Source organism: Pinus tabuliformis, chromosome 9 (genome assembly GCF_031772625.1).
Source record: "Pinus tabuliformis cultivar Carrire ecotype Pingquan chromosome 9, CPIR1, whole genome shotgun sequence".
NCBI classification, from domain to species: Eukaryota; Viridiplantae; Streptophyta; class Pinopsida; order Pinales; family Pinaceae; genus Pinus; species Pinus tabuliformis.
The window spans coordinates 73,302,496-73,374,584 of record NC_142307.1 but is presented as its reverse complement, the minus strand read 5'-3'; positions in this window follow the sequence as shown (position 1 = coordinate 73,374,584).

Sequence of the window (72,089 nt, the reverse complement as noted above, 5' to 3'; positions counted from 1 at the left end):
CCTCTTCAGTTTCTGGCAATATTGTTTGAATTGAGATCTTTTGAAACTTTTGAATAAGTGGCCATACTTCTTCATCCTTCTCCCATTCATCCCTTGCTTCATTTATCCAATCTAGTTGGATAATAGAAATAGCACAAAACAATGCTTGCACATCCTCATCCCTGAAGAGTCTTCCCATTTGGTAAGGTCGCCATTTTTAAGTGCATGTAGTATTGCCAACATTTCCTTCTCATAAACAGCTTGCTTGAGATGTAGTAGTAAAAATACCCAATCACCTACATCAAAACATTTTTCACTACGATGTTGATCTACCTGTTGTTTTGTTTGATTTTGCACCGAAGTGGCATTATCCTTTAAAAGTTGGAGAACTTGTTGTTGATGCTCAATGTGATCTTTCACTGCTTGAACCTTTTTCTTCTTGATATGTCCTTCTATCTCTAGAGTTTGAGGAGTGGTAATTTCTTCCAATCCTTTACAAGATATGGTCGGATTCATTTCTTGATGCTCGATGTGATCTTTCACTTCTTGAACATTTTTCTTCTTGATATGTCCTTCTATCTTGATGGTTTGAGGAGTGGTAATTTCGACCAATGAATTACAAGATATGGTTGGATTCATTTCTTCTTTCTCGATGTGATCTTTCACTTCTTGCACCTTTTTCTTCTTGATATATCCTTCTATCTTGAGCATTTGAGGAGTGGTAATTCTTGCCAATGCTTTACAAGATATGGTCTGATCATTTCTTCCTTCTTTGGGGTGGGGTCTTGGGGTATATCCTCTTCTTTCAATGTTTCTTGATCATTTTATTCCTCCTCTTCATATTCTATGTAAAATAATTTCTTCTCAGCACACTTATGACCTTTAGTGCATTTTCTATCACAATTGTAACAAAGCCCTTTTTCTCTTTTTTCATCCAATTGTTGTGGTGTAACCCTTGTAGGTTGTGGAAGGCTAGGAGAAACAACACTTCCATCTTTATAGTTGTGAGGGGTATGCTTCCTGGTTTCCATAATTTTTCTTTCCACTATGTCACAAAGCCCTTTTACTCTTTCCAACTGTTGTGGTGTTGCTCTAAAGAAGGTGTTGCTCTTTGTATCCTCATAATGTGCTATCATTTCCTCCGTGAAAATTGACCACGTAACAAGTTGTTTACGAGAACAAAGCCCTTCATACCATAAAAATTGATCCGGTTATATATATGAAGATGCAATACATACCTTTTGTAATAGTGGTACACCATGTAGATCAAAATATTGCTCCATCTAAAGTATCCAATTTACCGGATCCTTGCCATAAAACTTCCTCATCTTGCGTTTTCTTGATTTTAGGAGCTCGATATTGAAATGACTGTAACTATGTACTTTCAGATCTTTAAGTTCTAAAATTGTGACCTGTAGTAGCCCTCTATGTCCTCTTTCTAATGCCACCAGTCTGATCCAAAATGGATTCTCCAAGAAAGAGTTATATGAAATCTCCCACAGTGACTTGATTATAGACTAGTTCAGTAAAGCAAACTTGTACGACGTGCCACGAGTCACTGTTTCAACCTTTGGAACTGAAAAATGCATACAAGAAACTATAGTCCGTCCTCTTTATATACCTTCTGACGAAATTTCAATCCAATCCCTAGAGAGAAAGTTATGATGATTTCCCCCAGGTCACCTGTTTGGAATGTAATTCAGGAGTGCAAAAAGACCAACTTCCTCAAATCATATCTCCGCAAATGTAGCGCGAAAATCTCGGAAATTCAGACCCGAGCTTCAGCGCGATTTCTTCTCAAATGGGTTTTTTTTGCAACTTCTGAAATGTCACAGAAAAAACGTTATAGAGAAAATTCCAAGATGACCTATTTGGAGCAGCGAAACCCTAGAATCCAAAGCTCTGATACCAAATGTTATGAAACTAGCTCAAGAAAAGATAGAAAAGATAGATCAGCGCCTTAGAATTCAGCCTCTTCAAGGGGGAAACCTCCTTTACATTACATAAATGAACAATTATTGGATGATACAAATGAAAAGACCTCCTTTCTATATATAGGAGTCTAAGGGGTCATAACATAATCAAAGCCGACATAACAATAATAATGTGAGGGCACAATAATAACAATAATGGGCTTCTATGGGGCACAACAGTAACAATATGGGCACTACATGGGTACATCAATTATAATAAGTGGGTTGTACTAATAACAATAAGGGGTTACACTGGTGGTATAGGGGCCTAACAGTTACACTAGTAGTATAGGGACCTAACAATTCTTCTGAGTTGTACGCCACCCAGGGGATCCTAGGCCTCTCCTCACTCCATTCCACCCCTCGGATACACCTCCAATCCATCCATCCATACAAGAGAGAAAGCAACTTTTCCATCCATTCATGTAAGAGAGTTGACCGATATATAGTAGTAGACATACAAAAATATACAAAAAAAATGGGAGATAGAAGTTACCCAGGGAAAGGAATTTCTCCAACATCTATAACATTGTGGCCCAAAGTTATTTCAATGTGCATATTACCAAAATTACCTTGTAGTCCCCTCTTTGAAAGATCATCAACATCTTTGCTATGTTCTCTGCCTATGTGCATAATTGTAGAATTGTTGAGTTTATTCCATAGAAGACAGATTCTCTCAAGCCATCCAAGGAGCAATGGATTGTTTATGTTTACACTACCCTTACTTGATCGATGATAACCTTGGAATCCCCATAAATATGAATATCAGGGATATTAAGGAAATTGGTGAACCATAAAAAACCCCATAAGGCCATTGCTTCTGCCCTAGCATTAATACCACTTCCCCCATTCCAGTGAATCCTGTATGCCAAATCATTTGAAATGGCAATCCAAAATCCACAACCACAAGTATTCCTATCGCAACACCATAAAAAAAACCATTTGATATTCCATCATTGTCTCAGTTCATTTGTGTTGAGAGTTTTTGGTGCATGTATCATGAAAAGTGAGCATGGAAAGATTTGTTATAGTTCTTTCAAATACCATATAGAAATCTTTCGTAGAATTCTGAAAAATGCACTTGTTTCACCATTTCCATATAGCCCAGAAAAGAAAAAGTGGAATGGATCTCCATGCAGTCTTCTGAGTACTCCACCACTTCATACAATCCATAATGCAATCATGTTGTATATAAGGAAAACCGATATGAGATGACAATTTTTTCCATACCTGAACCGTATGATGACACTTGAGAAACATGTGATTGTTGTTTTCCGCGTCCATTCTACATATAGAACAAATACTAGGACCATGCCACTGTCGCTTCTGCAAATTCTCCCATGTGATATTTTTGTTATGGAAGACCAGCCATGTGAATAGGATAATTTTGTTTGGAATTTTGGTCCTCCAAAAGGCATATAAGACAAGATGCTCCCCCTGCTGAGCATCCCCATCACAAAGAAAATGATAAGTATCAACAACAATGATGTTTCTAGACTTCATCTTCCCTAACCAAATAAGGTTGTCATGTATCCATGCATGACAAATACCAAGATGTTTCATGCCAACGATAATCCGGTTCCACTCCAAGTCCATCTGCCCAAATAGACCCATCTCCTGTGTGCTTTTCCATATAGGGTAGGGACCCCACCAATATGTTATAGCTTTACTCCAAAAATATGTGCCACGACCATTTAAGTAGTTGATGCCAGCACCCATAATCTGGTCAACTCTGATAAGGATCTTGTGGCCCAATCCCATAGACCATGCAAGTTGTTGCAGAAATATTTTATCAACCTTATGAAAGCTAATCCAGATTTTTTATCCATGGAGGGAACCAATAGTGCCTTTACAGTACCAAAATGGAAAATCATGATCCTTAAGATATTTATGTCTGATCACCCTACTCCAAGTGCCAGTCCCAAATATACCTCTCCATAGAGATTTGATCAGTAACGACCATCCAAAATGATGAACATCCATTACTCCCCAACCCATGGCCTTTGGAAAATTAATGTTGGATAACTTAACCAGATTAAAATTCTTTTGCCCATGACTCCCCTCTCTCCCCCATCCCCACTCATATTAAATTAGCCATAATTTGATTAAGACTGTTAATGATGGTGACAAGAATATGAAAAAGGTGTGCCGAGTATACCCCCAATTGAGTGAGAACAACTTGGGTAAGGATAACCCAACCCCCCAGTGACAGACATCTAAATTCCCATCCAGATATCCTTTTAAAAAATGGTCCACAAGCCATTTCCAATCGGCAATCCTGTAGCTACATGGTTTGATATGGTACCCAAGGTACTTCATACCATTTTTCATCATCTCCGCCTCTATACCAAAAATATTTTTAATATATGAAATTATTTCCATGTCACAACATCCATGAAAAATAATAGACTTTTGAACATTCATATGCAAGCCAGTGGCATTAGCAAATTTCCTGAAAATATGAAAAAGACACAACCATGCAAATCGATTTAACATACCCATGATGAGTACATCATCGACAAAGAAACCATGTGATATTTTGATGTTGTTCCCCATATGCAGAGCCTAGAATTGATCATGCACCACCACATTTTTGATATGCAAGCTCACCCGTCCATCACCAAAATGAATAAAAGTGGAGAAAGGGAGCAACCTTGATGAAGTCCCCGGCTAGCCCAGAAGAATTGAGTTGGATATCCATTGATAATCACAACATAATTGAGATTTATTACACATGCCATTATCCAATCAACACATCTGGGTTGTAAGCCAATTTTATAAAGAACCAGTCTGAGATATCCCCAATCTAGACAGTCGTATGCCTTCTGTAAATCCACTTGCATAATGGCAGCATTGAGTTGTTTTGTATGTATCGAATGCATACATTCTTGTGCATTAGCGACTACATCATGAATTTGTCTGTCTTATAGGAACCCATATTGTTCTGGAGATATATGGCACAATAATATACTCTGCATATGACCAACAATAGTTTTTTATATGACTTTGTAGATGAGGTTACACAGTGATATGGGCCTGAAATCTACGAAGCAGGATGATGGGAAGCACTTTGGGATAAGAGAAATGTATGTGGAATTTATGAGATGGTGTATATTCCCCATGACCCTCGATTCCTCCACCATGTCCAACAGGTCATTTTTGAAAAGATCGAAGAAATGTGTAAATAGTTCCACCATCCACCCGTCCGACCCCAGACTTTTATCGCCTTTGAAAGATTTAAGAACCTCATGTAGTTCATCTTCAGTGACCTTCTTGTACAGTGCAATATTTGAATCCTCATCGTACATAGAAGGATATGGATCAACCCCCCATATAAGATCTTCTACTACAATACCCTCGTTACGGCCATAAGCCATCTGGAAGTGGGAGACAATGACTTTAATTATATCCTCCTGCGACTGAATATATTGTCCATCAGCATCTTTTATCTCCCATATAGAATTTATGTTGCACCTGTGATTTGCATATCGATGGAAGAATTTTGTGTTTCGGTCCCCTTCCTTGATCCATATAGCCCAGCTCTTCAAGCGCCAAGTGGCTTCCTCCATAGATAGGAATTGTTTCCTCTTTAGCTCTAGGGACTGAATGCGAGACCGGGTAGATTCTGGTAGGCTATTGGTAGCCATCAAAGGGCGTAAAGCATCCAGTTCACATTGAATATCATTTAGTTCCTTTTGCAAAGTCTTAGTCTTATGCTTCTGCCAAGATTTAACCTCCCCATGAAGGATATCCAACTTGTCAAGGATGTGAACCATAGGAGATGGTCCCTTAGCACGTTCACGACTCCATGTATTCTTCACCAATAAGTTAAAGTTCGGGTCATCTAACTAGGTCCTATTGAATTTGAAAGGCATGCCCAGGCAAATGTCTGCCCTCCTCCATTGTAATATAATGGGTCTATGATCAGACAGAAAGTTACTAATAACCTTCACTTGGACATCACCAAGACGAGCCACCAGCTGCTCGTGCATTAAAAAATGATCCAGTCGCTTTGCAACATACGCCACTCCAACTCGACCATTGTCCCATGTGGGAGCCATTTTAGCAGGACATATATCCACAAAGTTATGCTCCAGAATCACGTCGTGAATCATCCCCGCCAGTGGATCAATCTTCTTGGACCATCCCCATACTTCATCCAATCCAATAGTACAGTTTAAATCCCCAGCAATGATGAGGGAGGTCAGCGCCATAATCCTAGATGATATTATCCTATCCCAAAATACAACCCTATCCCTATATGGAGCATATATATTCAGGATATGGACACGCCCACCCAGTCCACAGATATTCCCTTCAAGCAGAATGCCCGCAAAAAATTTGAAGGCTTTGATCTTACCCCTTTGAGGGTCCCATAAGGCTAAGAGAACACCATAAAGACCCGCAGTGGCTGTGGCAGCAATATGCCAATCTGGAAACATTTTCTAGAAGTATTGTACAACATAAGGAATAGAATGCATGGTTTATTGAAGGAGAATGATATAAGGATGTAGAGAGGAGAAAAGTTGTTTGAGAGCCAGATATTTCGGGGCAGCCCCCAGACCCCAGATGTTGAGAGAGATAATAAAATTCATGTTAACCCCTGCTCGGGCAGTCGTGCTCCAAGGGCTCATGTGGGAGGAATGTCAACAATAGGTACATCAACCAGAAAGCGATCCATAGGAGAGGTAAGTGGGATAGGCCTGGGCCTTCCCCGAAAATGCCAACTTCCACGGTTCTGTTTCTACCAAACAGTAATGTTCCCAGTAGAGGTTGGACTAATGTGAGGATATGAGGAGCCAGATGGCTTATGGATAGTGAGTGTGCGCAAGTCCAATGTTTTCTTTTGTAGGAGGAAATCCAGGTCACTGCCAACAAAGTTTGTGGGAGAGGCAAGTGGTGAATTAGGTGGAGCGATACTATTTCTAGGCCCCTTAGCCCAATTAGGAAAATGAGAGGGTGACGGAGATGGTACGTACGTAATATGGGATGTGGAGGGAGTGTCATGAAACAAAAAAGTTGCTAAAAAAGGAGTTGGGATTTCTTGACAGGGGTGAATAGATCCCGGAGAGGATTTTCAATTATGTTTAACAGGACATGTAGGGGTTGGGATACCATACTTTGCAGAGGACATAGGAGATGATGGTACCATGATGGGTGAGGAGCCATATGCATGGGGACGGAAATAATGTGAGCCATGTAAAATACCTGAATGATGTCGTGTTGCAAAACCATGTTGATTGCCCGTCCTAGGATGACCTTTGCCATATTGTGATTTCGACGATGCGCCAAAACAGTTCCATCCTTGCATACTTCCACCTTGCTGACATGGGCATTGGGCAAAGAGGTGCCCAATATGATGACAATATGAGAATCTGAAGGGAACACCCCAGAAATCCAGCCTCTGAGATAAGTGAGTCTCCCCCCAGTGAAGTTCAATGTGGTCCGGAAAACCCCCCAGTACTCCTTCTCAATTAGGATCCAAGCAACGCATTTGTCACGTGCCCCCAAACAACGTGGATCAACATAAACGAACTTCCCGATGGCATTACCAATATCCATAAGAACTTGCTTTGTCCAAAGCTCAATTGGTAATCCAAGCAATTTCACCCAGATAAGCTTGTTTTGTGGCGTGTTGTTGAGTGGATTGTACCCAATGTACCAGGAGTGGAGCGCCAAGAAACTTCTGCCATTAATCCATGGAACAACTTTGATTTTAGCCAAATCCTCCTGACTGAGAAAGTGAAAGCTATACCAACCCCTCAACAGTCGCACGACAGTTGGCATATACCCCAGCATAGTTTTCCATTTTCTCTCCACCCAAATTCTCATCTCAGAGTCACTTAATTTTGTGAAATACCATCGGCTGACAAGAGCACACTTCTGTAAACTGGAGATATGATCAATCAAAATTTCATTGTCGAAACCAGAGCAGGCAGTGAGGTGGTGGTCTTGATGGAGGCTTGTCGATGCTTGGATCGGTGATCATAACCTGCATACTCGCCACCCTACAGATTAAGGGACGCATGGCCACCATCTGGCACCTGAGCGTCACCTAAGATAGTGTGCCAAGCATCTAGGGACCATGGGCCACCTCATCGATCAACCCCAGATGAATGCAAAAGGTGTGACTCAGCATCCATGGTGTCCCGAATGAGAGCCTCATTGGCTGACGTGTCAGAGTCAAGAACCTCCATACCCCCCAAAAGGGAAAGAAATTCACAATGAGTAAACCTACAAGGGTTGCCCTGATAGATTTAATGAAAAGGAAAAAAGGTAGTTGAGAAAATAAAGAAGAATGTCCCAATATACCACCCCAAATCTCGAGATTAGGATAGGCAGCATTCACGAGAAAGAGGAGCATGCAGGGAATAAAGCCCACATCCTGCCAGAGGAAAGATTGCCATGAGAAATACATCCAAAACAGGAAAAAATATGGTATACTCACAACAGAAATAAACAACCAGATGTGGAGTGGAGTACGAGGTCCCCAAATCACATGGGAAAGTGTTTGGGTGACATATGGGAGTAAATGGCGAGTAATTTAGGGAGTTAATGCCACCCACCAACCCTAGAGATTTTGAAAACCGCCAAAAAAAGGAAGATTTTAGCACGAGGAAAAAACCAAATCTGAAGGCCAACCGATACCAGTGAGCCAGTGGCAAGCAGAAAGGAAATCAACTTGTGAGACAAGTAGAAATGATATACTACAACCCCTCACAACAGCAGCAACAATAACATCCCATGCAAGTCAGCCAGTAATTGCAAATACAAAACCCAAATTGTTTGCAGGGCCTGGAAATATAAAAAGAATTGGTCCACTGGTTCCAAAGCAAGGTGAAAACATTTGAATTCATACAAGAACCCTCCCCAAAAGAGATAAGAGAACAGACATCCCTAAATGATTCTGACCTGAACCGCATATGGACGATATATCTGTGGATGAATGTGAGTAAAGAAAATGCAGTAGAGGATATAAATCACGAGGGAAAATATCAACAAAATATGACAGAGTTCCGATAGAAAGAACCTATAAATGAGCATGCTATACATTCCCTATATGGCCCTGTTAGGGACAATACAAAGCAAACTGAGACAGGAGGTGAAATATGAGATATGTTTCACCATATCAAGTCCCACATGCATAAAAAACCTCCAAAAATGACCGTCAATGAAAGAGCATGCCAATTACCAGATAAAACAGTCGAAACAACTCGCAGTAAGCTTCACCCCAAAAACTAGACGAGACATACCTGGAAATCTATGACATGCGATGGACTGTTGCGCTGGTATTGCTATCTGAAACTCCTGAGGGTTTTCATCTTGCTAAAACTCCGATGTAGCTCAAACACTTTGTTATCATTCTGGCTGCATGCCGTCTCATCATCCAGATCATGCTCAATGACTCGCAAGGTCTACGATTTTTCCCAAGAAGAGCACCTGTGCTCCGCTCACAACAACCATTGACTTCAAAGCATTCTCAAGGTTTATACTCTTGTAGGAGTGAGTGTCTAATGCCTAAGGATATATTCATGAAACTATGTGGGAATGTTCATCATTGTGCATAATTTATGGTACCCAATGTGTCACATGCATGTAATTCTTTGTTGTCTATTGAAACAAAACAATTCACAGCAGTTAGAGGAATTGCATTACCCAAACCTACAAGGAATTGTTGACAAAATCAAGTTGTACCATTTCCTTTGAGAAAATTCCATCTAGTTGTTGGTCGAGATTATATGATTACATCCAATATCAAGGGAAACTTCAGTTCTGAGGAGGTTGAATTGTAGGAGTGAGTGTCTAATGCCTAAGGATCTATTCGTGAAACTATGTGGGAATGTTCATCATTGTGCATAATTTATGGTACCCAATGTATCACATGCATGTAATTATGTGTTGCCTATTGTAACAAAACAATTCACAACAGTTAGAGGAATTGCATTATCCAAACCTGCAAGGAATTGTTTACAAAATCAAGTTGTGCCATTTCCTTTGAGAAAAATCCATCTAGTTGTTGGTCGAGATTATATGATCACATCCAATATCAAGGAAAACTTCAGTTCTGAGGAGGTCAAATTACTGTTTCTTGGCCATTGGGAGGCCCAATGTGGCCAACTTTGCTACTTGGTGTAGGGTCAAGTACCATTCTATTGCAGGGCCAATTTTGACTTCTAGTTTTCAATAAGGTCAAGCTTGTACAGATTTTAATTGTGTATTGAAGGGGTTGAATTTGTTATTGAAGTCTCCTAATCGAGCTAATAATAATACAATCGAGGAAATTGTTGAGCCTTTATATTTAGAAGGACTCGGCAGAGTTGTAACCTATCCTTTATTGACAAGATGGAATTAAAATTCCTAAGTGTAATATTGAAAAATTGTGCCGGGAAGAATTATAAGAAATACTAAGGGAAAAATATATGCAAGCCTATTTGCATCACCTTCAATTGTTTGGGAATACTGAATTCTATAGCCAAGTAGAGTTTATTGTTGAGTGTATTATGTCAAGTGTTGTATGGAGCTCCCACTTTACAAACTCACTTGGAAAATTGAGCATTTCTCCAATTGTTTGGGGAAGAATAAATTTTATAGCTAAGTAGAGTTTATTGTTAAGTGTATTATGTCAAGTTTTGTATGGAGCTCCCACTTAACAAACTCACTTGGAAAATTGAACATTTCTCCAAGTTGAGTGTGAAGAAGTCTTATTCAGACATTTTCAAATTAGGGGGTTATAAATGGCATGTGTTGATATTCCCCAAAGGAAACAATGTCAACCACTTGTCCATCTACATAAATGTTGAAGATTCCACCACATTACCTCGTGGATGGAGAGGATATGCCTTCACTTGTCCATCTACTTAAATGTGGAAGATTCCACCACATTACCTCCTGGATGGAGCGGATATGCCTTTTTCAGTGTGGCTATTATCAATCAAATTCATCACTGTTAATCAAGATTGTAATTGATGTCAATATGGCATTGGTCGGGATGGAAAATATTCTTGTAGATGCCAGATGATGATGATGAAGATGTCAAAATTACTCTTGATGGAAAAGTGTCAATCATGTACCTAATTATCTAGAAGCACTTGATGACCTTTCTTGATGTACATAATTAGAAAACTGCCATTGTATCCCTATGACATACACTATCTTACCTTCAACAGTCGTAATGAAAGAATACGTGATATTTCCTACCTCCAATGATGTGAAGCCAAAATCCTTGATGTCCTTACCTTTGATGATGAAATACTACATGCTGCATATGATGCTATCAATGATATTTATAAGCCTATGAGCTTTGATGAATATTTCACCTCCTTAGAGGTAGAATCTCACCATGAGACCTTCACCATATTAAAGGGAATAATTTTCCCTTTCCAATGAGCTATTACTTAGCTCGAAACTCCAAGCGGTTTGGGAAGAATGAATTTTTGAAGTTAGTAATTCTGCATATTGAGCCAACCTGTGTTAAGAGAATTCATGTCGGCCTGCCCAAGAAGACGTGACTGTTCATTGTGATAACGAAAAGGTATATATATAAGAGGTTATACCTTTTTTTTTGTCAACAAATTTTGGTGAATATAAACAGAGGAGCATATGGACAGTAAGAAGACCGAGGAGGATTTTTGAGACGAATATTTGCTTGGGTTAAACTATGAATGGAAGATCATACGATGGTGGTCTGAGCTACGGTTTTCAAGTCCGGTACCTCTCCTAACATTGCAGATAGTGCAGTGAAGTGAAAACCTTATACCTTGACTCTAGTGCCTCTACATTCAGTTCATATCTAAGAAGAAGTGCATGAGTGTGAATTAAAAGAGATAAACAGATAGAGAGTGCGTTGGAATTTTGGATGGATTCTAATTTGTTTTGTCTAGTTTGGTTCTCAGGTTTGTTGAATATTACTAATGACCTAATGAATGAAGAATCCAAGGAGTACAATGCAAGAGAAATAAAGACAATCTTGAATGGGTTACCAAATTCTATCAAGGTTAATTTGGAGAAATGTTCGTCAGCAAAAGGTATATGGGACAAACTTCATGATCTTCACTCAAAAGGAGAATTGATCACTAATAAAGAAGATGATGTATTTCAAGAAGGAAATCCAGATACCATCAAGATAGTTGAAGATAAGAATGATGACAATAAGACTAAGGGAGACCTAGTAGATGAAGAGGATGAAGGCAATTTTGAAGAAAATCTCCTTACTAAACTTATGGCTGCCATGGGAGAGAGTATCAATTTGAAAAAGGAAAACAAGGAACTTAAGAAGAAAGAACTAGCTGGTGACCAAGACCAAAAAAGGAATGAAGTTGTCCTTGTCAAGCTTCATGTGCAAGAAAGATATGAAGAGCTCGCCAAGCTTAAGGAGGAATTTCATCAAAACAAAAGAAAGCATCATGAAGAAGTCATATCCATGACAAATCAATTGGATAAAGCAAATAAATGGGAAGATACCTTGCCTAGTCACCTTGAACAGAGGCACAAGAGCTTGAACACACTTGAGGAAGAGATTGGTCAGTACAAGGTAGAGATCTCCTCTCTCAAATCTCAACTAGAAGAAGCAAGAAAGTTAGCACAAGGCGTTGATAAGACAATGCAAGCATTGGTAATCATAGAAGGGCAAGTTGATAATGTAGAAAATGAGAGAAACACCATGATATGCCAACTAAAAGAAAAGGATGAAGAGATCTTCAAACTAAAATCTGACATCAACCTTCTCAAGGCTGAAACATGTAAATCTACAAGGATCAAGGAAGAAATGGAGAGTAGTCTAGCTAAGGAAAATGAAGAAATTTTCAAAATGAAATCAGATATCATCTCCCTTAAAATAGAAGAAAATGAAGCTACTCGTATCAAGGAAGAAATTGAGAAACAACTAGCTAAAATGAATAATGACTGTGAAAAATTGGAAGAAGAAATTGTCTCTCTCAAGAAAAAGGTTGAAGGGATGGACAAAATCTTAAAGAGATCTCAAGCCTTGGATGACATGCTTAGCCATCAAAGATATCCATTTGATAAATCAGGTCTTGGCTATGAAGGTGAATCATTAAGCAAGGATGACCATACTTCAAACAACAAGGACATGAGGAAGCCTGATGGAAATAATGATACTCCTAGTTCTAGCAAAGGCAAGCTTAAGATTCAAGGCAACGATGAAGGAAGTCTCGTTCCAAGAAGAAACGCAGATGGTGTCAAGGATGCAAGAAGCAATGATTATCATCAAAGGATCGCAAGGAAGAAAAACTTCAGAAGTACATCAAGGAAATCTTCATCTCCCATGTACCAAAGTATATTTCTTGGTTATTTTTATGCTTGTACAAACTTTGGACACATGGAAAAAGATTGTAGGCCTTATAATGGTCCTCGTCAATCTCCGAGAAGCAATTTCACAAGAAGAAGTCATGAATTATTATTCATGAACAATATAGAGTGCTTCAAGTGTCATAACATTCGACATATGGCACATGATTGTAACTTGACTTGGGCTCCTACACAAGCTATAACTATGCCAGAGAAGAAAGTTACACAAGTATGGAGAAGGAAGAAAATACAATCTGAAAATATCTTCAACTCTCCAGTGAACAACACATGTTGCTGACTTGATATTCAAAAATCTAAGCATTTGATGAGGAAGCTATGCCAAAAGGAAGATCATGCATATAGTTAGGGTGAGATTATGATGATTAAGGATTCTTTCAGAAGCCATCTGTGAATGGGCCTTATGAAATCCTTGATGAGCTATATTGACTATCATTCTTTGATATACCATTTCTCAGGAACACTCGATTGAAGAACATGATCTCTTATCTATTCAATGGAATATTGTTGAAGATGTCTTCTACCTGATCACTAAGCAAGTAATCTTTCCTGAACTAGAGGATGTTGTGCAAAAAGGGGGAGTTGGCTTATCACATAAAGGAATGTAAGCATGTCTATCATGAACCACATTGCCAGAAGGAAGAACACCATGACATAGGGAGTAACATACCCATGAAGAAATACTATTGATGAAGAAAAGAAGTAGGTTGACAGGGGGAGTACTTAGGCACCCTGTTTCCCATTGATGTCAAAGGGGGAGATCATTAATCAAGGTTGTCACTAATGTCAATATGGCATTGGCCGGGATGGAAAATATTCTTGTAGATGCCAGATGATGATGATGAAGATGTCAAAATTAATCTTGATGGAAGAAGTTCCAATCATGTACCTAATTATCTAGAAGCACTTGATGACATTCTTGATGTACATAATTAAAAGACTGTCATTGTATCCCTATGGCATACACTATCTTACCTCCAACACTCGTAATGAAAGAATACATGATATGTCCTACCTCCAATGATGTGAAACCACAATTCTAGATGTTCTTATCTCTGATGATGAAATACTACATGTTGCATATGATGCTATCAATGAAATTTATGAGCTTATGAGCTTTGATGAAGAAGCCTATCAAAATGAAGCCATCCATGAAGAAGAAGCCCCACACTTTTTTTCTGCACTCATAAAGTACCACTCACGTTAACAGTTATTTTTCACCTCTTTAGAGGCAAAATATCATCATGAGGCCTTCACCATATTAAAGAGAATAATTTTCCCTTTCCAACGAGCTATTACTCAGCTAGAAACTCCAAGCGGTTTGGGAAAAATGAATTTTTGAAGTTAAGTTAGTAATTCTGCCTATTGAGCCAACCTGTGTTAAGACAATTCATGTAGGCCTGCCCAAGAGGACGTGATTGTTCATTGTGAGGACGAATAGGTATATATATAAGAGGTTAGACCTTTGTTTTTGTCAAGAAATTTCAGTGAATATAAACAGAGGAGCATAGGGACAACAAGGAGACCGAGGAGGATTTTTGAGAGGAATATTTGCTTGGGTTAAACTATGAATGGAAGACTATACGATGGTGGTCTAAGCTATGGTTTTCAAGTCCGATACCTATCCTAACATTGTAGACAGTGTGATAAAGTGTAGAACATATACCTTGACTCTGGTGCCTCTACATTCTGTTCATATCTAAGAAGAAGTGCATGAGTGTGAATTAAAAGAGATAAACAAATAGAGATTGCATTGGAATTTTGGATGAATTCTGAATTGTTTTGTCTAGTTTGTTCTTGCCTCTGTGGAAAGAAATAGCACATCTATTGCAGAACTATGATATTTCAAAACTGAGCACCTGTAGCACCATATTTTCAGACCTGTTATGATCATTTTTTTGCAGATCTAGTGAAGTCTTTGGACCTGTGTTCCTCTTCTCAGACTAGTGGAAGTTGTCTGGAACCTCTTGAAAAAAAATTCAGACCTGAAGTGATATATAGTTGGAGATCCTTATTGGAAGCACTATTTCAGAATTAGTTTACAGTGAAGATTTTTTGGAGGAACAATATTAAGTGAAGACTTTGCAAAAAAATTTAGATTTTTTTTACAGTGAGAACTCTCTTGAAGACCTTGGTAGGAGGCTGACTTACTATTTGTCAGACTCGAAGTTACAGACCCATACGAGCTTCGGACCTGTAATAATTAACCTATGACCACAAACACTTGTATAGGATCGTATTAACAGTGAAAATCACCTGGGGAAACCTTTCTTTGGATATGTGGAGCTCAGATCAGTAATTGGATCCTTCGTACCTCATACTATATCTTAGAATTTCTAACTGTGGAACTTGGACTTAAACTACTAGTATTTGGAGATCAGACTTAAGGTTTGAAGCCCTATTAGCTACCTTCTATAAGGCCTAGACTTGGTGCAAACTTCAGACCTTGTTGAAGTCTTAGTGCAAGAAAATTGGTGCAGAATTGATGAAGAAATGTGATGCAGAATAGATTGTGAAGTATGGTGTATAAATCCTTGTGTAGAAGTATTGGAACAGTTTGAATAGTGGTTTGGTGCACTGTGGTGCAAGGACATTTTTAAAGAAGAATTGACATAATCTAATGCTGAATTCTTGATGCAGCGGTGGTCCAGTAGTCTTGAGATAATCTGGTGTTGAAATATTGGTGCAATGCAGAACTCATGGTGCAAAACTTTGTAGGTAACTTGTAGTCTTTGGACTAACCTTGGACCAGATTTGAAGAAGGTGCAAAACTATTATTATATCTGTTGCAGAACTTGGTGTAGTTCATTGAGGACACATTGAAGTGTTGTATTGAAGATCATAATGCAGTGTTGATGTCATAACTTGAATAGATTGATTGGGTATTATGAAGAGCAGTGGTGACACTTTCTATATGACAAGGTTTCCATTGATGATGTGACGTGGAGACTAAGTGAAGGGATAACTGAAGATTGACAGGACTTAGTGAAGAAGACTTTGGGATCCGTGAATTACAACCAAACATATTTTGACAAAACAAAGCTATAGGATTGGTGTCCTTGGCGTTGGTGCTCCTAAACTCAAGGTTGGTGCCTTGGATAAGATAGGGTTGAAGCCCTAGAAGTCAGAGCCTCACTAAAGTCCAAGTAGGTGCTTGGCACATCCAAGGTTGGAGCCCGGGTGTCTTCATCAAGGGTTAGAGCCCTTCCTATATTGTACTTGATTCATTGTAAAGATTATATTAATAAAAGCATTTATTTCTATTGTTCATTTTGTGTTCTAAATATAAGTGATCTAACTGGTAAAAGTAACAATTGAAAATAAATATTGATTCAACCCCCTCTCAGAATTTCCAACAATCACAATTTCACCATCAAGAAAGACACACAACACTAGTTTAATGCCAGGGAAAGCAACTAGGCATTCAAATATTTGATCCTTCCCATAGGATGGATTGGAGGGATATTATGAGTTGGTATCCTATTGATGGAAGGATACTTGAGAGGATATGTTTCATCAAGAGCACAACATTGCAGGAGCCCTTAGGCATGAGTGTGATGATTAGACATGGTGGCAGTAGGATCCAAATGGATCCATTGATGGCAGATTTAGTGAGAAGTTGCTTGGGATCGAGGTATTGAGGAGTCTATTCATGTTGTTTTAGAACGGAGGCATGAGGTGACCCAGTGATTCGTACAAGATCCTTGTATTAATGTGTAGATGCATCTACAGTGGATATGCATGATCACTTGAGTGCAAGAAATATTGGGGTGGGAGAGCTTAAAATGTCCCCATTTTCAATTTCCTGTATAGTACATCTAGGATAGATTTCCAGGACATGTGATGGCTAGGAGACTGGAGCGAGATCACGTCATTAGGGGTCTTGGAGGGGTTTTGAGGAGTTTTATGGGATCCAATGATGTTCGCTTGGGATATTTCATCTTCAAGGTTAGTTTCACATAGCTTGTTTTTGGTTTTGTTGCATTCTGATAATTCCCATGAAATGGGGTTATTAATGAGCCTAATTTAATTAATACAATTAAGGTGGCATTCTGGGAGGAACATTTAATGAAAAACATTAGTGTAATAGCTCATTGGAACTGGAACAAGAATATCTAGAGGATGGGATGATGATAAATGAATTCTAGTGGCTAGAAAAAGTATGGTGGATGATTTACCATTTTCCCATATTAAAAGCAACTTTAATTAGTCATATAATTATAGAAAAGAAGGGGATGATGATTATTTGAGGAGAAAAAGGGCCAAAAGTGACTTAAGTAAAATTAAATTAAATTAAATTAAAAGTCACTTAGATGAAGTCAAGGGGGAGCTTCTAGAATAATAGTAAAATAATAAAATAAAATAATTTTGGAAAATTGGAGATCTATCTATCGGGTCTTTAAAAGGAGGAGGAGGAGGAGATTTGGCACATCTTGAATTTGAGTATTTATATTTTGTGTGGTTTGTAGAAACTAGTTCTTTGTTTTAGTAGCCCCAAGATGGAACCCCTTAGGTGATTTGGTGAGAGAGGACAGAAACCCATCTCATCCCTTGGTGAATTAATCCATAATTCACAGGAGCGCTTATCAGTTGCAGTTTAGTTTGGGAGGCTAGATCCAGTATTGCAGCAACTAGACCCTGACACCAGATCCATCTTGGAGGATCCCAATTCAACTATCCTCTTGCTATTTTTAAAATCAATTTTATGTTAATATAAATAAAGTTGAGATTTCATGCATGCGTTTATTGCCTATTATGATATTTTGGTTTATATTTTCAATTTGTCATTGATTTTTAAGGTTAAATTTGTGAAATTTGTTTATTGAACTAATGGCAAAAAATTCTAAAGTAATATTTATCTAAATTTGTACTCAGGATACTACATAGCCTCTCCAATTTAGCCTCTCCACAATTCTGGTTCATGAGATGAACCCCACAAAAACTTCTTTTCTTCGCTTGTTTAAAAGGAACTATAGAAATTCCTTGTAGATTCATGATGCTTATGTAATATGCTAAAACAAAATACTTTAATCTACTCTACTCATCAACAGAAACAATTAACCAGTCTAGAAATAACAAGCCATATAAGAGAAAGAATTCAATCAACGCACAACAAAATGATTTCCTAGGGAAAGCCACAGCTAAAAACCCTTTTTATCTTGTATATTGCATTAGTTAGAAAATTGTAGATTTTTCTACAGATTCAACATCTCATGTGATGTACTAAGACACAAGACAAGAATCTACTCTACTCTTTACAATGGTAACCAATAATGATCGATGAAAAACAATAATCAGAAAGAGGAAGAATATCAATCGCACATAACACAGTATTTCTCTGGGGAAAGCAACTGCTCAAAACCCCTACTATCTATATTGAATTAACTAGAAGATATGAGAAGAAAATACAATGCTTGTTCACACTAGAACAATCCCTACACAAGTATGATCTAACTCTCTGCCTCACAATTCAGCTCAAGCCAACACTTTCCAATTTTTTTACATGCTAAGCCCCTACTTCCTTGTGCAATTCCTAAGAGAATCATCCCATATTTAATTGGGAAATCCTTCCTCCATAATTTTTCAATCCAAACTTAGGTCCTTAATTGATTTCATACACCATATGTACAACTCGAAAAATTATACAACTGATAGTACACTGTCCCTGCACTCTAATATCAATTGGGTCTTCATCTGAACTCACATGAATGAGTTATCCATGAATGAATCTTCAATTAGCTGGTGTGGCACTAAAGATGCACTGGTGCACCAACTCACTACTAGATCTCTACTAGTTCCTCCAATAGTTAGAACTAGTTTAACTGACTATAACTCTGTTGAACTGAGTTATCTAATTACAACTCCAATAAACTCAACTTGGACCCCTAAAATTTAGGGATCACACTTACATGACTCTAGATAGACTTCCAACTCAAAATTCCTAAGTCAATTTAACTTAATTAATTATTTACAAGTTGCTATGAGAATAGAATTCGATTTTAATTCACAATTTAATTGAAGGACAAATTAAATTGGAATTTCTTATTGCTATTTTTAACACTCCCTCTCAACAAGAAATGGATTATCAGCTACCCCAATTCTGTCTCTATGAAAATCGAATTTACATGTTGACAATGCCTTTTATAAAATCTCGGCATCCTACTCCTCTATGGGAATGTACTCCAACAAAATAATCTGCCTCTGCACACAATCTCGAAGATGATGATACCAGATATCAATATGCTTGGACCAATCATGAAAAACTGGATTTTAATAGAGTTTGATACAACTATGGTTGTCATAGTAAATCACAATTGGATCCATTTTCTTACCAAACAAACCAATCAGAATCTTCCTCTTCCAAATGGCCTTGCAAGCTGCTTGACTAGCAACCATGTACTCTGCCTCTACTGAATCAAGTGCAAATGATATTTTTTTCATCTTGTACCAAGAAATAGTTGTTGACCCAATACTAAATATCCCTCCTGATGTTCTCTTATTTTTGGATGGACTCACTTTCAATCTGCATCAGCGAAGCCTTGAAGGTTCACTCTCTCTATCTATTTGTACCATAAACCATACTGAGTAGTGCCTCTGAGGTATCTCATCACATGATTGGCCACCTTCCAATATAGCTTGGTCGGCTTAACCATCATGTGAATAAGTTGGTTAATTTCATAGCACATGTATGGTCATGTGTTCACCAAATACATGAGTGAACCCACAATATGCCTATAAATAGTAGCTTCCACTACATCACAAAAGTAGCATCCTCCTTCCTCCAATTACCTGCTAGAGGAGTCTCCATGGGTTTATTGCTCTCCATGTGGAACATTTTTAGTATTTTGATGGCATACTTTCCCTAAGCGACAAAAAATTCCTCATCACCTTGCCATACTTCCATGCCCAGAAAGTAGTGCATGAGCCCTAAGTCCTTGATTTCTAACTCTCTTGCAATATCCTCTTTACAAGACTTGATCAACTTATCATCACCTATCATAATCAAATCATCGACATATAAAATAATAATAAACAATCAACCTCCCACCACAATATGGTACAGGTTCGCATCTGCTTCACCTTTGGTGAAGCCTAATCTGGTGAAGTAGCTATCGATCTTGGTGTACCAAGCACGAGGTGCTTACTTCAGCCCATGCATTATCTCTCTTGAGTTGGCACACATATGACTCTTAATTAAAGTTCGCAAAGCCTTCAGGATGCTCAATATACACATCTTCCTCAATCATGCCATTAAGGAATGTTGTCTTTAAATCCATCTGATGTATCTTCCAGCCCATTGCGCTGACAATGCCAATATGGATCTGATTGATGAGTACCTTGCAACAGGAGAAAAGGTCTCATCGTAATCAATCCCCTTTACATAAGAAAATCCTTGGTCCTCAAACTTGGCCTTGTGTTTCTCCACACTACCATCCGTTGCTTGCTTTACCTTGTAAAGCCATCAGAAAGTCACCACTGGTTTGTCTTCCAACCTTGGGACACATCCCAAACATTGTTCTTGATAATGAAGTCATACTCCTCAACCATGGCTTCAACCCAAATCAGTTAGTGCACTGCCTCATCAAAAGAAGATGGCTATGTCTCAACACATCTTCTCAAAAGAGCCATGTATCTAATGTACCTCTCAGGTGACCTCCTCTACCTGCGCTATGATGTGGGTGCTCCCACATTATCTCTCACATCCTTCAATAACCTGTTAGCCTCTCTGGTGCACTTTCTCCCATCTCTAGAAGACTATGCCTGAGTAGATGTCTCCACTCCCGGATCCTCTGCATGTGGCTGCTCCACATCAATCTTAGGCTCCTCATTAGGAGCTAAAAGCTCCTCAATCACATGTAGCTTAAGATCCCTCTCAAGGGAACATCTCATGGCCTTCTCTTCATCGAATTTGACATCCTTGCAAACCATTGTCATCTTGTTGGTCGGCAAGTACACTCGATAGTTGTGAGGTGAATTAATGTACCCCACAAATATCCCCAATTTTTTTGTCGGATCAAGCTTCTTCATTGCATCTTTGGTCACATGGAAATATACCGATCATCCAAAAATCCTGAAGTGACCCGCATCTGGTCTCTTCCCTGAGAAAGCTTCCTCTGGTGTACTCATCCCAAGAATTCGATGAGGGCTTATGTTCTACAAATAAACAATTGTGTTGCATGCATGGGCCCACAAATGTAGTGGTAGACCCTAATCATGCAACATCACCCGTGCTGCACCTACAATGCTTCTATTATTTCTTTCAGCCACCCCATTCTATTGTAGGTTATGAGGTGTTGTTAACTCTTGTTTAATGCCTTCTTTCGTACAAATTTTTTTAAACTCATTTGACACATACTCTCCACCATTATCACTCCTGAGATTTTTAACCTTTCTGCCAATATCTTTCTCAGCCAATGCTTTAAATTCACAAAACTTTGCAAAAGTCTGATCTTTCTTCTACATGAAAAAGATCCAGCATTTATGAGAAAAATTATCAACAAATATAACATATGCGTGGTCATGGATGTTGTTGAGAATGGTCCACACACATCTGAATGGACTCAATCTAGGATCGCCTGTGCTCGACTGTCTTTGTCGTTAAAGGAAGCTTTGGTTAATTTTCCCAAAGTACACCCTTTACATCTGGCAACTTGCTCTAGTGTACCTTTGGGAAGACTGGTAGAAAATTGCAGCATGATTTTCAAAGCACCCTGATGCAAGTGATCCAACCACCTATTCCACAACTCAACAATGTCTCAGTTCTGCACCTTCTCTACATTCATTCTCAAGGTAGCACAATCTTATACCTCCAACTTATAAAGATTCTTCACCTGAATCCCTATCCATTTTACCTGTCTCGTATCTATGTGATGAAGGAATGCTTTTCACTTACTAAATATCACATCATAGCGTCTATTCTCCAACATGGCAATAGATACCAAGTTCTTCTTCAAACCAGGAACATACATAACATCCCCTCAAAAAGGTAATTGTACCCAACCCGATAGCACTATACCTCTCATCATCACCCATCTTGATATGCATCTGGAGATCCTTCTCCTCCAAATCACTGAAGATCTCCTTGTTACCAGTTATGTGGAAAGAAGCTCCACTGTCTAGGTAACATACACTACCCATCATCGATGACACCATGCATACGATGAGGGTAAAGTCCAATTTGAATTTTGAGGCAAGAGCCTCACCTGCCAGTCCTCCTGAGGACTTCTTCTTAGACTTCTTGAGCAAACATTTTGTAGCAAAATGTCCCATCTCGTGACAATGAAAGCACTTGAATTTTGACATCTCCTTCTTCTTGACTTTATGATAAGAATTTGATTTGCAATGGGACACCTTCCCCTTCCCTTTCTTGTCCTTACCCGCTAAGGCACAATTTTCCTCATCATCAGTCTTTGATGAGAATCTGTCTCTGGTGTTCCTCTAAATATCTTCCTAGATCAAATCCAATCACAATCATTCCTAATCTATAAGATTCTCCCTCCCATTGACAGAGTCCTTATAATTTTTCCAACTCTTGTGGATTCCTAGAAGAGCTAGGCTCACCATATCATCCTCTGCAACAATAATCCCAACACTTCCAAGCTTATCATGACAGTGAGTGAACTTGGTCAAGTATTTTGGAATTGAGTCGCCCTTCTTCATCTTGATCTTTATGAGTTTGTCCTCCAGTGCCAACTTCCTATGCTCACTGTTATTATGAAATGGGTATGTTAATGCCTTCCACATTGAGTATGGAGTTTCCTTGCCATGGAGACTCGAGACAATGTGATCTCGAACTCCCTCAAGGATAATCCGTCTCACCTTTTCCACACACTTTCTCCATTTAGCCAGATCTTGAGCATCCAATGCTGGAGGCTTAGGAATGTCTAAATCAATGAATTTCTTGAGGCCATTGTCTTCCATCACTACTTCCATCATGTTTTTCCATGCTATGTAATTCGAGCTGCCTTCTAAGGCATACTTAATTCACAACCCGTAGAAAGACATATTGTTGATCTGAGGTATGAACTGAAAATTTGATTTTCACCTGCACAACAAACTTGCAATATCCTCTTCTATATTTTCTTCAGCTCTGATATAATATAGATTTTTATGTATGTTCAACAACTCATTTGATGTACTAAGACACAAGATAAGAATCTACTCTACTCTTTACAGTGGAAACCAATAATGATCGATGAAAAATGATAATCAGAAAGAGGAAGAATAGTAATCGCACATAACACAATATTTCTCTAGGGAAAACAACTTCTCAAAACCCCGACTATCTATATTACATTAACCAGAAGATCTGAGAAGAAAATGTAATGCTTGTTCACACTAGAACAGTCCCTGCACAAGTATGATCTAATTTTCTGCCTCACAAGCTAGCTCAAGTCCACACTTAGCCAATTATGTTGCTTGCCACTCTAATCTCAACTGGGTCTTCCTCTGAAATGACATGCATGAGTTATCCATGAGTGAATATTCAGTTAGTTGGTGTGGCACTGAGGATGCACTAGTGCCCCAACTCACTACTAGACCTCTACTAGTTCCTCCAACAGTTAGAACTAGTTTAAATCAGTACTCAGTTGAACTGAGTTATCTAATTTCAACTCCAATAAACTCATCCTGGACCACTAAAATTTATGGATCACACTTACATGACTCCAGATAGACTTCCAAATTGAAATTCCTAAGTCAATTAAGTCAATTTAACTTAATTAACTATTTACAAGTTGCTATGAGAATAGAATTTGATTTTAATTCACAATTTAATTCCTGGACAAATTAAATTGGAATTTCTTGTTGTTATTTTTAACAAAAATATGAGAAAAATATAATGCTTTACTCAAGCCTAAGCAACCTATGCACTATCTCTATATATCTCACTGCTTCCTAGACAAGCCTTTGCCAATACTTAGCCAATTTCCTACTTGCCCAAGTACCTATTTCCTTGCGTTGTTAAATGAGGAATTAGGTCCTTATTTAATAGGAAATTTCCTCTAACTGCATGCACCATATATACAATTCGTATAATTATACAACTAATAGTACATTGTACTTGAACTCCTATATCAACTGTGTCTTTCTCTATTCTGATTTGCATGAGTTAATTATGAGTGAATCTTTAGTTTACTGGTTGATCACTTCAAGCAGCACCACACTACACTTCAGGCGGCACCACATTGTACTTCAAGCAGCACCACACTACACATTAGGCAACACCACATTGTACTTTAGGCAACACCACACTACACTTCAAGAAGCACCACATTGCACTTCAGGCATCACCACCCGACACTTCAAGAAGTTGTTATGCAACTAGCTCACAAGATAGAAGAAAATATAGATCAACGCCTTCAAAATCAGCCTCTTTGAGGGGGCAACCTCCTTTACATTACACAAATGAAAAATTCTTGGATGATACAAATGAAAAAACCTCCTTCCTATATATAGGAGTCTAATGGGTCACAATATAATCAAAGCCGACATAACAATAATAATATAAGGGCACAACAATAACAATAGTGGGTTTCTATGGGGCACAATAATAACAATATGGGGACAATAGGGGCACAACAATAATAATAAGGGCTACAATGACAATAGTAATGGGGGAATCACTACTATTATAGGGACATAACATGCCCCTCTCCTTCAAAAAAGTGTTGTCCTCAACACTTGAGTAGTTTTGGATGCTTCTGTATAAAATTCTCACCCTCCCATGTGGAATCTTCAGTGGGTAAGTTCTTCCACTTGTTGAGATACCCTGAAATTGATTGATTTTATAGTTGTCGAGTTCTTGTTTCTGTGACTACTTCAAGTTTCAATATGATTTTTCCTTCCTCGTCAAGATCTAGAAATATTGTTTGAACTGGGATGTTGTCACCTATAACCTTCTTTAAGCATGAAACATGGAAAACTACGTGCACTCAGGAAGTTGCAGGAAGCTCCAATTTTTATGCCATAGTACCAATTGTTTGCAACACCTTGTATAGACCATAATACTTTGGTGATAATTTATTATATTTCTTAGCTTTCTTGAGGGACATTTGTTTATATGGTTGTATCCGTAGGAATACCCAGTCACCTACATCAAAAATTATTTCACTACGATGTTGATCTGCCTGTTGTTTCATTCTATTCTGCGCCAAAGTGAGGTTATCCTTTAAGAGTTGGAGAACCAGTTTTTGATGCTCGATGTGATGTTCCACTACTTCAACCTTAGAATTTTCTTTTAAATATGATGTGATGGACGGTGGATGATATCCATAAAATTCCATAAATGGGGTCATTTTTGCTGCAGTATGGAAGGAAGTGTTATACCACCATTAAGACAAAGGTAACCATTTGACCCATTATATTTGTTTATGAGATACAAAGTAGTGAAGATATCCTTCCAAACATTTGTTTACTATCTCAGTTTTCCCATCAGATTGAGGATGATAAGATGATCTATGAGCTAACTGAGTACCAAGACAAGAAAATAATTATGTCTAAAAATTTCCAGTGAAAATGGGATCTCTGTCGCTTACAATAATCTTTGGGTTTCCATGTAGCTTTTGAATTGTTTCCATAAATGCAGTAGAAACTGTACTTTCTTTAAATGGATGTGATAATGCACAAAAGTTTGCATACTTGTTAAGTCTTTCAACTACCACCATGATGACACTCTTTCCTTCAGACTTGGGTAAACCTATGATAAAATCCATTGAAACCTCCTCCCAACATTGGCTTGGAATGGATAAAGGTTGTAATAGACATGAGATCTTAATTGTTTCAACTTCAATTTTTTGGCAAACCAAACATTCCACCACAAAATTTTGAATATCTGGTTTAAGGCCATCCCAAAAAAATTCCTTCTTAACCCTATGGTAAGTTTTTAAAAATACTAAGTGCCCTCCTAAGGGAGAGGTGTGCAATTCCATAAGAATCTTTTGTTTGAGTTGGGAATTCTTACATAGGTTTAAGCGATATTTGTACCATAACGAATCATTTTTCCAGCTAAATGTATCAGATGTACTGGGATCTTGTTGTAACTTTTTAATAAGTACCCACACTTATCCGTCATTATTCCATTCATCCCTTGCTTCATTTATCCAATCCGGTTAGATAATAGAAATGGCAGAAAGCAATGCTTCCACATCCTCATCCTTTCTTGAGAGTGCATGTGCCACAACATTTTGCTTCCCTTTTTTGTAGATGATTTGAAAGTCATAACCCAACAAATTTGTGACCCATTTTTGCTACTCTTTTGAAGATAATGTTTGTTCTAAAAATTATTTAAGACTATCATGATCCATTTTTACCTTGAAGTGTCTTCCCATTAGGTAGGGTCACCATTTCTTAAGTGCATGTAGTATTGCCAACATTTCCTTCTCATAAATAGCTTTGTGTAAATAATTTCCTTTGATTGGATGACTTTCAAAAGCAATGAGTCTTTCTTATTGCATTTAAACAACACCAATTTCATTTCCTGAGGCATCACATTCCACAATAAAGGTTTTTGTGAAGTCCAGCGTAGCTAAGACCACTGCTTGGCACATTGCCTCTTTAAGATGTTCAAAGGCTTTCGTTGCTTCTGGAGTCCATGAAAATTCATATTTCTTCAATAATGTTGTTATAGGTGCTGCTATTCTCCCATGATTCTTAGCAAACTTGCGATAGTACCCTGTCAGCCCGAGAAATCCTCGTAGATGCTTTATGGATATGGGGATTTTCCATTCCTTAATGGCTTTAATTTTTTTAGGGTCTACCTTAACACCTTCATGAGATACAATATGACCCAAATATTCCACCTCTTGTACTCCAAAAAAAAATTTGGAGCTTTCTGCATAGAATTATTTCTCCTCCAATAGTTTGAGAACACTGTCAACATGTTGAACGTGATCCTTCCAAGACTTTCTGTAGATTAGTATATCATAAAAAATACTAACACAAATTTTCTAAGGAAGGTTTTGAAAATGAAATTCATCAAACCTTGAAATTTATAAGGTGCATTGGTAAGGCCAAAATGCATGACCAAAAATTCATAATGACCCTCATGAGTTCTAAATGTTGTTTTCGGAATGTCTTCAGTCTTCATTCTGATTTGATGATATACTGAATGAAGATCCAACTTGGTGAAGTAAAATGATCCATGAAATTCATCCAATAATTCATCAATGACAGGAATGGGAAATTTATCTTTAATTGTGAGCTTGTTGATCTCCCTATAATTCGGACACATGCGCCATGAACCATTCTTCTTATGCACCAATACTACTGGAGCAGAGAAAGAACTTTTACTAGGTTGAATTATACCAGCCTCTAGCATTTTTGCAACCATAAGTTCAATTTCACTCTTTTGGGAATAGGGATATTTGTAAGGCCTGATGTTTGGAGGAAAACTTCCTGGAATCAAATGAATAGCATGATCATGATCATGAATAGGTGGGAGGCCTTTGGGAGTCTCAAATACCTTGGAATGATTGTCCAAGAATTTTTGGGGATTTTTGGAAATAGATGATTTTGATGTAGGAACCTCTAGCGAACATAATTGTGCAATTACACCTCGTTGTTCTTTCTTTAGAAGCTTTTTCATTCCATTAGAGCTGATTATATTTCTAGATTTCCCTACGATACCCCTTAATTCAACTTCCTTTCCTTTCAAAGCAAATTTCATGAAAAGTTCTTGAAAATTAAAAGCTATTGTAGCCATTGGACTCCTAGTACAACATCAACACCACCCATTGGAATGGAAAGCATTGGGATAATAAATACATATTCTCCCATGGATAACTTGATATTATGGCACTTTCCAGAGAAATTTATGGTTCCTCCACTTGCAACCATCATTTGACACTCTGGTGCTGGATATAGGAAACAATTCAATTCCTTGGCTATCTTACAATGAATAAAATTATGGGTACTGCCCGAATCAATCAACACTATTACCTTTTTCTTCTTGATATGTCCTTCTATCTTGATAGTTTGAGGAGTTGTAATTATGGCCAATTAATTACAAGATATGGTCAGATTCATTTCTTCTTTCTCTATGGTTTGTTCCTGGTGTATATCCTCTTCTTTTGACATTTCTTGTTCCTTTTCTTCCTCCTCTTCACAATCTATGTAAAATAATTTCTTCTCAACACACTTATAACCTTTAGTTTATTTTCTATCGCAACTGTAACAAAGCCCTTTTGATCTTTTTTCTTCCAATTGTTGTGGTGTCTGTTAGCTCTGCTATGCAATGGTGGTTTTCTGAGGACAAAAAAGATTTGGTCTATTTGGTTGTGCTCAAAGAGGTTTCATATTCGGTCATTTTTCCCTTCTTTCTTTTCTATCCCGCTTTCTCTCTGCCCTCCATTCCTCTATCTTACTGCTAAACCTTACAAAATAAGCCCCTTTTGACTTTAGGCTTGAGCACAAAACCCAATCCCATCATAAAATCTTACTCATATTCCCTTGCATGCTAATAAAACCTCTCATCGCTTCCCCGCCATAGATCACACCTCGCCAATCTGACGACCCTCATCGCGCCCGATAAAGCAACATGTCTGACCACTCTCCATTGTCAGATCCATCTCCACCTGATCCGAAGCTTTTCGCTCTTATCACACCCGCAACTCAATCAAACGTTAGCATGCAATGAGAGCAGTTTTTCTCTCTCATCTGCCGCTACGTGTCGATTGCTGAATGGAATCACGCAACTCCTGGCTTTTATCGCTTAGGGCCCGAAGGCGGTGCGATGAATACCATTACCACCCATCCAAACCGCCCGCACCCATTAAATGATCGTGCAGTTCCATAGCTCGATCACCGTCCGATCTGTCCACTGAAGATCTGACGGCCCTAATCCACCCTGCTCTCACCTCAGCCGCCAGCCTCTGCCGAGCCATCTCCGTCATCTATTTCCTCAATCTGACGGCCATTATTCCCATTCACCCAAACCATCCACTCGCCCATGAATTTCCCATCCTTGACCGCTCTGTTGCTCGATTAAGGAGATGACCAGTTCTGCCATCGTCAGTCATTGTCAGACTCCCCCATAGCCCTATTAAATAGAAGGCATGGCCAAGGGAGAAAAGGAAAAGCACGATCCTATAACTGAATTTATCAGTTATGAACTCCACTGGTACGAGCACTCCAACAACAAAAAATGATAGCACAACACCTAAATAGATTGGATTCTTCCACTCAAGCAAGAAAATTCATTGAGAGACTCCATCAGGCAATTAAATGTGGTTGGTGGTCAATTATGACCCCTCCATACCTAAATGGCCAAGTGCCCTTGCAATGTAAATCTAAAAATACCCAGAAGCAAGATGTAATCAGGGTTGGTATTTGATGTAAGGTTCAACTTTTGAAGGCTATAGATATTTTGTCACTTGCAGCGTCTCGTCTTCATTTTCAGCTAATACAAGCTTCTTTTGCTGTCAACTGTTCACTTTCCATTTTCCTCTGTTCTAAGCTGTGCCTGATATGCTATGTTCTTGAGCTCTTGATGTTTAGCACTAGATAATTGTCATCTTATCTCTATGCTAGAATCCTGTATGCATCATTGAATAGGTTGTCCAGGTTTCTTTCTAGCTAATGCAATAGAGTTGTCATCCTATCTTTGCATTAGTAGATTAGATTTACAGACTTCTTTACTAGTTGCAGCCGACCATCACATGGTCTTGTGCATATACTAGTGTGGTTAGTATTCTCCATATTCACCTAATACCTCAAACTGTGAGCAATTGGTGGTCTAAATCCTTGTAGTCTGGGGGTGTTCACACATGTCTGGAGTGAAACAAAGTAGAAGTGGTTATCTGGCTTGAACTAAACCATTAGTCCTTCCATTAAACCTACAACAATAGTTGAATTTATATGTTAGCAGGCATCTCCGAGCTACAACCTAGGAGAGTTTCTCGGAATCCTAACATAATTGGCACCATTGCCAGGGAGAGGAGATTGAAGCTCAGCTTCCCTGGGAGAACAACATAGATCTAGCTTTGATGATAGACAAAGTCTTGACACATTTTTGGTTGTAATCATCTATCTGATGACTCTACTGGAGGACCAAGCTTTTGGCGACTCCACATCACAGTCCTGGCTCAGTTTATGAGGCATACAGGGTGAAATCCTTAGAAATCACCAACTGACCCAGTGCCTGACCCTGAGAAGATTGTTAAGCATAAAAGGATCATTCAGAAAGGAGCATCAGCATCAGGTAAGCCTAAACAATCTTATGTATCTCTGCAAGAGAGGCTTGTAACTGAGCATGTTCATTTTGAAAATATAGAGCCTAGCATTACCAGTGAAGAAATAATCCCAAAGATTCATAAAGCTCCTTTTTCAATTAGTCCCCCTTTGGATCTCAGTCCAAAGAAAACCTCCCATATAGTCCATCATATTCCTTTATCCTTGTCAGTCATTTCTCAGCTCCCGACATTTCAAACTGCCATTACATTTCCATCTACCCCAATCATGGTAGGCCCATAGGCTCCTACTAAAATGGAAAGAATCATAGCCGCTAGGTATGGACCCCTAGTCCTGCCTATCCCTTTGAATGCAATGCTTGCAGGAGAATATCAGAAATACATGCCCAAGTTCACTGGTACGTAGGGAGTAAAAACTGAAGAGCACCTTGAGTCTTTTTATAGCTATGCTGATAACTTAGATATCAATGAAGATGATGTGTGCATGAGAGTGTTTGTCGAAAGCCTTGATGGAGAGGCTAGAAAGTGGTTCAGAGAGCTGACCCCTAGGTCTATAGCAAACATTGAAGCATTAGATGATGTGTTTTTAAAGCTTTGGGGAGATAAGAAAGATCTGCTATACTACCATACTGAAATGTACCAGCTGAAATGAATCCTACCCCCACCTCTGCAAAACTCACCTATGCTAATGCCTTTGATTCTGATTTCTCCTTGCTGTTAAGAGAAAGAAGATGTGCTACTCTAGTTGAAATGCAAGATGCAGCCTTAGAGGTGGAATCTAATATCATCGCTGTAGAGAAACTCAAAGGCCACGCTGATAGAAGGAGGTAGAGAGGTGAGGCTTCTTCCTCTTCTTCATCTTCAAAGCCTAAATTAGATAAAATGACTAAAGTGATAGAGTCATTGGCTGCTGAAATATCCAAGCTGAAAGTTGAGTATAGTTCTAGGATGGCAAGGTTGCCTAGCACATTTGCTTCTAGAAATCCAAATCCATTCAGGAGAGTAAATGAATAATTGCAGATCATTCAAAAAGGCAAAGAGACCAGTGAAGAACAAAGGGTTAAGACTCCTTTCCAGAATGTAGTCATGGAGGAGGAATAGTTCAATGAAGAGGATGAGATCCATTGCATGGAGGACAAGGGTAGTGCTGCCTTTTTGACATTGGCTGCTTATGAAGAGTCATTACTCAAGGGACAGACCAGTCAGGAGTGGGACAAAGAAGTTGTTCTACAGACTAAAGACCAGCAAAGATACAACTTGAGGTCAAGAACGATTAATGTCAAAGAAAATCTTGCTTAAAGAGTTGTTGTCCCCACAAAGCAGCAAATCAACAAACAGAAGAGACCAGTAGCTGATCCCATCATCCTCAAAGCACCAGCTTAAGAGGTAAGAGGCCCTGACAAGCTCCCTTCCCCTTTCAGTTTTGAATCAGAAGTCCAAAAGTTAAAAATATTTGTACCTCTGATAGAACTTGCAAAGAGTGAGGTCTTTAGAAAGCCTATCCTTGATGCCCTTGAGCTCAAAGCCACACAAGCCTCCAATGACTATGTGAATTTACAAGATGATAAACCTGCAGTTGTGCTTAGCCCAATGACTGAACCTGCTGATAACAGTTCCCCATCATTTTATGTCTCTTTGACCATTCATGACAAAACCCTCCATAACTACCTGTTGGACACAGGTGCCAGCCATAATCTGATGCCCAAAGCTGTCATGGAAGAGTTAGGCCTTGAAATTACCAGACCTTATCATGATTTATTCTCCTTTGATTCAAGGAAGGTGAAATGTCTGGGGTTAATCAAAGACTTAGCCATCACCCTAACTCAGCTGCCCATGAAGAGCATGATGATGGATATTGTGGTAGCAGATGTTCCCCCTAAGTTTGGCATGCTACTTTCTAGAGGGTGGATTAAGAGGTTGGATGGGACATTACAAAATGACTTATCTTATGATGTTGCCCTAGTTTTTGGAGGAGAAAGCAGAAGATTATACCAGGAAGCCCAGCTGGCCTATATCATCAGTGATGAGAAGAATCCCACTAATCATCCTATTTATGTTGTGGACACTGATTTTGGGGCATGTATTCTCCAAATTGAAGAATCCCATAAGGCCTTGGTGTAGCTCAAAAAACCAGTAGGCTAGGCCATGGAAGAAGAAGGGACACAGGTCTGGGATATGTTATTTGATGGAGCCTATTCAAGGGAAACTGCAGGAGCAGGAGTGGTGCTAGTGTCTCCAAAACAAGAAAGCACCCATCTGTATTTTAAACTAACTTTTCAGGTCACCAACATCATAATAGAGTATGAAGCTCTGATATTGGGCTTAAACGCTGCCATAGACAGAGGAATCAGAGACATAAAGGTGTTTGGAGATGTTGATCTCATCATTCAGCAAGTGAACAAAACGTTCCAAGCAAGGCACCCAAGGCTGAAAGCATACAGAGATGAGGTATGGAGACTCAAAGATAATTTTGATAGTTTTTGTATCTTATATATTCCTAGACTAAAAAATTACTTTGTTGATTCCCTTGCTGTGTCTGGTAGCATGTTCATCCCTCCCATGCCCCCTAAGTTGTCTTATGAAGTCCAGGTAAAATATAGACCATCCTTGCTTGACAATGTCTAGCACTGGAAAGTATTTGAGGATGATAATGAAGTGAATATGTTTCTACAAGTCATTGATGAATTCTCTGAAATGCAAATTGATCAAGAGAATGAAATCTTGGAGGAATGTCCCCAACCCAGCTAAAGAACAGAATTGGCCAAGATAACATTGTTCAGCTGCCTAGCAATCATATCCCTAAAGGGCTGGTGCCTTTAGAGAAGTTGTTTGACCATAATGATGTGCCTCATAAGATTGCTCAAAAAGAAGATCAGTCTGTAGTCCATAGGCATAACATAGGGAGTCCAGATCATCCAAAGTATATAAATCTGTCCACCCATTTGTCTGCTACCCAAAGTGCTGAGTACTGCACCCTAATGAAGCAATTTGCTGATGTCTTTGCCTGGGAATACAGTGACCTCAAAACTTATGACAAAAATATCATCCAACATAAGATCCCATTGGAAAAAGACACCATTCCTTTCAAGCAAAAACTGAGACCCATTAACCCTCTGCTCCTTCCTTTGATTGAAAAAGAAATCAAGAAGTTGTTGGCTGCCAAAATCATAGTTCCTCTGAGATATTCAAAATGGGTAGCCAACTTGGTAGTGGTGAGGAAGAAAAGTGGAGAAATCAGGTTGTGCGTTGATTTCAGAAACTTAAACAAATGCTCTAAGAAAGACAACTATCCTCTGCCCAAGATGGAGCATTTGCTGTAGAAAGTCTCAGGAGCTAAAGTCATGTCTTTCCTGGATGGATTTTCAGGGTATAACCAAGTTGCTGTACATCCAGATGACCAAGAAAAGACTACTTTCACCACTCCTTGGGGCACTTTCATGTACTCTAAGATGCCTTTTGGGCTGATGAATGCTGGAGCCACCTTTCAGAGAGCTATGGATATAGCATTTGTAGGAGAGAAGGATAAATTTGTCCTTGTCTACCTGGATGATATAACAGTATACTCCAGCAGCCATCAAGATCATTTGCAGCATTTGAAGAAGGTGTTCCTGAAATGCAGAAGGTTTGGGATATCAGTGAACCCTAAGAAGTCACAGTTTGCTTTAGAAGAGGGCAAGCTATTAGGACAGATTGTTTCTGCTATAGGTGTCAAGATTGACCCATAAAGGGTGAAAGCAATATAGACCTTGTCTATCCCAAGAACAAGAAAGGACATCTAATCCTTTATGGGCAAAATAAATTTTGTAAGGAGGTTTATTCCTAATTTTGTAGAATTGGTAAAGCATATCACCTCCATGCTAAAAAAGGGGTCAGAGATCAGATGGACTGATGTAGCGAGAAGATATTTTGAAGCCATCAAAAGAGCTATTATCGAAGCTCCCACTTTAATCAGCCCAAACTATGGCAAGGAATTCCATATATTCTCCTTTGCTTTCGGTGACACCCTTGTAACAGTTTTATTGCATAAAGATGATGAGGATTCAGAGCATCCTGTGGCATTCTTCAACAAAACATTAAGGGATGTTGAACTAAGGTATGATATCATTGAAAAGCAGGCTTATGCTCTGATCAAATCCCTGAAATCTTTCAGAATATACATTTTTCACTCCAAGGTAATTACATATGTGCCCTCTGCTTCAGTGAAAGATGTCCTAACGCAGTTAGATACTGATGGGAGAAGGGAAAAATGGATTGCAAAGCTTATTGAGTTAAACATAGAATTAAATCCCACCAAGTTGGTTAGAGGTCAAGGCCTTGCCAAAATAATCGCTGAAGAAAATTGCAAAATGTTGGACATGAATTGGATAGGCACAAACTCAGATGATAGACAGACAGGGGAAGAAATAGTTGAACCAGGACAGAACCAGTCATTGGCAAAAAATCTAGCTTCTTGTGAATGGTATTCTACAATAGTTCAATTTTTGCTGAAGCTAGAAGTCCCTCCAGGCCTAAGTTCAAGCCAAGCCAGAACTATTAAGCTCAGGGCAGCCAAGTTCTATGTTCATGAAAACCTGCTCTATTGGAGGGATCCATCTGGAATCCTTTTAAGATGCCTGGACAAAGAACAATCCATGGAGGTCATGCATTAGTTTCATTCCAGCATCTGTGGAGGACATCACTATTGGAAGACCACAGCCCACAAAGTCCTCAGAGCTGGGTATTATTGGCCCACTTTGTTTTCTGATGTCTTTTCATTTGTAAAATCTTGTGACAAGTGCCAGAGGTTTGAAGGAAAACAGCAGTTGAAATCTTTGCCCTTGAAGCCAATTCATGCCAGTGGCCCTTTTCAGCAGTGGGGTTTGGATTTCATAGGAGAAATCAATCCACATTCTAGTGGCCAGCATAAATGGATCTTAGTAGCCACTGACTACTTCACTAAATGGATTGAGGCCATCCCTACTAGGAAAGTTGATCACCATGTGGTCATGAAGTTCTTAACAGAAAACATTTTCACCAGGTTTGGCTGTCCACACAAACTGATTACAAACAATGCAGCAGCCTTTAGGGAAAATGAGTTGGTGGACATGTGTGACTCAATGGGCATTAAACTAGTTCATTCCACCTCTTATTACCCTCAAGGTAATGGCCTAGCATAATCATCCAATAAGAGCCTGATAAGGATAATCAAAAAGTTGTTGGAGGACAACAAAAGGAACTAGGATTCCAAGTTGAAGTATGCATTATGGGCTGACAGAGTGACCACCAAGAAATCCACAGGGAATTCTCCATTCAAGCTGGTATATGGCACTGAGGCTGTATTCCCAATTCAGTTGCCCGTCCTTGTGGCTAAATTCTTGCAGGTAGAGCAGAGTGAGGAAAATGACATGACAAAGAGGATCACTGACTTGGCAGAAGTGCATCAGATCAGGGATCAACTGGTTGAAAGGTCTGCAGCACATCAAAGGAGAGTCAAGGAAGCCTTTGACAGAAAGGAAAAGATGGACAATTTTCAAATTGGAGACTTAGTTCTCAAATGGGATGCACTAAAGGAAAAGAAAAGCAATCACGAGAAGTTCAATGCTCTATGGACTGGACCCTCTGTCATTTCTCAAATCCAGGGGAACAACACTTTCATACTACAAAGTGTGGAAGGAGAAATAGTTTTTGATGGCCTAGTCAATGGGTGGTTTTTGAAGATTTATGTTGTTTAAGGCCTTCAGGCCTCAACATTGTAAATATGTTCTTTTAACAAGTTTTAGTGTAGGCTTAATTAGACTCCATGCCCAATGGAACACTAGGAAATATTGTTGATCTTGTTTTTGTAGGAAAGGCAGTGGTCTACAGTTCTTGAGACCTCACAGGGAGGATCTCATCCCCAGAAGGAGCCAGTGTTAGCTCTGCTATGCAATGCTGATTTTCTAAGGACAAAAGAGATCTGGTCTATTTGGTTGTGCTCAAAGAGGTTTCATATTCAATCATTTTTCCCTTCTTTCTTTTCTATCTCGCTTTCTCTCTGCCCTCCATTCCTCTATCTTGTTGCTAAACCCTACAAAATAAGACCCTTTTGACTTTAGCCTTGAGCGCAAACCCCAATCTTGTCATAAAACCTTACTCATACGCTCTCGTGCGCTAATAAAACCTCTCATTGCTTCCCCACCATTGATCACACCCCGCCAATCTGACGGCCCTCATCACGCTCGATAAAGCAACCTGTCTGACAACTCTCCACCGTCAAATCCATCTCTGCCCAATCCGATGCTTTTTGCTCTTATTGCACCCATAACTCAATCGAACGTCAGCACGCAATGAGAGCGGTTTTTCTCTCTCATCCACCGCTACATGTCGATAGCTAAATGGAATCGCGTGACTCCTGGCTTTTACCACTTAGGGCCCGAAAGTAGTGCGATGAATACCATTACTGCCCATCCAAACTTCCCGCACCCATTAAACAACCAGGCAGCTCCATAGCTCGATCATTGCTTGATCTGTCTGTTGAAGATCTGACGGCCCCAATCCACCCCGCTCTCACCTCGGCCGTCAAACCTCCTCTGAGCCATCTTCGCCGTCCATTTCCTCGATCCGACGGCCATTACTCCCATTCACCCAAACCGTCCACTCACCCATGAATTTAACGTCCCTAACCACTCTGTTGCCTGATGAAGGAGATGACCAGTTCTGCCATCGTTAGTCACTGTCAGACTCCCAAAAAGCCCTCTTAAATAGAAGGCATGGCCAAGGGAGAAAAGGACAAGAACAACCTTGTAACTAAATTTATCAGTCATGGACTCCACTGGTACGAGCACTCCAACATCCAAAAAGGACAGCACAGCACCTGAACAGATCGAATTCTTCCACTCAAGAAAGCAAATTTGTTCAGAGACTCCATCAGGTAGTTAAATGTGGTTGGTGGTAAATTATGACCCCTCCATACCTAAATGGCCAAGTGCCCTTGCAATGTAAATCTATAAATACCCAAAAGCAAGATGTGATCAGGGTTGGCATTTGATGTAAGGTTCAACTTCTGGAGACTGTAGATATTTTGTCACTTGCAGTGTCTCGTCTTCATTTTCAGCTAATACAAGCTTCTTTTGCTGTTAACTGCTCACTTTCCATTTTCCTCCATTTTAAGTTGTGCCTCATATGTTATGTTCTTGAGCTCTTGATGTTTAGCACTAGATAATTGTCATCTTATCTCTGTGCTAGAATCCTATATGCATCACTGAATAGGTTTTCTAGGTTCCTTTCTAGCTAATGCAGGAGAGCTGTCATCCTGTCTTTGCATTAGTAGATTAGGTTTAAATACTTCTTTACTAGTTGCAGCCAGCCATCACATGGTCTTGCGCATCTTCTAGTGTGGTTAGTATTCTCCATATTCACCTAATACCTCAAACTATGAGCAATTGGTGGTCTAAAGCCTTAGTCTGGGGGTGTCCATGCATGTTTGGAGTGAAACAAAGTAGAAGTGGTTATCTGGCTTGAACTAAACCATCAGTCCTTCCATTAAACCTGCAACAATAGTTGAATTTATATGTTACCAGGCATCTCTGAGCTACAACCTAGGAGAGTTTCTTGGAGTCCTAACAATGTCAACCTTGTAGGTTGTGGAAAGCTAGGAGAAACAACACTTCCATATGTATAGATGTGAGTGGTAGGCCTCCTTGTTGCCATAATTTTTCTTTCCATTTTTCTTTCCAAATTGAATGCCTTCTCCAATGAATCAGGTTCCCAGAGGCGAACCCCATGTTGGATGTTATCATTTAAAGTCCCTATGAACACATCAATCCTATGCTTCTCTGGAATATCTTTTACCCTTATATTCAATTTTTGGAAGTCCTCAATGTGCTCCATCATTGAACCCTTTTGTTTGAGATTTATCAATTGGCTAAAAAAGGTGTTACCTTTTTTAGCCTCATAATGTGCTATCATTTCTTTCGTAAAAATTTCCCAAGTGACAATTTGTTTACGAGAGCAAATCCATTGATGCCATACAAACTGATTTGGTTCCAAATATAAAGTTTCAATGCGTACCTTTTGTGTTTTTTTCACATTATGGAGATCGAAATGTTGTTCCATCTGTAGTATCCATGTTACGGGATCCTTGCCATCAAACTTCCCCATATCGATATTTGGAACGTGGTGGGTCTTTGTTCCAACGTTAGAGTCTATGAAACCATGATTAACATTTATTTTGTTCTCATCATGAGTTTCCTCTGCTACCTTTTCGCCATTAAGAAGCCTTTCTTATAGCAACTTTGTCAAACCTTCCATGTCTTTCTTCAAATATTCAATGTTTTCATTCTTCGAATCATGATTAACATTTCTTTTGTTCTCATTACGAGTTTCCTCTACTACCTTTTCGCCATTAGGAAGACTTTCTTGTAGAAACTTTGTCAAACCCTACTTCCAACCTTCCATGTCTTTCTTCCAATCTTCAATATTTTCTTTTATACCATCTATCTTAGCTTCCACACCTTTCTTTAAACCATCCATATTAGCTTCTGTTACTTTCTATGACAGTGAAATTTGTTGTACTTGATCTCGTAATTTAGATATATCATGTTCCATTTCTTCCTCTTCTTCATGAGTCATGCTAGAGATTTCAGGTTGCTTACTAGGTGTTTCCATTTTCTTTCTTTGGGGAATCAATTAATGATAATATTGATTCACTATGCCCTTTGAATTCCTTCAAACTAATTTTACAAACCAAATTTATGCAAAAATTTAAAAAAACTACACACTTTTTTCACTTTGTAGGAGCTCGATATTTAGGCCGATAGGCCTTCCTATGCATCAACAATCGTCAACACTTTTATTGTGCTCCATTGATCAAGTGAGACACTTTCAACCGTTGATTTGAAGTGTCATCGGGTAAGCATGCACCGCACTTTGACTGCTTTTTCCAAATATCAGTTAAGTTGCCTTCTTTTCTGATGTGCATTGAACCTGGCCCTGTTATGCTTTAATTCTGCATGCATTGAACCTGGCCTTGTTATGCTTTAATTTTGCGTGCACTGAAGACGATCCTCCAAAAATGGCGATAATTCCCACCTAATACCATAACAACCGCAAGCTGCAAGTCAAAGGGCCTGCTATAAAATATTCGAAACTATTAAATTCTTAGATTGCCTTCCTTCCTCTACTCTGCTTCTATTCGAGACATTCCTCACCAGAACCATGGCGGACCCGAAGCAGCTAGCTAATTGTAACGGCGTCAACGTAAAGGCAGTCCCCTCACATGCGTTTGGGTTCTCTTATTTTAAGCTCAAGTTCAGTGTGAGATTACTGACCAGCCAATTTGTTAACACTTACTCTGCTAAATGAGAGTGAAGTTTTCTTTAAATTTGTTCATTCTTTACTTTGCCTTGTATTTCAAGATTGTGCCCCAAATTTGACGTGAAATTTATTGTTTATCAAGGATGAATATTTACAGACAGCCTGCACAGGCTCCAACAAGTGGAATTTCAGTCCAAGTGATGTCGTCATGGGATGTAGCCATAACATGTTAGGGATTCGAGGTGTTCTGGACTATGTGATGTCGCATTTGAATCCCAACGGTCATTTTGGTTTAAATTCGGCTTCTTTGTTTTGAGCGATCAGATTCATTTCCCTGTTTATTGCTGCATTTTGAGTTTTGCAAGGCATTCTGGGTTCCTCTAAAAATGAGGTTTCATTAAATTTACGCTTTCTGGCAGTGATTTTTGAGATGTTGGGGTAAGGGTTGGGTAGATTAAGACATGCAGACAAATGTGCTTTGTTTGATCTTTTCTGATCTATTCGCAATTTTTTCAAAGGTTTTCAAACACATTGAGCTTCCTTTCATTGTGTAGAAATATTATCCTTCAGATCCCTATATTGTCTTCTAGGTTTTAAGTTAGTTCTTAGAAAAGGCGTATATATTTTGCTTATAATTTGCCCATAGGCATATATATTTCAACCTGGGGATGGATCAAGGCTTGGGGAATATTATATATATATATATATATATATATATATATATATATATATATATATATATATATTTTAATCAATGAACCGGATTGAATGTCCTGGGAATATCCTACGAATATTCTTGGAAATATCTTACGAATATCCTTCGTCTGAGTGTGCAATGGACGGATGCGATTTCACATAGGGTAGTCGGAAGGGTTACTCTTTTGCGTTACAATCTGTAGAAATTAATTTTTAATTAATTAAAACCCTGAGTTGAAGCGTTTCCATTCTCCCCCTAATCGTTCCGATTATGTTTCAATAGCAAGTCCCAAGTTACAATGAATTTACCTGGCTGTCTGTTCCAATTCATTCATTCATCCGTCGTTTGAGGAATGAGTGCAAATGTGAAACCATCATTCTCATTGTTTTGTGGTAATAGCAGTAGTGGCGGGAAGACCTCTCTGGGTTAACCTTTTGGCTCAACTTACCCTCCAATAGCTCATGCTACAAAAGAAAACCCTTTAGTGATAAATCTGGAATCACAACTAAAATTTCCGATTACTATCACCTGGTTGATGTCCAAAATGTGGAAATTTCATTACGGTAAGTGGTTTACTGCATGTGTTTTGTTTCATCTTGCGTTTTTAGTCTCAAAGACTAGGGTTTAATGTTTTTTTTGGTTCATGGCGTCTCCTTTTGTTCTAAGAACGACCTTCAGCAAAAGTGTTGTCTGCGCCCTGAGGAGGATCATCGCTTGGGTTTCTCCTCGGAGAGAAAAAATTAGAAGAGTAGTGTTTTATATCTATATACATGTGTGTGGGGTAATAAAGAACTTATAATCTACGTTTATGTAGTTAGAAGAACTAGGGTTTCTAAATTGTAATACGAATCGTTGATGGAATTAAACTTTGACAAATTGTTTGCCGTTGTTGATATGAACGGATGTAAGATAAAGCCGATAATATCCTCACTTGTTGTTATCTCAGGTTGGATATCAATTCTTCTCATTTATCACACTCATCTTACCCTAGAATAAAATGTAACTTAAACAATGGTCCTTTGAGGACAACCTTTTAGTTTGAGATTATTTTTGACACAATTTTTTAATCTCGTCGCAATTATAATTATCAAAAATTATAATTGCCATGAGATTGCCTTTGTTTCTTTCATTTTAATAAATGTTTAAATGCTTATCATGACAATTGATGATTTCTATGTGAAAATGCTAGAGTATGATGTACAATGCATGAGTATCCATTCTACAATCAGTATACATTTTTTTTTTTTTTGAATTAAGAGTGTCTTTAAAAAAAAAGGTGGAAAAGAGATCGCTTGTTTCCTTTAAATCACACTCTCTTTAAATAAAATAGAGCTATAATTCATTGTGGATAGGCATAACTGTTTAAAACACCGAGGATAATGTATATATTCTACAATCATATACATAAATTTATTTTGAATTAAGAGTGTCTTAAAAATTATACAATGTTCATTGGTTGTTTCGTTTCAATTGCCCTGCATTTAAAAATAAAATTGCAATTCAATGCGATTGGAATGAGTCCACGATTGGGTGTCAGACACTTGTAACTCTACGCCAAGTGAGGTATGACAAGCCACATATGGTATAAGCGGAAGAGGGCATACATTAAGCCATTCTATTACATTGGGGTTAATTTCTCTGCATTCGAATGTGTGAACCATCACCCTTTGGCTGCGTGTGAAGGAATAGTACATCTTGAGAATCCATCGCGTTGTCTACGTTACGGTGGTTAAGTAGTGATGAGCATGTTGCAGTATAGGTGTTATTTGGCTTTTTGAGGGAAACAAACTTACCATTGTTTTCTTTTCTTTGGGTTGGGTGGCCGCTCTTGGTGCCATAATAAGGTAACAACTCTTTTCATTATTTTCTGGGTGAAACTTTCCTTTTCATTTCTTGGTTGGAGGATGTGTTGTTTGAAAAACTAGTTGGTGTGGCAGTCTTTGATCTAGGTGAATACGTTTTTTGGCACTCCAGCTGGTGGTTTACATTACGAATTTGAATACGTGCATGGTGGTTATCATTGACTTTTTTGGTTGTCTTTCGAGCTTTGAACTTACGGGGATGTACACTAATATGCAGGTGAGGACTTTGACCAAAAAATAATGGAATATTTCATCAAATTGATCAAGAAAAAGCACAGAAAGGATATTAGTAAGGATAGCAGAAATGAAATAAGACATTCAATGTGTTCCTTATAATATAGATATAAACAAAACATCTAAAGAAAAGTAATTTCATAATGATCCAGTCCAAGAAAACAACGTTCTTCTAGAAAAATTCAACAATTCCAATTTAATAATCCTATCGGCCTCTCTTTGTACCTTTTGGGACAATTGCTAGTTAATATGTTGTATCTATGTAATTTTGGATCTCCAAGGTTTGAAATTGCGTCTTGTGGTAGCCCTATGGGTCCTCTTTGTAACTCCACAAGTCTGATCAATATTGGATTCTCCAAGGAAGAGTTATGCCAAATCTCCCACGATAACAGGATTATAGACTAGTTAAGTAAAGAGGACTTGTACGAAGTGCCATGTGTCATTGTTTCGACCTTAGTATCTGAAATCGATACACATAAAACTATAGATTGTCCTCTTTTATATAACTTCTTATGAAATTTTAATCTAATGCTTAGAAAAAACGTTATGATGATTTTCCCTGGGTCACCTTTTTGAGATATAATTTGGGATCCTGGAAAAACTTTAACTTCCTTGGATCATATCTCCGAAAACACAACGAGAAAAGATATGAAATTAAGACCCAAGGTTTAGAGAGATTTCAGATCAAATGGGTTTTTTTAGCTTCTAAAACGTCGCAAAAAACGCATTATAGAGAAAATTCCACGATGACATGTTTAGAGCAGTGAAACCCTAGAATCCAAAGCTCTGATACCAAATGTTATGCAACGAGCTCACAAAATAGAAGAAAAGATAGATCAATACCTTAAAAATGAACCTCTTCGAGGGGGAAACCTCCTTTACATTACACAAATGAAAAACTCTTGGATGATACAAATGACAAAACCTCCTTTCTATATATGGGATTCTAATGGGTCATGATATAATCAAAGCCAACATAACAATAATAATATAAGGGCACAATAATAACAATAGTGGGCTTCTATGGGTCACAATAATAACAATATGGGGACAATAGGGGCACGACAATAGCAATAAGGGCTACAATGACAATAGTAATGGGGGAATCGCTAGTATTATATGGACCTAACAGAAGCACCATGTTGCACTTCAAGCAGCACCACATTGTACTTCAAGCAACACCACACTGCACTTCAGGCAAAACCACACTCAACTACAGGCATCACCACACTACTAGACCTCCCACTAGTTCCTCCATCAGTTGGAACTAGTTTAACTGACTTTAACTTAGTTATACTAAATTGATTAATTACAACTCAAAATAAACTCAACCACTGCTCCTATAATGTAGGGGATGTTGGATTGTGTTATATTCTTTCCACGTAGTTAACAGGGGGTTTGAGGGGCAATCGTAACCCCACTTTATGGGGTCAGGGGCAGCGCCCCGGAAAATTTTTGTTTCGGACCCTATGTTAGGTTGGGCAGACCCACCTATGGTTTTATGCATGATTTTCGCACATGTTTTTTGGACGCGATGGTTTTCGGTCCATGGTATTGGATGCTTCGGCATGTATAAATATGTATTATAACATCGAAAGGAACATAATGAAAAATCAAGCTGGTAGTCCCGGTTTTGGGATCCAGGGGAAATCTCTGTGTATATGTGTTTTATGTTTTCTGCTCTCGCATTATTTATTTTCTGTGTTTTAGAATTTGTATGCAGGTAATTTCTGTACGGGGTTAAAACCTACATTTGGTATCAAAGTAGATTTGGCTTCAAGGGGATGCCTTTGTTGCTGAAGGGTTTTGCTCGAGCCTATTGTAGACCATGTTCAGTGGGAGATCTGCGAGATCGATTCTGGTGGTGAAAGAAGATGGTGAGAAGTGGAAAGATAGAGATCGAGAAATTTAATGATCAGAGTTTTGAGTTGTGGAAACTCAAGATGGAGGATCTGTTGGTGGATAAAGATTAGTGGATCGCAATAGATCCGAGTACTAAACAAATGGGAGTGTCCGATGAAGAATGGAAGAAGTTGGATCGAAAGGCAAAGAGCACAATACGATTGTGTGTCTCAGATTCAGTATTGATGAATGTATCAAGGGAAGCTACAGCAAAGGATTTGTGGGACAAGTTAGGGACTTTGTACCAATCTAAGTCTCTAGTGAATAAATTGTTCCTGTAGAAAAAAATGTATAACTTGAGGATGAAAGATGGAGACTCGGTGACAGAGCATCTGAACGCATTTAATACTGTGGTAAGTCAGTTAGCATCTATTTGATAGTAAAATTTCAGATGAAGATAAGTGCATCAATTTGTTATGCTCTCTACCAGATTCGTGGGATAGTCTGGTTATTTTAATAGGTAGCTATGCAACTGCCTTGCAGTTTGATGAAATAGTCTCAGCCTTGCTAATGGAGAAGATGAGACGGAAAAATATGGAGAGCCAAAATGGTGATGCCTTGTTTGTACGAGGACGGTCCTAAAATAGAAACAAAAATAAGTCATCGAGTGGGAGATCTAAATCTAGATGGAGATCTAAATCTCCAGGAAAACCTGTAAAGGTGGTGTGCTGGAAATGAAGAAAGGAAGGCCACTTCAAAATGGACTGTAAATCTAAAGCTCCTGACAAAGGAAAGGGATCTGATGAGGCTCCTTCTACAGAGGCGAAAACCACCTCATATGAAGGTGGGGATGTGTACTTGGTTTCTTCAAGTACACATGTAGATCATGAGGCATGGTTGATTGACTCAGGTGCATCCTTTCACTTCACTCCCCATAGAGAGTGGTTCTATGAGTATGAGAAATATGATGTTGGTGATGTCTTCTTGGGGGATGACAAGAATGCTAGAATCATTGGTCATGGAAAAGTAAAGTTGAAGTTGCAAGGTGGAAGGGTTAGAACACTTCCGGGTGTTATTCATATTCTTGCATTAGCCAAAAATCTGATTTCTGTTAGTAAGCTGGATGATGCAAGTGTAAAAACAGTGTTCGAGAAGGATACCTGCAAGATGGTTCGGGGAGTACTGGTATTGATGCGGGGAGTTTGGATTGGAACTCTGTACAAGCTACAAGGTAGCACTGTTATTGATGGGTGCAACAGTTCCGTGGTTCCTGAAAGTGGAGCAGAAAATCTAGTGGTCTCTAGAGAAAAGACCATGCTGTGGCATCAAAGGCTTGGACATATTGGAGAGAAGGGCCTTCAAATACTTCATGGTAAAGATATGGTAGAAGGTATGAGTAATAGCTCTCTGGATTTTGATTTCTGTGAAAATTGTGTATACAGGAAGCAGAATCGGGTGAGTTTCCCCTCTGGTGGTAACAAGGCGAAACATATATTAGAGCTTGTGCACAATGATGTGTTTGGACCTGTGAAGGTTCCATCACTAGGTAATTCTGTGTACTATGTATCATTTATAGATGAATTCTCAAGGAATACATGGATATATTTCCTTAAGAAGAAATCTAAAGTCTTTGATAGGTTTAAAGAATTTAAGGCTCTAGTGGAAAACTAGACAGAGAAGAAGATAAAGGTGTTGAGAACAAATAATGGTGGAGAGTTTTGCAGTAAGGAGTTTGAATAATTCTGCAAGAAGTGTGGTATAGCATGGCAGAAGACTACTCCATATACACCTCAGAAAAATGGAGTTGCATAAAGAATGAACAAGACGTTGATGGAAAGGGCAAGAAGCATGCTTAGTGGTGCCGGGTTAGGATAGGAATTCTGGGTAGAGGTAGTGGATACTACATGTTACCTAGTCAACAGGTCACCTTCATCAGCGTTGGAGGATAAGACTCCATAAGAGGTATGGACTGGTAAGAAACTCTCTCTTTCACATCTAAGGGTATTTGAATGTGATGCATATGTACATGTTCCAAAGGAGAAAATAACAAAGTTGGATAGTAAATCTGAAAAGTGCATCTTTATTGGGTATAAGGATGGTTTAAAGGGTCATAAGCTTTGGAACCTAGTAATAAGGAAGGTTATGTATAGCCGAGATGTGGTGTTCAGAGAGGTGAAAGATGTTATTAAACATGAATTCCAACCAAAGGAACCTGAGACGATAGAGTTTGAGCTAAAGGAGGAAGAATCAGACTCTATAGCAGAGGAGGAATCAGAAGATGAAGAGCCACAAACTCCGGCTGTGAGAAGATCAGTTCGAGAAAGAAGGCAGCCAGAAAGGTATAGTCCATCTGCTTTCTGTTCAAAATTTTCTTTGTCTGTTACTGATGATGATCCCAGAACTGTGAAGGAAGCAGTGGATTCAGAGGATGGAAAACTCTAGAAAAAGGCCATGGTTAATGAAATGGCATCTTTGCACAAAAATGAGGCTTGGGATCTAGTGGAGTTGCCGGCTGGAAGGAAACCCATTGGCAGCAAATGGGTGTTCGAAAAGAAGAAAAATTCAGAAGGAAAAGTGGAGAAATACAAAGCTCGGTTGGTAGCAAAAGGTTATTCCCAGGTGCCGGGAATTGATTTTGGTGATATTTTTTCTCTTATTGCCAAGGTAACTTCTATTAGATTACTTTATCTGTTGCTGCTGCTTTTGATTTTGAGGTAGAACAGATGGATGTGAAGATAGCATTTCTTCACAGGGATCTGGAAGAGGAGATCTACATGAAGCAACCTAAAGGCTTTGCGGTGAAGGGTAAGAAAGAACTGGTATGTAAGTTAAAGAAGTCTCTATATGGGTTAAAACAGTCACGAAGGATGTGGTATCAGAAATTTGATACATTTATATGGGGACTTGGCTTCACTAGAAGCAAAGCAGATCACTGTGTGTATTTTAAATTAATTGGTGACCGTGTTATTTATCTGGTCTTGTATGTGGATGATATGTTGTTGGTTGGAAATGAAAAAGAAGTTATCCAGGATTTGAAGACCCAATTGTCCTCCAAATTCGACACGAAAGATCTTGGTGCTGCAAACTATATTTTGGGCATTGAAACTAAAAGAGATCAGGCAAAAAGGAAGCCCTGGTTAAACTAGAGGAAGTATGCCGAGACAATATTATAGAGGCTTAATATGCAGGATAGTAAACCGGTGAAGGTTCCTATTCCTATAGGTGTGATGTTATCTGCTAAACAGTGTCCCAAGACACAAGAAGAGGAAGAGTACATGTCCCGTGTTCCATATGCAAGTGTAGTTGGTAGCCTGATGTATGCAATGGTCTGTACTAGACCAGACGTTGCACATGCAGTGGGAGTATTGAGCAGGTTTATGTCAAAACTAGGGAAGGAGCACTGGACAGCAGTGAAGCGGGTTTTCATGTATTTGCATGGCACTAGTGATTATGGTTTGTGCTACCAAGGAAGACCATGATTGGACAGAGAGTTGGATATTCATGGCTTTGTTGATGCAGACTAGGCTGGAGATCTAGATCAGAGAAGATCTACAAGTGGGTATGTGTTTAACCTATTTGGAGGTGCAGTCAGTTGGATGAGTAAGAAACAATCTGTAGTGGCACTATCAACTACAGAGGTAGAATACATGGCAGCCACTCATGCAAGAAAGGAAGCAGTTTGGTTGCAAAGATTGTGTTCAAGTATGGGGTTAGTACAAGAAGCTATAAGGATAGACTGTGACAGCCAAAGTGCAATTTTCTTGGCAAAGAACCCTGCATATCATTCAAAGACAAAGCACATTGATGTTCAGTATCACTTTGTGAGGGATATGATAGAAGAAAAAAAGGTGTTGCTAGTAAAGGTGGACACTTTGAAGAATACTGCAGATGCATTGAAAAAATCTGTGAGCTCTGAGAAGTTCTCTTGATGTAGAGAGACAATGGGCATTTCAGGGCTGGAAAAATGACTAAGCTCTCTTGTGGCCCCTTGTGGAAAGAAAACAACAAGTGGGAGAATGTTGGGTTGTGTTATATTCTTTCCATGTAGTTAATAGGGGGTTTGAGGGGCACCCGTAACCCCACTTTATGGGGTTTGGTTTTGGACCCTATGTTAGGTTGGGCGGACCCACCTATGGTTTTGTGCATGATTTTTGCACATGTTTTTTGGACACGATGGTTTTCGGTCCATGGTATTGGATGCTTCAACATGTATAAATATGTATTATAACATTGAAAGGAACATAATGAAAAATCAAGCTAGTAGTCCCAGTTTTGGATCCATGGGAAAATATCTGTGTACATGTGTTTTATGTGTTCTGCTCTCGCATTATTTATTTTCTGTGTTTTAGAATTTGTATGCGGGTAATTTCTGTACGGGGTTAAAACCTACAAGGGACACTCTACATGACTCTAGTTAGACCTTAAACTCGAATTAACTAAGTCAAATTAAATTAGTTAACTAATACAAGTTTTCATGTTATGTGGAATTACAATTTTATTCCCATTTTAATTAAAGGACAAAATGAAATTAGAATGTTCTTGATGCTATTTTCAACATTTTTTGTTGTTATTTTCAATACTCCCTCTCAACAAGAAAGGGATTATGTTGGGTCCCTATAATACTAGTGATTACCCAATTACTATTGTAGTTGTATCCCTTATTAATATTGTTGTGCCCCTATTGTCCCCATATTGTTATTATTGTGCCCCATAGAATCCCTCTATTGTTATTTTTGCGGCTTTATATTATTATTGTTAGGTCGGCTGAGTTATATTGTGACTCCTTAGACTCCTATATATAGAAAGGAAGTTTTGTCATTTGAATCATCCAAGAATTTCTCATTTGTGTAATGTAAAGGAGGTTGCCCCCTCAAAGAGGTTGAATTCTAAGGCGTTGATCTCTCTTTTCTATCTTTTTGTGAGCTGGTTTCATAACATTTGGTATCAGAGCTTTGGATTCTAGGGTTTCGTTGCTCCAAATAGGTCATCGTGGCATTTTTGCTATAAAAATTTTTCTGTGACATTTCAGAAGCTAAAACAAGAAACCCATTTGAGACGAAATCGTGTTGAATCTTGGATCCAAATTTCAGAGCTTTTCGCGCTATATTTGCGGAGATATGATCTAAGGAAGTTGGTATTTTTTGCAGACTCTTGAATTACATTCCAAACAGGTGACCCAGGGAAAATCATCATAACTTTCTCTCTGAGCATCAGATTGAAATTTCATAAGAAGGTATAGAAATAGGATAGATTTTAGCTTCTTGTATATCTTTTTCAGATCTAAGGGTCGAAACAGTGACTCCTGGCACGCCATACAAGTTTGCTCTACTAAACTAGTCTATAATCAGGTCATCTTGGGAGATTGTGCATAACTCTTCCTTGGAGAATCCAATTTGGATCAGACTAGTGGCATTGGAAAGAGGACACAAAGGGCTACTATAGATCGCAATTTTAGAACTGGATGATCCGAAATTGCAGATATACATCAGATTCAATATCAAGCTTCTACAAAGTGAAAAAAGGTGTGTAGTTTTTTTTTTTTTTTTGCATAAGCTTGGTTTGAAAAATTAGTTTGAATCGGTAATTGATGCCCTGAGGAAAGAAAATTCAAACACCTAGTAAGCAACCTGAAGGCTCTAGCATGACTCATGAAGAAGAGGAAGAAATGCAACATGATATATCAAAATTATGAGACCAAGTGCAACAAGTATCACTTGCACAAAAAGCAACAGAATCTAAGATGGATGGTTTAAGGAAAGATGTAGAAGCTACGATGGATGGTTCAAGGAAAGATGTAGAAGCTAAGATGGATGGTTTAAAGAAAGGTGTAGAAGCTAAGATGGATTGTTTAAAGAAAGGTGTAGAAGCTAAGATGGATGGCATGGAAGCTAATATGAATGGCATGGACGCTAAAATTGATGGCATGGATGATAAGATGGAAGAATTGAAGATAAATATGAATAAGTTGCTACAAGAAATGGTCACTAATGGTGAAAGGGTAGTAAAGGAAACACATGATGAGAACAAAAGAAATGTTAATCATGATTCCATAGACTCTAATGTTGGATCGAAGACCCACCATATTCCAAAAATCGATATGAGGAAGTTTGATGGCAAGGATCCCACAACATGGATATTACAGATGGAGCAATTCTTCGATCTCAAAAACACACAAAAAGTATGTATTGCAACTTTATATTTGGAACCAAATTAGTTTGTATGGTATCAATGGGTTTGCTCTCATAAACAAATTATCACTTGGGCAATTTTTACGGAAGAATTGATAGCACATTATGAGGATACAAAAAGCAACACTTTTTTTAGCCCATTGATAAGTCTCAAACAAAAGGGTTCAATAATGGAGCATATTGAGGAGTTCCAAAAATTGAACATAAGGGTAAAAAATATTCCAGAGGAGCATAGGATTGATGTGTTCATAGGGACTTTAAAGGATAATATCCAACATGATGTTCACCTTTGGGAACCTAATTCATTAGAGAAGGCATTCAGGTTAGCAAGAAAAATGGAAAGCAAAATTATGGCAACCAGGAAGCATACCACTCACAACTATAAAGATGGAAGTGTTGTTGCCCCTAGTCTTCCACAACCTATAAGGTTGACACCACAACAATTGGAAGAAAAAAGAGCAAAATGGCTTTGTTATAGTTGTGATAGCAAATACACTAAAGGTCATAAGTGTGCTGAGAAGAAATTATTCTACATAGATTGTGAAGAGGAAGAAGAAAAGGAGAAAGAAAGGTCAAAAGAAGAGAATATACTCCAGGAACAAAGCCTAGATAAAGAAGAAATGAATCCAACCATATCTTGTAATGCATTGGCAAGAATTACCACTCCTCGAACCATCAAGATAGAAGGACAAATCAAGAAGAAAAAGGTAATAGTGTTGATTGATTTAGGAAGTACCCACAATTTTATTCATTGTAAGGTAGCAAAAGAATTGAATTTCTTCTTATATCCAGCACCAGAGTGTCAAATGATGGTTGCAAATGGAGGAACAATAAATTGCTCTGGAAAGTGTCATAATATCAAGCTATCCATGGGAGAATATGTATTGACTAGCCCAATGCTTTCCATTCCAATGGGAGGTGCTGATGTTGTACTAGGAGTCCAATGGCTACAATCCTTGGGTACAATAGCTTTTAATTTTTAAGAACTTTTCATGAAATTTTCTATGGAAGGAAAGGAAGTTGAATTAAGGTGTATTGCAGGGAAACCAGAAAAGATAATCAGCTCTAACGGTATGACAAAGCTTCTAAAAAAGGAACAAAGAGGTGTAATTGCACAATTATGTTCGCTAGATGTTTCCACATTGGAATCATCTATTTCTCTAGATCTCCAAAAAGTCTTGGACAATCATTCCAAGGTATTTGAGACTCCCAAATGTCTCCCACCTATTCGTGATCATGATCATGCTATTCATCTGATTCCAGGAAGTGTTCCTCCAAACATCAGGCCATACAGATATCCCTATGCCCAAAAGAGTGAAATTGAACGTATGGTTGCAGAAATGCTAGAGGCTGGTATAATTCAACCGAGTCAAAGTTCTTTCTCTGCTCCAGTAGTATTGGTGCACAAGAAGGATGGATCATGGCGCATGTGTCTAAATTATAAGGAGATCAACAGCTCACTATTAAAGATAAGTTTCCCATTCATGTCATTGATGAATTACTGGATGAATTGCATGGATCAATTTACTTCACCAAGTTGGATCTTCATTCAGGATATCATCAAATCAGAATGAAGACTGAAGACATTCCGAAAACAACATTTAGAACTCATGAGGGTCATTATGAATTTTTGGTCATGCCTTTTGTCCTTACCAATGCACCTTCAACATTTCAAGGTTTGATGAATTCCATTTTCAAACCATTCCTTAGAAAATTTGTGTTAGTATTTTTTGATGATATACTAATCTACAGCAAGTCTTGGAAGGATCATGTTGAACATGTTGACAGGGTGCTACAACTATTGGAGGAGAAACAATTATATGCAAAATGATCCAAATGTTTCTTTGGAGTACAAGAGGTGGAATATCTGGGTCATACTGTATTTCATGAAGGAGTTAAGGTAGACCCTAGCAAAATTAAAGCCAATAAGGAATGGAAAATCCCCACATCCATAAAGCATCTGCAAGGATTTCTCGGGTTGACAGGGTATTATCGCAAGTTTGTTAAGAATTATGGAAGAATAGCAGCACCTCTAACAACATTATTGAAGAAAGATGCATTTTCATGGACTCCAGAAGCAACAAAGGCCTTCGAGCATCTTAAAGAGGCAATGTGCCAAGCACCGGTCTTAGCTACACCAGAATTCACAAAAACCTTATTGTGGAATGTGATGCTTCAGGAAATGGAATTGGTGCTGTTTTAATGCAAGATGAAAGACCCATTGCTTTCGAAAGTTGTCCAATCAAGGGAAATTTTTTACACAAAGCTATTTATGAGAAGGAAATGTTGGCAATACTCCATGCACTTAAGAAATGGTGACTCTACCTAATGGGAAGACACTTCAAGGTAAAAACGGATCATGATAGCCTTAAATACTTTTTAGAACAAATATTATCCTCTGAAGAGCAACAAAATTGGATCACAAAGATGTTGGGTTATGACTTTGAAATTATCTACAAAAAAGGGAAGCAAAATGTGGTGGTAGATGCACTCTCAAGAGGGATGAGGATGTGGAAGCATTGTTGTGTGCCATTTCCATTATCCAACCGGATTGGATAAAAGAAGCAAGGGAGGAATGGAAGAATGACGAAGAAATGTGGGCACTTATTCGAAAGTTACAACAAGACTCTAGTACGTCTGATACATTTAGATGGAAAAATGATTCGTTATGGTACTTATACCTCTGTAAGAATTCCTAGCTAAAACAAAAGATTCTTATGGAATTGCACACTTCTCCCTTAGGAGGGCACTCAGGATTTTTAAAAACTTACCACAGGGTTAAGAAGGAATTTTTTTGGGAGGGCCTTAAATCATATATTCAAAAGTTTTTGGTGGAATGTTTGGTTTGCCAACAAAATAAAGTTGAAACAATTAAGACACCGGGTCTATTACAACCTTTATCCATTCCAAACCAACGTTGGGAGGAGGTTTCAATGGATTTTATCACAGGTTTACCCAATTCTGAGGGAAAGAGTGTCATCATGGTGGTAGTTGAAAAACTTACCAAGTATGCATATTTTTGTGCATTATCACATCCATTTAAAGCCAGTACAATTTCTACTGCATTTATGGAAACAATTCAAGAGCTACATGGAAACCCGAAGGTTATTGTAAGTGACAAAGATCCCATTTTCACTGGAAATTTTTGGACAGAATTATTTTCTTGTCTCGGTACTCAGTTAGCTCATAGCTCATCTTATCATCCTCAATCTGATGGGAAAACTGAGATAGCAAAAAAATGTTTGGAAGGATATCTTCGTTGCTTTGTATCTGATAAACAAACACAATGGGTCAAATGGTTGCCTGTGGCTGAATGGTGGTATAACACTTTTTCCATACAACAACAAAAATGACCCCATTTATGGCACTTTATGGGTATCAGCGACCATCCATCACATCATATTTAAGAGAAAATTCTAAGGTTCACACAGTGGAACATCACATCGAACATCAACAACATGTCCTCCAACTCTTAAAGGATAACCTCGTGTTTGCATAGAATAGAATGAAACAACAGGCAGATCAACATCGCAGCGAAAGAAGTTTTGATGTAGGTGATTGGGTATTCCTACGGCTACAACCATATAAGAAAATTTCCCTCAAGCAAGCTAAGAAGGATAATAAATTATCACCAAAGTATTATGGTCCATACAAGGTGTTGCAAAAGATTGGTACTATGGCATACAAATTGGAGCTTCCTGCAGCATATTGATTGCACCTAGTTTTTCATGTTTCATGTTTAAAGAAGGTTATAGGCGATAGGCTCCCAGTTCAAACAATATTGCCAGAACTTGACGAGGAAGGAAAAATTATATTGGAACCAGAAGCAGTCACAGAAACAAGAACTTGACAGTTACGAAATCGATCAATTTCGGAGTATCTTATCAAGTGGAAGAACTTATCCACTGAAAATTCCACATGGGAGGATGAGAATTTTATGCAGAAGCATCCAAAACTACTGAAGCATTGAGGACAACACTTTTTTGAAGGAGAGGGGCATGTTGGGTCCCTATAATACTAGTGATTACCCAATTACTACTGTATTTGTATCCCTTATTAATATTGTTGTGCCCCTATTGTCCCCATATTGTTATTACTGTGCCCCATAGAATCCCTCTATTGTTATTTTTGTGGCTTTATATTATTATTGTTAGGTCGGCTGGGTTATATTGTGACTCCTTAGACTCCTATATATAGAAAGGAGGTTTTGTCATTTGAATCATCCAAGAATTTCTCATTTTTGTAATGTAAAGGAGGTTGCCCCCTCGAAGAGGCTGAATTCTAAGGCATTGATCTCTCTTTTCTATCTTTTTGTGAGCTGGTTTTATAACCATGACTCTAGCTAAACCTTTAACTCGAATTAACTAAGTCAACTAAGTCAAATTAACTTAGTTAACTAATACAAGTTTTCTGTTATGTGGAATTACAATTTTATTCCCATTTTAATTAAAGGACAAAATGAAATTAGAATGTTCTTGATGCTATTTTCAACATTTTTTGTTTTTATTTTCAATACTCCCTCTCAACAAGAAAGGGATTATCTGTTACCCTGATCCTACCTCTGTGAAACTCGAATTTTCATCTTAACAATGCCTTTGTCAAAATATTTTCATCTTGTTCCTCTATAGGAATGTACTCCAGAAACACTTATCATTGGTTATGTTGCTACTGCAACATCTGCAACTGAAAAGCATAAAAGAAACAAACTGAATCAACTGTGTCTATAATTGTCTACTAGGAAAATTGTGTTGTTGTTGACTCTACTATTGAGCCTATTTCTCTGTTGTCAACTCTATTCTGCACTCCTTAGTATCTGACTGACACTTATCCTCCTACTACTAAATATTGTGGGCTCCCATAGTAAGGTAATGATCCAAGAGAGAAAAACACCTCAATGGTCCCTGCCCAAATTTCTACAACTCTTGGGACTATTGTCTCACATTATCCCACCTCACACCAAGAGGTATAGTTGCATGCAAAGCGAAATCTGATCTACTCATATTTTTGTTGCTACTTCTTTGTTGTTTCTTTTCCACTGTTGCTGCAACTACTACAATAATGATTTTGATCTCCCCATATTCTGAAATACTAGCTTCGATAGGGCTACTCCCTCTAAAACTAGACTCCCTCTGACTCTTGATCTCCCTGTGGGAAATCTCTCTGCTCCTCAATCTACTAATGCCAATGATCATAGCTCATTTTTGTGTCAATAAACATTGGTTCACTAATCTTCCCACTATTAGTCTTCTAGCTCCATTAAGAAGTCTGTACATAGGGTCTTTTGGATCTACCTTGATCTAGAGCTACATCAATCTGCAATTCGAAATTCTTGATCTAATGGGAATCCTACTTTGATAGAGATTCCCGCTCAAATACCATGTCAAAATTCCTTGTAGATTCAAATTGCTTATGTAATATGCTAAAACAAAAGACTTGAATCTACTCTACTCATCAGTGGAAACAATTAATCGATCGAGAAATCATGAAGCATATAAGAGAAAGAATTCAATCAACACATAACACAATTATTTCTAGGGGAAAGCCACAACTAAAAACCTCTGCTATCTGTATATTGAATTAGTTAGAAAATATGAGAAGATTACAATGCTTTTCTCAATCCCGAGCAACCTCTGCACTATCTCTATCTGTCTCACCGCTTCCTAGACGAGCCTTGGCAAATACTTAGCCAAATTCCTACTTTCCAAAGTACATATTTCCTAGCATTTCTCAATGAGGAATTAGGCCCTTATTTAATAGGAAATTTTCTCCATTGGAATACATTTTTCCTTAAGGATCTTCCTCTAACTACATGCACCATCTGTACAATTCAGATAATTATACAAATGATAGTACATTGTCCTTAAAATCCAATCTCAACTGGGTCTTTCTCTGATCTGATATGCATGATTTAGCTATGAGGGAATCTTTATTTTACTGGTTGATCACTTTAGGCAGGACCACACTGCACTTCAGGAAACACCACGTTTCACTTCAGGGAATACCACACTGCACTTCAGGTAGCACCACACTACACTTCAGGCAACACTACATTATACTTCAAGCAGCACCACATTATACTTCAGGCAACACCACACTAAATTCAAGCATCACCACACTGCACTTCAGGTAGCACCACACTTGACTACATGTAGCACCACACTATTAGACCTTCCACTAGTTCCTCTATTAGTTGCAACTAGTTTAACTGAATTTAACTCAGTTAGACTAAATTAATTAATTACAGCTGATTTGTTGTTGAATGTTAGTTTTGTTGTGCTAATTTCAACTTCATAATTAAAAAACAATTTCTCATCATTTTCTTTATGTGCATAGGTTTCCTTTATGGTGTTTGTGAATGTAACAGGTAAATTTTTCAAGTTTTATGTCAAATTCAAGAGAAAAATAACATGTAAATAAAGTGTTGAACAGTAGCAGACAAATATACACAATATTTTCATGAAGGAGTTCACCCCTCCTGGGCTACATCTCCTTGGTCCAACTTCCATGGCCCGGGCCTGTTTATTATCTCAAAATGGCAAAAAGTGTTGTTTTCAATGATCTACTTCTCTTGAAACCTATTGCAATGTGCTCAGAATGTCAAAATCATTTAGGAATGACTTTTTCTGACCCAAAATTGGTTGAAAATTGCAAAAGTGATGGCCAATTCAGTTTCTCCTAGGAAATCTCCACTAAAACTGGAGAACTCCAGTTAATCCTGCCAAATTTGGAGAAAATATGGATTTGTCAGCTCCACCAAAATTACCGCCAAGTTAACTGCGCCATTAATTAACAATAATCTTGGATTAATTAGTTGTTACCCTATAGTTAGCGCTAATCGCGTGGTTATGGTTTAGCATTGGTTGGTGATTTTCGTGGTAGTGGTCACATGGGAGGGGGTTGTCCTATGGGGCTAGCCCTCTCTTCCCCCAACTATTCAGCACTTACACATTAAATAAAACATGTGCCCCATACTCGTTAAGTCACATGGTCATGGTGTAGTGGTAAGTTGTGCAAGTTGTGTGAGAGAGGTCATGGGTTCGACTCCGTCAACTTGCCCATAAAATTTTACACTTGTGCATTGATGCATATTAGCCATTGGGGAGGGACACATGGCAGCCTTCGGGCTTGCCACATGTCTCCTCTTCTTTGGTCCTTCTCCAACCAATGAAATCAAGCCAACTCACCAACTGTCGACCAACCAAAATGTGCCACTTGGTGAGACCCCACTGGCTGTTGACCAACCCTTGACCTGCATAGTCACCTGGCACATCAATAGTACGGGTTGCTGACTATGTAGTGATTGTACTTTTTTTTTCAAAATTCCTCTGTTTGGAAAATCGGATAGAATGTGATATCTTCCTCATACGAGCTCCGTTTCAAGTGAAATGAGTTGCATTGGGATCGTATCATCGAGACGAAGCAGACGTTCAAGTTTTGAGAAATTCTGAGCAATTTGATTTTTGAGCTAAATATCGATCATCTAATCGTTCCTCCCCACTGGAAGCCTTTTGGACCCCAAAAGATACTATCAATTATTCAACAAGTGAAGGTATAGCTCCCTCACCTTCTCAATCTACATCCATTTGACCTTAGAAGTATTTTGTCCCTTGAGTCCCACTCAAAGGTATTCGATATTCCTTCTCTTTGAAGTTCTGGTTCTTCTGTTAGGTATGAGATCTTGTTGTAGTTCATCAATATATTCTAGCGAGAAATCATCTATTGATGCAAGTTGAACATGCTCTCCTTGATCATCAATCAAAGGAGGCTCGAACAATCTCAAATTCTCAACATTAACAAGAAAGTATATTTGCATATAAGGAGACAAATCTAGTTTAAATGCATTGTTACCAATCTTTTCCAAAATTTTAAAAGGACCATAACGGTTTGACTTCAACTTTTTACCTTCTCCTTGAAGTCTCTCTTTTCTAATATATAACCAAACATCATCTCCAACTTGAAATTTATGATCGACGCGGTGTTTGTCATGCCTTTCCTTGTAGTTGCTCTGACTCTTTTCAAGTTGTTCTTGCACTCTGTGATGTATCATCTGAATTTGCTAAATGAACTTCATTTCCTTATCAATGTCGCTATGACCATTGACTGCAACATCTTTCTCAAAGATGAAGTCCAATAGCAATCTTGGAAAGTACACAAAACATGCCTCAAATGGTGATGTGTTTGTGGAAGAATGCTTCGCCCTGTTGTATGTAATGCAACTGTTCATCCCACAACTTGGAATGTTTGCTGCAATATCCTCTAAGAAGATGAATGACTGTCCTTTTAACCACCTCAGTTTGTCCATATGTTTGTGGATGAAAGGCTATACTCTTCTTCAACTTATTGTCCATCATGTCCCACAAATTTGACCAAAATTTCCCAACAAATTGGGAATCTCAATCACTTACAACAGAAGTAGGAAGACCAAAATGAACCCATATATTTTGAAAGAAAAGATTATTTTTTTGTTCAATTGTAATTTTCTTTTTACATGGTGTTAAAATACACATCTTTTTGAACCTGTCTACAACTACATACAAGTAATCATAACCTTTCCTTGACAATGGAGGACCTCTTATAAAATCCATTGAGATACTCTCCCATGGACGTGAAGGTACTGGAAGTGGAGTGTACAATACTAGTTTCCTATTGCTAGGCTTACTTATTTCACACAAAGAACATCCTCTAATTAAACAAGATACATTATCAAACATGTGTCCCCAATAAAAATACCTTTGGAGATTTGTTATTGTCTTGCCTACACCAAAATGTCCTGCAATCAATGAAGTGTACGCCTCCCTTATGATATTGTTTCTTTCAACCTGTGGAATACATAAATTTCCTAAGTGATGCAACAAACTTTTATGTACATGGTAATCTAACTCTTCAATTTGGTTTCGTTGCCTCAAGCTTGCATACACATATTGAAAGTCATTATCATATGCATATTGCTCAATGTAGCTTTCATGTAAAATAGAATTATGCTTGAGTATAATAGATGAATTTACAATAGGCCTAGAAAGCATATCATATACCTTATTGTAGATTCCATTTTTGTACTTGATAACCAAATGAAATTGTTGTAGAAAACCCATCCATCTAAAGTGTCGTGACTGCTGCAACTTTGATTGTGACTATAAGTACTGCAATGGTTGATGGTCGGTATGGATAATGGTCTCCTTCCCCATCAAGTAGTGTTTCCATTTTTTAACACTTTGTACCAATGTGTAAATTTCTTTGTCATAAGTGGGATAGTTAGTCACAGCACCATTAAAAATTTCATAATGAAATGAAATGGGCTTACCATGCTGCATAAGAATTGCTCCCATGGCGTAACCCCTAGCACCTATTTGAATCTCAAATGGTTGTCTAAGATCAGGAAGATCCAATACCGGTGTTGAACTGATATTTTGTTTTAAAGCATCAAATGATTTTTATTGTACATCTCCACAATGGAAAACTTTCTTGACACTAGTCAATGCATGCAGTGGTGTTGCAATGGAAGAAAACCTAGCAATAGATTTCCTCCAATATTGTGCTACCCCTAGAAAGCTTCTTACCTCTATAAATATATTGGGCTTGGGCCAATTCACAATGACCTCAACCTTAGAGGGGTCTATCTTCAGCTCACCTCCTCCAACAATGTGTCCCAAATACACTAAATAAGTCTTGCCAAATTCACACTTTGACATCTTTAAAAACAACTGTTCTTTTCTCAAGACATCAAGTACTTTGTTCACATGAATGACATGTTCATCTCTAAATTTGATGAATATGAGAATATTATCTAAGTAAACAATGACAAAATCATCTAGAAATGGCCTCAATACATCAGTCATAACTCTCATGAAAGTATCTGGAGCATTTGTAAGACCGAAAGGCATAACAAGCCACTAAAACAATCTTTTTTTAGTTTTAAATGCGGTTTTCCAAATTTCCTCTTCAGTTATTCTAACTTGATGATAAACACTTCATAAATCTAACTTAGTGAAACTCTTTGCATACCTCAATTGATCAAGGAAATCATCAAGTCTTTGGAATAGATAACGGTTCTTTACCCTTATCTTATTCAGTGCATGGAAATCCACACACATGCGCCAAGTCCCGTCCTTCTTTGGCACCAAAACAATTGGTGAACCACGTGGCGAAGTAGATGGGCGTATGATACATTTGTTCATCAATTCTTGAATTTTCTTTTTGATTTCCATACTCTCCATGACCTGCATGCGATACATGCCAATGTTTGGAAGTGGAACACCCTGCTGTAGTTGTATCTCATGTTCAATTCCCCTCTTGGGAGGTAACCCCTTTGGTTCCTGAAACATCTCACCATGCTTTCTTACCACAACAAAAAAATCAGATTTTAACTTATCATCACAACCTTCGAAAGATTCATAATCTATATCATTATTTTTCTTGATCATGAGAAGCACAAAATTTTTACTTGCATTTACTAGTCTTCTCACAATATACTCCACTCCATCCTTGAGTAATTGGTATTTGTTCTCATGGCAATAAAATACCGCTTTCCTATCATACAAATATGGGCTTCCCAAAATGATTCTTGAGATTTCAAGTGTAGCTACATATAACTCAACTTCATCAATGAATTTTTCAGAAATGGCAAACTTGAATAAGGATTTCCTTGTAACCTATAAATTTTCATTATTGATGATCCAACCCAAAAGATATGGCTTGTGATGAGGTACAGTTTCAAGGTTAATCTTTTTGACCAAGTCTTCTGAAATTAAGTTCGATTGTGACCCAGTATCAAATAATGTATCAATCTTTGTACGATTTGAAATTACCCTTACATGGAACAACTCTATCCTTGATTCTTCATTTGGAGTGTTGTTGTGGCTATGTGAGGAACTAGTGCTTGCTATAGCTTCTTTTCCCTTTGTGACCATGGCTGAAATCTTGGTCTCATCACCAGAATTGGATCCAAGATCATGTTGTTTGGTAGCAGTTTTCTTCTGTTTCCCCTTATTGTTTGGTTTCATAGGCCTTAGTTCGGGATGTAGTTTCCAACAGTGGGTGTCATCATGCCCCGCTTTGGAACAATGTTTACATATAGTTTTCTCCCCTTCTTTCTTTACACTTTCTTTCTTATTTCCTTTAAATTTTCCACCCTTCTCTTTCTCCTTACCCTTGAATTGGTTCTTCTTACTACCCTCTTCTTGAATGTTCTTTCCTCTTTCTTCAAGGTGTGTGACTTGCACACATACTTCATCTAAATTTCTTGGATTGAACATAAGGATAGTGTGTTTTAAGTAGGAATGTAAAATCCCAATATATTTCAAGAGAGTATCTTGGGAATTCAATTTTACTCCTAACAACAAAGCCCTTTTCCTAAACTCCTGGATATAGTCTTGAACTGTTTGGCCCTTGAGTTGCCTAAAATTTTGCCAACTCATAATGGTCTTTTGCATGTAGGCTAAAGGATAAAAATATGTTTTAATTGGAGAAACAAATTCAACCCAAGAAATGGATATCTTACCATGAATTTTCATTTCCTCTTGAGTCTTTGCTTCCCACCAAACTAGTGTTTCTCCTTCTAGCCTCAAAGAAGCCAACTAGATTTTTATGTCATCTTCTTGAAGGTTTTGAAATCTGCAATAAACCTCCAATTGTTGAATCGAATTTTCTAACTTTTTTGCATTTACCTCACCATTGTACATGGGAAGTTCAAACTTAATGTCCAATTTGAGCAAGGATTTTTTTGTTTTGGGTTTTTGAATGAGTACAAACAGTTTTTGTGGTGGAAGTTGAAGATGATGTGTGATGATGAGGATGATGAAGATGATGAGGAAGATGATGAAGATGGTGGAGATGGAGGAGGCTTTCCTCCATTACCCTTTGAATGCATCTTTTCGTCTCTTTTATCTTTTTAGCTTCCCTCTTCATGTGGGGACTTAGAACTCTCTCTAGCCATTCTAGAATTCCTCTCTTCATAGAGAACTCTAACCATGTCAGTTAAGTCATAGATAGATTTCTTGTATGCTTCCTCTTCTAAAAGACCTTCAATCTCTCTTGCTCCAGACATGATGCCTTTGGATTCAAGCTCAGCTTATGGTACTACTTGTACCCCCTCAATCTCAATTGAAGGTAAAACTTGAGGTGTTTCAAGTGCAGTTGGGATTGAAACTTTGGGTGGAGATTGTTGCCTTGTGGCTCCCTTCTTCTGGGCATTACCTTAGGATTTGCAACCAATAGTTTTCCTTCTCCTCTCTGCAACTTTAACCTTTTAAGAATCACAAATTTGCAACCATTAAAACCCTAGCACAAAACTCAAACAATCAAGAAAATAACCTTTGCTCTGATACCAACTTGATCTGTTGTTGAATGTTAGTTTTGATGTGCTAATTTCAACTTCAAAATTAAAAAACAATTGCTCATCATTTTCTTTATGTGCATAGGTTTCCTTTGTGGTATTTGTGAATGTAACAGGTAAATTTGTCAATTTTTATGTCAAATTCATGAGAAAATAGCATGTAAATAAAGTGTTGAATAACAACAGACAAATATACAGAAAACCATCAAAATGAACTCTTAACACAGTGTTTTGATTTTGATGAAGGAGTTCACCCCTCCTAGGCTACATCTTCTTGGTCCAGCTTCCATGGCTTGGGCCTCTGTATTAGCTCAAAATGGAAAAAAGTGTTATTTACAATGTTATACTACTCCTGAAACCTGCTTCAATGTGCTAAGAACAACAAAATCATCTGGGAATGACTTTTTATAACCCCAAATTGGTCGAAAATTGCAAAATTTATGGCCAATTCTGTTTCTCCTAGGAAATCTCCACTGAAACTAGAGAACTCTAGTTAATCCTGCCAAATTTGGAGAAAATACGGATTTGTCAGCTCAACCAAAATTACCGCCAAGTTAACTGTGCCATTAATTAATGATAAGCGTGGATTAATTAGTTGTTAACCTGCAGTTAACACTAATCACGGGGTTATGGTTTAGTGTTGGCCGATGGTTTTCATGGTAGTGGTCACATGGGAGGGGGTTGGCCTGTGGGTCTGGCCCTCTCTTCCCCCAACTATTCGGTGCTTACACATTAAATAAAACATGTGCCCCATACTCGTTCAATCACATGGTTGTGGTGTAGTGGTAAGTCATTGAGCTTGTGTAGGCAAGGTCGCGAGTTTGACTCCCCCGACCTGCCCATAAAATTTTACACTTGCGCACTGATATCTATTAGCCATTGGGGAGGGACACGTTGTGACCTTCGAGCTTACCACTTGTCTCCTCTTCATTTGTCCTTCTCCAACCAATGAAATCAAGCCAACTCACCAACTGTAAACCAACCAAAATATGCCACTTGGGGAGACCCCACTGGCCGTTGACCAACCCTTGACCTGCACAATCAACTACCACGTCAGTAGTACAGACTACTGACTGTGGAGTGACTGTACTTTTTTTTCGCAAAATTCCTATGTTTGGCAAAGCGAACAGGACACGATATCTTCCTCACACAAGATCGGTTTTGAGTGAAATGAGTTGCGTTGGGATCGTATCACTGAGACGAACATGGTCATTCAAGTTTTGAGCGATTATGAGCACTATGATTTTTTAGCTAAATATTGATCACCTGATCATTCCTCCCCACTAGAAGCCTTTTGGACCCCAAAATATATTATCAATTGCTTAGAAAGTGAGGGTACAACTCCCTCACCTTCTCAATTTGCATCCATTTAGCCTTAGAATGATTTTGTCCCTTGAGTCCCACTCGAATGTATTCGACATTCCCTCTCTTTGAAGTTTTGGTTCTTCTGTCAAGTATGAGACCTTGTTGTAGTTCATCAAGATATTCTGGCGAGAAATCATCTATTGATGGCAGTTGAACATGCTCTCCTTGATCATCAACCAAAGGAGGCTCAAACAATCTCAAATTATCAACATTAACAACAGAGTACATTTGCATATAAGGAGGCAAATCTAGCTTAAATGCATTGTTACCAATTTTTTCCAAAATTTTAAAAGGACCATAATGGATTGGCTTCAGCTTTTTACCTTCTCCTTGAAGTCTCTCTTTGCTAATATATAAACAAACTTCGTCTCAAAATTGAAATTTATGATCGACACTGTGTTTGTCATGCCTTCCCTTGTAGCTACTCTGACTCTTTTCAAGTTGTTCCTGCATTGTGTGATGTATCAACTGAATTTTCTCAATGAACTTCCTTGCCTTATTGATGTCTCTATGACCATCAATGGTGACATCTTTCTCAAATATGAAGTCCAATAGCAATCTTGGCAAGTACCCAAAACATGCCTCAAATGGTGATGTGTTTGTGGAAGAATGCTTTTCCCTGATGTATGCATGTTGTATGTAATGAAATTGTTCATCCCACAACTTGGGATGTTTGTTGCAATATCCTATAAGAAGATGAATGATTGTTCTGTTAACCACCTTGGTTTGTCAATCTGTTTGTGGATGAAAGGTTGTACTCTTATTCAACTTAGTTTCCATCATGTCCCACAAATTTGACCAAAATTTTCCAACAAATCGAGAATCTCGATCACTTACAATGGAAGTAGGAAGACCAAAATGAACCTAAATATTTTGAAAGAAAATATGAGATGTTTGTTCAGCTGTAATTTTGTTTTTACATGGTGTTAAAATACACATCTTGCTGAACTTGTCTACAACTACATACAACTAATCATGACCTTTCCTTGACAATGGAAGATCTCCAACAAAATCCATTGAGATACTCTCCAATGGACATGAAGGTATCGGAAGTGGAGTGTACAATCCTAGTTTTCTATTTCTAGGCTTACTTATTGCACACAAAAAACATCCTCTAATGAAACAAGATACATTATTAAACATGTGTGGCCAATAAAAATACCTTTGGAGATTTGTTACTGTCTTGCCTACACCAAAATGTCTAGTAATCAATGAAGTGTGTGCCTCCCTTATGATATGGTTTATTTCTCCCTGTGGAATACATAACTTTCCCAAGTGATGCAACAAACTTTTATGTAGATGGTAATCTAACTCTTCAATTTGGTTTCCTTGCCTCAAGCTTGCATACATATCTTGAAAGTCATTATCGTATGCATATCGCTCAATGCAACTTTCATGTAAAACAGAATTGTGCTTGAGTATAATAGATGAATTTACAATAGGCCTAGAAAGCATATCATCTACCTTATTGTAGATTCCCTTTTTGTACTTGATAACCAAATGAAACTGTTGTAGAAAATCCATCCATCTGAAGTTTCGTGATTGTTGTAACTTTGACTATGACTATAAGTACTGCAATGGTTGACGGTCGATATGGATAATGGTCTCCTTCCCCATAAAGTAGTGTTTCCATTTTTTAACACTTTGTACCAATGTGTAAAGTTCTTTTTCATAAGTGGGATAGTCAGTCACAACACCATTAAAAATTTCATAATGAAATGAAATTGGCTTACCATGCTGGATAAGAACCACTCCCATGGGGTAATCACTAGCATATGTTTGAATCTCAAATGGTTGTCTAAGATCCGGAAGAGCCAATACTGGTGCTGAACTGATATTTTTTTTAAAGCATCAAATGATTTTTATTGTACATCCCCCCAATGGAAAAATTTCTTGACACTAGTCAATGCATGTAGTAGTGCTGCAATGGAAGAAAAATTAGCAATAAATTTCCTCCAATATTGTGCTGCCCTAGAAAGCTTCTTACCATTGTAACTGTATTGGGCTTGGGCCAATTCAAAATGACCTCAACCTTAGAGGGGTCTATCTTTAGCTCACCTCCTCCAACAATGTGTCCCAAATACACTAAATAAGTCTTGCCAAATTCACACTTTGACATCTTTAAAAACAACTATTCTTTTCTCAAGACATCAAGTACTTTGTTCACATGCATGACATGTTCATCTTTGGATTTTCTCAATATGAAAATATCATCTAAGTAAAAAATGACAAAATCATCTAGAAATGGTCTCAATACATCATTCATAGCTCTCATGAATGTAGTTGAAGCATTTGTAAGACCAAAAGGCATAACAAGCCACACAAACAATCCTTGTTTAGTTTTAAATGTGGTTTTCCAAATGTCCTTCTCTATCTAGTCTAACTTGATGATAACCACTTCGTAAATCTAACTTAGTGAAATACTTTTCATACCTCAATTGATCAAGCAAATCATCAATTCTTGGGAATGTATAATGATTCTTTACCTTTATCTTATTCAATGCATGAAAATCCACACACATGCACCAAGTCCCGTCCTTCTTTGGCACCAAAACAATTGGTGAACCACATGGCGAAGTAGATGGGCGTATGGTACCTTTGTTCAACAATTCTTGAATTTGCTTTTTTTATTTCCATACTCTCCCTGATCGACATGCAATACATGCCAATGTTTGGAAGTGGAACATCCTGCTGTAGTTGTATCTCATGTTGAATTCCCCTCTTAGGAGGTAAACCGTTTGGTTCCTGAAACATCTCGCCATGCTTGCTTACCACATCAAACAAATCAGATTTTAACTTATCATCACAACCTTCAAAAGATTCATAATTTATATCATTCTTTTTCTTGATCATGAGAAGCACAAAATTTTTACTTGCATTTACTAGTCTCTTCATTTACCCTACATTAACCAAAGAAATGTTTCAAGTTTTGTGACGGACTCTCACAATATACTCCACTCCATCCTTGAGCAATTGGTATCGATTCTCATGGTGATAAGATATCACTTTCCTATCATACAAGTATGGGCTTTCCAAAATGATTCCTAAGATGTCAAGTGGAACTACATCTAACTCAACTTCATCAATGAATTTTTCAGTAATGGAAAATCCGAATTAGCATTTCCTTGTAACCTGTAAAATTTCATTATTGATTATCCAACCCAAAGGATATGGCTTGTGATGAGGTACCATTTCAAGGTTAAGCTTTTTGACCAAGTCTTCTGAAATTAAGTTCGATTGTGACCTAGTATCAAATAATGCATCAATCTTTGTATAATTTGAAATTACCCTTACATGGAACAACTCTATCCATGATTCTTCATTTGGAGTGTTGTTGTGACTATGTGAGGAACTAGTGTTTTCTGTAGCTTCTTTTCCCTTTGTGACCATGGCTGAAATCTTGGTCTCATCACTGAAATCGGATCCAAGATCATGTTGTGTGGTAGCGGTCATCTTTTGTTTCCCCTTATTGTTTGGTTTCTTCGGCCTTAGTTCGGGATGTAGTTTCTAACAGTGGGTGTCATCATGCCCTACTTTGGAACAATGTTTTCATATAGTTTTCTCCCCTTATTTCTTTATACTTGCGTTCTTCTAATTTCCCTTCCATTTTCAACCTTTCTCATTCTCCTTACCCTTGAATGGATTCTTCTTACTACCGTCTTCCTAAATGTTATTTCCTCTTCCTTCAAGGTGCGTGGCTTGCACTCATACCTCATCTAAAGTGCTTGGATTAAATATAAGGATAGTGTGTTTTAAGTAGGAATGTAAACCCCCAATATATTTCAAGAGAGTATCTTGTGAATTCAAGTTTACTCCTAATAGCAAAGCCCTTTTCCTAAACTCCTGGGTATAGTCTTGGACTAGTTTGCATGTAGGCTAAAGGATAAAACTATATTTTAATTGAAGAAAAAAATTCAACCTAAGAAATGGATATCTTACCATGAATTCGCATTTCCTCTTGAGTCTTTACTTCCCACCAAACTAGTGTTGCTCCTTCTAGCCTCAATGAAGCCAACTGGATTTTTATGTCATCTTCTTGAAGGTTCTGAATTCTGAAATAAACCTCCAATTGTTGAATCCAATTGTCTAACTTTCTACATTTACCTCACCATTGTACATGGGAATTTCAAACTTAATGTCCAATTTGAGTAAGGGATTTTTTTTCTTTGGGTTTTTGGAATGAGTATGAATAGTTTTTGTGGTGGAAGTGGAAGATGATGTTGTTTTTGATGATGAGGATGATGAAGATGATGAGGAAGATGATGAAGATGGCGATATGGAGGATGCTTTCCTCCATTACCCTTTGAATCCTTATTTTCATCCTTTTTATCTTCTAAGATTCCCTCTCCATGTGGAGACTTAGAGCTCTCTCCAGCCATTCTAGAATTCCTCTCTTCATAGAGAACTCTTACCATGTCAGTTAAGTCATAGATAGATTTCTTGTATGCTTCCTCTTCTGAAATACCTTCAGTCTCTCTTGCTCCAAACATGATGGCTTTGGATTCAAGCTCATTTTTTGGTACTGCTTGTACCTCCTCAATCTCAATTGAAGGTAAAACTTGAGGTGCTTCAAGTGCAGCTAGGATTGAAAATTTGGGTGGAGATTGTGGCCTTGTGGCTCTCCTTCTTCTGGACATTACCTTAGGATTTGAAACCAATAGTTTCCCTTCTCCTCTCTGAAACTTTAACCTTGTAAGTATCACAAATTTGCAACCATTAAAACTCTACTTGCACAAAACTCAAACAATCAAGCAAATAACCTTTGCTCTGATACCAACTTGATATGTTTTTGAATGTTAGTTTTGTTGTGCTAATTTCAACTTAAAAATTAAAATAAAATTGCTCATCATTTGCTTTATGTGCATAGGTTTCCTTTATGGTGTTTGTGAATGTAACAGGTTAATTTTTCAAGTTTTATGTCAAATTCATGAGAAAAATAGTATGTAAATATAGTGTTGAATAGCAGCAGAAAAATATATAACAAACCATCAAAATGAACTCTTAACACAGTGTTTTGATGAAGGAGTTCACCCCTCCTGGGCTACATCTCCTTGGTCCAGCTTCCATGGCTTGGGCCTCTTTATTAGCTCAAAATGGAAAAAAGTGTTGTTTACAATGCTCTACTACTCCTGAAACCTACTTCAATTTGCTCAAAACATCAAAATCATTTAGGAATGATTTTTTATGACCCCAAATTGGTTGAAAATTGCAAAAGTTATAGCCAATTCAGTTTCTCCTAGGAAATCTCCACTAAAACTGGAGAACTCCAGTTAATGCTGCCAAATTTGGACAAAATCTGGATTTGTCGACTCCGCCAAAATTACCGCCTAGTTAAGTGCACCATTAGTTAACCATAAGCTTGAATTAATTAGTTGTTAACTTGTTGTTAACACTAATCGCGCAGTTATGGTTTAGCGCTGGCTGGTGGTTTTCGTGGTAGTGGTCACATGGGAGGGGGTTGGCCCTCTCTTCCCCCAACTGTTCGGCACTTACACATTAAATAAAACATGTGCCCCACACTTGTTAAGTCACATGGTCATGGTGTAGTGGTTAGTCATGGAGCTTGTGCCGGTAAGGTTGCGGGTTTGACTCTGCCGACCTACCCATAAAATTTTACACTTGCACGCTAATGCCTATTAACCATTAGGGGAGACACGTGACAAATTCTGGGCTTGCCACATGTCTCCTCTTCATTGGTCCTTCTCCAACCAATGAAATCAAGCCAACTCACAAACTGTTGACCAACCCAAATGCGCCACTTGGAGAGACCCCATTGGCCATTGACCAACCCTTGACCTGCACAATCACCTACCACATCAATAGTATGAACTGTTGACTGTGCAGTGACTGTATTTGTTTTGCAAAATTCCTCTGTTTGGCAAAGTGGACAGAACGCAATATCTTCCTCATACGAGCTTTGTTTTGAGTGAAATGAGTTGTGTTGGGATTGTATCAGTGAGACGGACGTAGTCATTCAAGCTTTGAGCGATGCCCAACACTTTGATTTTTGAGCTGAATACTGATTCCCTTATCAACAACTCAAAATAAACTCAACGAGGACTCCTATAATGTAGGAGACACTCTACATGACTCTGGTTAGACCCTCAACTCAAATTTTTTGAGCCAACTAAGTCAAATTCACTTAGTTAACTAATACAAGTTGTCATGTGATGTGGAATTACAATTTTATTCCCAATTTAATTCAAGGACAAAATTAAATTAGAATCTTCTTGATGTTATTTTCAACATTTTTTGTTTCTATTTTCAACATGATCTAAATTTTCCTTAAGAAAAATGATAAAATACCTCCTCCTCATGCTTATATATAGTTCTCTTTAGATTCCAAACCATCTTCATGGGGTCAACTTATCATTATTTGGGGCTAACTTGTTAAAGGAGGCATGATTAGTAAACTTCAAAAATTCATATCTCCTCAACTGTGAAGAGTTAGAGGGAGTATCATATACCACAAGAAAGGGACCTCATAATTAGATTTCCAACTATCTATGTTATGATTCCATTTGAGCCAGGTAAATGAGAAAAAATGCTTTGAAGCAAATGGTATCAAATTATCGTTTTCTTCCACAACCTTTGACATCAATGACAAATCTCTTTTTCTTAGACAACCTTTGACATCAATTACAACTTCTTTCAACAAGAAGTCTCCTTAAAAGCCTTCACTAGGATCATAAACATGAAATACAAAGGATTGTGTAGAAAATAGAGCTAAAAAACCTATAGATTTTGCATCCCTAGACCCTGAAGACTCCACTGGGAATTTTCTAACTAAAGATCCTTTAAAAGATAGAGATTTTATACCTTCTACAAGAAGAGTAAAAAAAACATTCAGGATTAAACAATTGAAGGTAGAAATTCAATAACTTGAATTATTAAACATATATATCAAAAGTGATAATGAGACATTTAAAACTATTGTTGAAAAGTTGTAGAAACAAGGAACAACTAAAGGTGGAGAGAAAATTATTGACCAAGAAAGCTTGACAGTGGTATCAAAAGAGTTAAGAAACAAAAGTCAAGAATCAAAGGCTTAAAATCTAATTGAACATAAGGAAACAAAAGAAAGAAACCAAGAATTTTGGCTTCACTATTTTGTTTCATGCCACAAAGCATGTTGAAAGTGATAAGTGTTGTAGTAATGTTTTGAAATTTGCAAAGCAAACAATGCTTTCAGCAGAAGCATGAAACTTTTTCTTGTATAGAGACATGCAACACCTTTTGTGTGGGGAAGATGTTGGGCTCTGGTTTTCAACATTTTTTGTCACTTCTCTTCCGCAAAATTTACTTTACGAACTCATACCTTACCATGTATTTTACCTCATTTTCACCTCATATTGGCCGTAAAACCTATTATCTACATGATTGTACATCAAGGACGAGTTTTGACGTAAGCTATTAATTATTATGCAAATTCCATTTTGAATTATTAATTTCAAATTATTTACTAACAAGTCATTACAAGAATTTTTAATTATCTAGCGACTATATACTTGTAGTTGAAATAGTGGCAAAGCCATCATTCCATATAGTTGTGATGATTTGGAGAATGAAACATGAGTTGGAAAAGCTTGCTAATGGGCTGAGTATGGACCAAGGAAAATTTTAAGGAACCCCGCTGAAATTATATGTATAATAAATGGCTGAATCCCTATGGTACATATAAAAATGTACAAGCTAATTGTTCAATTATATAATATGTATATATAATTTTTTGACGAATCTTTTATTGAATTATAATTTTTTGTTAAATCTTGGCAAATTTTTCACTAAATTACAAAATGTTGTAAAGTCATTGCAAATAGTGTTACTTCTCAAC